Raw genomic sequence first — 72,089 nt, 5'->3', positions numbered from 1 at the left:
AATGACAACAGAGTAGATTGGGGGTACTGTGTTTTTATATTAATCGGTTATTTTAATCCTAGCATTTACCGGTCTACTTGACTCATTTGAATTTGTCAACTTTTATTGGCATGAGAAATTTGGACTTGAAATGAATATGGTGGATCGCAGGTAACAATAAAAGACATTAATCTAGCCATAAACAGAAGGGATATGAAAAGTCTGCTTAGCAAAATACAGGTTAAAGTCCCTAAATATACTTAAACTTCGTTCTTCTTTTTGTGGTATCGATCTATCCATCAGATTGTTTGGTGTTTACTTACTACTGCGCATGCGTACTAGGATAAAAAAAAATATAATAAAAAAATATTTATAAAAGAATAGTACCAGCAAAAAATAAATAAATCGTAACATGACATCTGGTAAAAACTATTTACATACCTACTATAAGGTTTACTGTTCTATATTGTAGATAATTGTAGGTGTCAACTTTTCTCTAAAATATTTAGTGTAGCGGAAATTAACGTGGGAGGGGAGGAGGAGATCACATTTGGAAGCAGTTAATTCCATTGAGTAATTGTTAAAGGAAAAAAGGAATAATCCCAACAGTAATTTTATGGCACTGCGACAATATGGTCACGTGAACAATTCAAACGAGAAAACTAAAGGCCTTATTTATGTCTGAGACTACTATAACATATGAGTTTAGTTGGATTTTTTTAAGTCAGCGTTTTTGTAATAAAGGATGGCCATTTAAAAGTTTTTAGCATGCCTGTATGATAAACAGTCATACCTAGTCGCACTCCGGGTCATCTCAAGTTAATTGTATTGTTCACCAGTATGAGGGTTCTAAACCAAGCAAGCCGCATACTCTAGTTTTGGTCGAACATGTACAAGTGTCGTAAGTAGGTATTCCTGAGACTTAATGACGTCCTTTATGTTTGGGATAGATGTTTTTATATTTCTTTGAACCGTTGACAGTCTATGCTTTTGTTTGCATTTGCAATAATATTGTTTGTGTGTTGATCAAGTCCATTTTAAATCAGGTTGAAGAGTAATATCAAGATATTATGATGAAGAGATGATTTTATACAGTATGACTGCGACGAATGTAATTATGTTTGACGGTAGTTTTTTTGTTTGAGGCAGTTAGAGCTTTTTCCTAAAGCATGTAGTTTAAAGGTTTGATTGGCTTGTTTGCTTTGTTTGAATAAACTTTTACTCAAGCATCAAATAACACGAAACAAGCTGCAGCCCCCACCTATATATTGAGTGCAATGTAAATCTTAATTATAATGCTTGAGCAAACAGTTATACACACAAATCAAGCAAGTTTATATTAAAACCTTTAAACTACATGCTTTAGGAAAATAGCTGTAACTCGTTCTCGACATTTAAGATCACTGAACCATATATAAACGTTCGCGTGTAAAAATCAAATTACGCCGTTAGTTACAGCTAGGTCATTTTTATGGTACCGGCGAAGAAAAAATAAGACGATTGATAATATAAGGAAGTTCCAATCATGCTTTTATAGTAAAATAAATAACCATTTACCCGACAAATACAATACTACTACCAATAAATAGATAGCCGGCCCTTATTAACCATAAATCGGGAAATTGAGGACGAACTATAAAACAGGTCTTCACTAAAACTTTAAAGTGTGACTAAATATTGAGCACTAGACTATAACTTAATTCAAAATTAGTTTGTCAATAGTCTATATATATAGGTCGACTCAATGTATTCAAATAAGAGGGGGGGGCATTACACACGGCTTCCGTAAGACAGGTAACGGTCAAGGATTTGGAAAACGGTCCTCGGACAATCCAATTTTGAGATTGAAGTGTACATGTGATACAGATACTTGTTAAAGAGTTTGCAGAAGCGGATTAAAGGGAAGTCACATTGCCCGTCCCGTTTTTATTGTGGGGAAAAATGGGTGATTATTCAGGGAATCACTGTCAAAGCATGACTGGACTGGGCCTCCTTTTAAGCAGTCAGTTGGCTGTCAACGTATATTTGTTCCACCTAACAGAAGTTCCACTGGAAACTTTGTTATGTTATAATACCTATTCCTGTTGGAAAAGATATTCTATATACCATTTATTCCATTAGGAACATATACTGTAATATTTTTTCCTTTTGGAACTTTTATTATGAAGGAACTTCTATACCGTGACAAGTGTTGTTCGAAACTGTGAGACGTATTCTCTCATATAATTTTTCATAAATATAGCATATAGAATATCATATTCAGCGCATTTTTAAACATCCTGGTCTAGACATGTGTTTCAAGGGATGTGAATATGAGTTCGCACCGAATAAAAAACACTCCCTGATTTAGAATAAAATATCAAATCCTGACATCCCGAAATTCGAAAAAAGTTATCCCTGACCCCAATGTGTCAATCCCGAAATCCCGAAATTAAAAACACCCAATCCTGAAGGTCCTACCCCCTCTCCTGTAACTTGCGTCTAAAAAGATGACTGAACTTTAAAATTTTCCTCTAATTTGCTCCCCTTGAACTCTATTTGACCCCTTCCCCTTCAGTTTCCTCTACATTTGTTAAAAAGTCATATATACTTTTTGGTCCATTTAGTACAGTAACAGCTGTTTTGTGATTTTGATACGGTTTCCATGTATTTGTGTCTTTGTGTATTTGAATAGGAAGGAGGTTTTGGGTCATGTTTTCCTAAACATCTTATTGCTATTTGTCTGCCATGACAGGATATCACCCAGGTTCCTGTAAAATTTTGACTTCACAATGCAAAATAACTGATGCCACAATGGAAACGGGATTGTTGTATGACATCAATAGTTAAAGTGGGACAGATCATCTGGTCAGCCGACAATAGTAAGTGATATTAAGTGACTTGAATCTAAGAGTCATTTGCTTAAATCAGTTCCAATAATGCATTGGACATACATAAATATGTAAGGTTTTTCTGTTGGTCAAATGACAATTTGTATACGACAGTAAACAATGTTTTTCCGTCGTATAATGGTATGATGTTGTCGTCGTCTCTTCGTCCGAAGACACATTTAGTTTCCAGACAATAACTTTAGTTTTAGTGAATGGATGATAAATTTTAAATAGAAGGTTCAATACCACTAAAGAAAGTTTGGGATTGATTTTTGGGGTCGTATAAAGCTGCACCCTGCGGAGCATCTGGTTGTAATATGTACAACAATCAAACATCAACCCACACCAAACTGAATGTAATTGAAAGACATCTAGAGGTCAATATACAGTCTCCAACAGAAGACAAAAAAAGAGAAAAGTATAGCGAATTTGGGAGAATTTATATTATTACATGGCATGTACATGCATTTGAAATATTTTTAAAAGATATATTTTTTCAATTTTTTTAGTTTTAGGTTCCACCTAGCTATCATTTTAGAAATATTGGGATTTCAATGCTAGTCTATTAGAGGGATATTTGATTTTTATTGGTTGTACATGTAGATATGAAATCTTATTTTATCATGAAGTCAGATTTGAAAATGACTTGAGGAATGAATTGTCTGTAAAGACCGAATGTCAGTTTTAGTTTTATATATACTTTAAAATTTTAGTCTTTCATGTATATAATTATGTGTACATATATCACTGATTCAGTGGCAATGGTAAATAGACACTGAGAAGTCTTAGATAACATTTTATAGTTCTGAATGTTTGTTCATTAGTTGACTAAAATTAGGTGGAGATGCGTTCTTATTTCCAGCAGAGGGGCACCCAACCTATATCAATTTGTACATGAAGCAAATTGATAGTTGCTATAGATACTGAATGATTATACCACAAGAAAGTTTTAACCTGTGCATATATACTTAAAATACGATAACAAAAAATCATGTCTTTTTCAGGACTTCTGATCCAACCATGTAGTATGGCATGTTATTGAGATATGGTTTTGGTCGATGGATGTTCGTGAAGGACCTGTAGTACAAAGTATATCACTGGATTTAGCTCTTTGTCTAAGTATATTATTAAAGTACTTTGCTTTGAGCTCAGTTCATTGTTATGCAATTCATTCTTTGTGAAATAAAGATTTGACAGTCAACTCTCATGTACAAGGATTTGTCAAAGAAGTATCACTCTATGTACAATGTAAGTAATAGGGAGATAAAAGCATTCTATTTCGATTGTTCATTAGCCAAATAAAAATAAAAGACCAAATTTACCTGACAATGCTACTCCCGCAAGTGTAGTAATTAACATTTACTGTATCAATGTTAATTCACACAAATTAAGAAATAAACAAATGAATGAAAAATGTTCAACATGTACGATAAAATATAGTTTTAGAAATCGATTAGGCCAGATAGGCCTTATAATATTTTTTAACATAATTGAAGGACCATTTACACTCAGGACCAAGTCATTAGTAGGCAGTACAGATACCTAGCATCATATTGCTACAGTAAATGTTAATTACTACACTTTCATACCTCAACAAATACTATATTGGTACATGTATCACTTATATTAGTATCTATATAACAGAAAAAAATGAAAAGAGAATAATTTTGCATAACCTTTTGAATACTATAACTGTTTAGATATTTAGACATATTAAGACTAATTAAGCTGTTGATAATATCCACTTGACATGCTTGAAATTCTATCAGATTACGTTTGGAGCAGTTATTAGTCTTTGAAGCATGGTCACAAAGGTTCTTTTGGTGAAATCATTGTCATATTGGTCAAAATTTTTCTTTGCTTCAACCAGATTTGGAGGGATATTATCAAAGATTGATAAAAAATCAGCACAAAGGTTCTCTTCCTAGATCATATAGCCCCAAGCATCATGTCAGGCATTGTCATTACTAAAAACCAATACATGTATTCTAATATGAGGAACATTTTAACAAAAATGTTTACTTATGATACTGATGATCCACCACAAAATAATATAAATAGAACCATACAAATAGTAAGCAAATACATATAAAAAAGATGTGGTATGATTGCCAATTCTCCACAAGAGACCAAAATGACACAGAAATTAACAACTACAGGTCACCAATTGACCATTGACAATGAGCAAATCCAATACCCCATTATCAGCTATAAAAGGCCCCCAAATGACAATGTACAACAATTCAAACGAGAAAACTAACGCGGCCTTATTTATGTACAAAAAATAAACAGTAAACGAATATGTAACACACAAACAAACGACAACCACTGAATTACAGGCTCCTTATATCATGTTATCAAATCTATATATCATCTCCCATTTAGAAAAAAAAAAACACATGAAAAAAATAACCTATTATGTGTTGCTCTCCCAGATACAAAATGAATCCAAAATCAAAGATGTGCAATATATTCGATCATAATCATTTGGTAACTAATGTAATTACCGTCTCTTCCATACACGTCTTGAACATAAAAAAACTAAATATTAAATAAACAATACTCCTAATGCTCAGGTTGGTTGTCATCGTGCAACGCCGTTGATAACCCCATATAGTTTTAAACATATTTATTTATAGTGGGTTGGGAAACAAGTTTTGCAACTTATATTAATCCCTTTTCACTTTGCGGGTGCGAGTGCTGCCTTGTAGCGGCATTAGCCTACTATTTTTCGAAATCTACATGGGTGTCTTTAACGTGCAAGAGATATGGCTCTCTCTTAACACGGGTCAGCCATTTATCGTCCCCTTCCGATGGACTATCATCGTTTCCTCAAGACCATACTCGCAGATGGATAACACCATCACTGTGCTTAAATGGCTGTGGGTAACTCCCTTTTGTCATAAGACACTGTCAAACATCCAAACATACTATCCACACTCATCTGTGTCCACACTTGTTTAGAATATTAAAATTCTATTTAAGTATTTACCAAACTTCCGGTCTACAGAGTGAGCGTCTTCTGCTATACATGCCTCATCCGACAAGCTAATCCATTTTGACTGAGTTAGTTTTGAATTATATGACAGTGAATAGTATACCAAGTTTTAAGATCAGACGTTTTATTTTTAGATACAAATGTAGAAGACAATACAATCTTATCATATCAATACAATTACATAGCTATGTTGAGGGAACAACATGGGAACGGGATAACTATCTTGTGGAAACGACAAAGCATCTTGAGGGAACAACATAATTGTTCTTTCATAGCTGCATTTTGCCGCCGTAGTTTATATAGTTTGATTGCAGTCAATCAAAATCTGTGCTTTAGCTTTTCAGACCTCAATCTTATTAAAATAAGTTTTCATCACTTGCTCCTCGATTTTTTATATGTCGCTCACACGGCGACATATAAAAAATCGAGGAGCAAGTGATGAGAACTTATTTTAATAAGATTGTTCAGACCTTTGTTGAATTTGAAAATGTAAATAAATAATAAATAGACGGAACATATCTTATTGAAAGCAAACGATATGTCTACTCTATGCAGGACTGAATTTGTGCTGAAGCTTAACTTAAACGGTACCACTAATAGTCGATAACCACTGACTGATTTACTACAATTGATAATTCTGAAAATATATTAACAAAATGAACATGATTTGTTTAATAAATGATCAGTCTTTTAAGATGGCAGACAGACGTATTGTAATGCTTCTTTTCCGTCGCTTAAAAAATAACCGAGGACATATCAGCAAGCAATCTTGTTGTGAATCTGTGCCAAAAATTTCACCAGTAACAGGATTAAGAGGACGACCATTTGATATTTCCCGGGGGAAGTCAAGAGGATTGTATTCTTTATTTTAACTTCTTTCGCAACGCAATCTAATTTTCGACATGTTTTACATGTAGCACAGGTACGGCGTTGTTCTGTAATGTCCCCTGTAGTATTGAGAACAAACACTTTTCTTTGAAATGGACCCTAGTTATAGCTAGTCCACTACCTACAAAGCTGAAAGGGGCTGTAGGTTTGCACTCCGTCCGTCTGTCTGTCCGTCCGTTATCAGTCTTGTTAATCAGTTTCACGATTTCCCCCCGTTATTTTTGAATGTATAGATTTGATATTTGGTACATAGTTTTAACCTGACCAATTATTACAGATCAAGTAATTAAGTATGTTATATAATGTTGAAAGATTTGTTTAAATAGAAAATTTTAAATCTTACTCAAAAACGCAAATGGAAATGAATATGTATGAAGAAACATATAAATGTAAAAAAAACTGCTGTTCCTTGCGGGATAGAGTGCTCAAAAAGGATTCAGAATAAAATGAACAATTGAATAAATATTCCGTGACTTTATTAACTTTATTCACTTTATTCACTCGTTATTCACTTTATTCTCTTCGTTCACTTTATTCACTTTATTCTCTTCATTCACTTTATTCATCTTTAAATGAAATAATATTAATATAAGATAAATGTTTGTCTAAAAATCAACCTACATGTTTTTCATATGAGAATTTGGACCGTAATTGTATGTGTTTATGTAACAAAAAATGTGTTCCGGTGTGACATTCTTTCCGCTGGAGCTAATAGGAAATATTATTATTATTTCACAGAAAATATGTTCCAGCATTATAATTTGTTCCGGACCTAATTTTATGATTAAATGAGAAATAAGTTCCGAAACAAAATCATAGCTCCGTGAATTTTGTTCCGATTAATATTAAGAGTTTTTAAAAAGTTAAATAAATTCCTGTGTTATTATTTTTAAACAAACATATACATATTTTAAAAAATCAATGAACAAGTTCCAATCAAACCTATTTTCACAGAAACTTTTAGAATCAGAAAATAAGTACCTTTGCTTACTTCTAACAAAATTGTACGGAGCCCCGCTAGGGACATGCAAAGAAAAAAATATATATTGTGCGCACAACTTAAATAAATTGTGCGCACAATTTAATATAATGTGCGCACAAAATAATATAGTGTGCGCACAATTTAAATATATTGTGCGCACAACTTAAATATATTGTGCGCACAACTTAAATATATTGTGCGCACAACTTAAACATATTGTGCGCACAATTAAATATATTGTGCTCACAACATAATATAGTGTGCGTTAAATTCTTTGACCTCACACATGGTACGGAGCTTCAATGTCTCCTTTTTAAAGTGACAGAATGGAGAATTGCATAAGGTTTTCTTTTGAAATGGGCTAGATTACATGGAAATACTCTAGCAAAAAATCATCAGTGCATTTGTATCGACTCCTGACATGAATACTGAATAAATTACGTTTATTTCGTCTGAAACTTGGTTTACCAACAGATGCGTCGGAAGCCTCCACAGAGTTTATTGGAACGGTTTGAAACAGACTTGGCAATAGAGCGAGGACACTATCGAACCTATTGAGACTTTCGTGTAACAAATATACAACTACTATTTGCACTTATGCATTATACTTTATTTCTGAAAATCTCAAGATTTTGTGTTGATTGACACTAGACTGACATGTTCCTCAATTCACGACTTTGATTTTGGTATGCTCCGTCGACGAAGGAGATGGCCATTATGTTTAAAAGTCTTTACGTCCGTTCATCAGTCCGTCTCTGTTTATGGTAAATGATTTGGTTATAGTTTATGATGTAGTTTTAGTGTCATCAACTTAAATGAATAATGTGGTTTCCCTCAACATATCATTGTAAAAGTGTAGAGTAAGTCAAATCCACTGAAAACTGAATACACGTACACAAGTTTTTTTTTATCATTAAAGATGACTATGTTTGTTCATGATTAAGTACGGTTTTGACCCAAAATGTACTGTTCGTTATTGAAATGTGACGGTGTGTTCAGTCTAAGAAATTCACAATGAAGTTGTGATCAAATAGAGATAAAACTGAGTACATATATAAATCAAAAGATGCAATATGAGTGCCAATGAGACAGCCTCTCCAAATCATAATTTATTAAAAGTTAACAATAATTGGTTATAGTACGGTCTTCATTACGGAGCGTTGGCTCACACCTAACAGCAAACTATAAAAGGCCCAAAATGACTGTAACAAAACGATAAACATATATGAACCACACCAATAAACGACTACCACTGTCCGAATAACAAGTTTCCGACGTAGAACAGTATCTATAATACTAAAATTACGAGGTCCAATTTGTCAGCCGTCATCACGTAAAAACGACAAATCAAAAAATTCAACTTGATATATAACTAATATAGTACAAAGGTGTAGATTAAAAATTACACCACTCCAGGCCCTTTTGTTTTCCACGTAATTAATATTGCCAATAATTAAGAAGTTCCGGGTCGAGTCCGATACCGATACCAATAGTATATTCACCTCTCACCGATTACCTCATCTGTACGTTCCTCATCTGACAGGCGCACGACCAAACGCTGTATTCAGGATTAATATGCTATATAGTATTACACGGGTCATAATCACAGGGTGGACACTACTTAATTGTCAAATTGTTACCTATTGTAGTATTTTAATCAGTTAGACTTTCTAAAATAACAATACGAATACTAAAAATCTGGACTAAAATAAGGCGTATAGATACAGTTTTCAATTTGTTAGCGGGCATGACGTAAAACAGCGAATCAAAGAATTGAACTTTATTTATAACTAATATAGGACAATGCTGTTGATTAAAAAGTACTCCATTCCAGGACCTTTTGTTTATCAAATAATTGATATTATCAATAATTGATAAGTTCCAGTTCGACGGGTTCAAACAGAAAGATTTGAAAGCAGAGAAAACTGTGTATCTTATAATCGGCACGACTTAATCAGATGACAATACTAATACTAAAATAAGGCTTGCGCGTAGTTATATACTTTAATTCAGTCACGGACCCGCGATATCACGAGTGTGTTCTAGTGCTAATTATGAATTCGAATGTTGTTTTAAGAGTTATGTACAAATGTTTCAGGCCAAGTCTGATTCATTCTGATTAAAAGAAGAGACGGCAAGAGGTCACTGATAGTATCTTTTTTTTGGATCGATTTCATTATACAATTTTACAGAATATTGTTCGTATTCATTATGAAACTGAAATGTTACGAAGCAGTTTAGGAATAGTCAATGAAAAAGTATTCATCAGTGGTATATTTTGAAAACAAACGAAACGAAATATTTTTTTCAAATATGGTCCATTTTGGGGCATCATTTATTCAAAAACTTGTGGCCCGATTGATCGCGATCGATGCGAGTACCAATGAGACAACATAATACATATACACCATAGCTCATACAAATACGGGTTATATACTTCTTATATATTGAGGTGTGGAGCTGGCATGTCAGAAACTGATAGTAGTGCTTTGTTAATTTATGTATCATTGTCATTTTGTTTAGTTTCATTTGTTACCTATTCTGACATCGGACATCGGACACGGACTTCTTTTAAACTGAGTTTTACTGTCGGTATTGCTGGGTTTTGCTGTTGTTTTTTTTTATCTGCATTGGCTAGAGGTACAAAAGGAGAGTTGAGATCTCACAAAACATGTTTAACTCCTCCGCATTTTTGTGTCCGTCCAAGGTCAGGAGCCTCTGGCCTTTGTGTTAACTTGGTCTTCTATGAATTTTAATTTTAATTTCTTTTATATATTTTGGATAGATCAAGGAAGATGTGGTATGAATGCCAATGAGATAACTCTCCATCCAAGTCACAATTTATAAAAGTAAACCATTATAGGTCAAGGAACGGTCTTTAACACGTAGCTTAGGCTCATAACAAACAGCAAGCTATATAAGGGTCCCAAAAATTACTAGTGTAAAACCATTCAAACCGGAAAACCAACGGCCTAATCTATATAAAAACGAGAAACACGTATAAATTACATAAACAAACGACAACTACTGTAATAGCTGAATATATGGGCCAACTGAAGCGCGCCTTTGGGTGCGAGATTTTCTTGCTGTATTGAAGAACCAAATGTATCTGAGAAACAACAAACCTTATAAAACATGCGCGCCTTATAATTATTTTGTACATTAAATACAGTTAAACTATACCTTTATTATCGTATCTAAAAAATAGACCAATTCTGAGATATTTAAAATTGACCAATATACCATGAAAATAAAGTCAAGGTCAGACAAATATATATACATTACAATCATTCCATAAAACAAATAAAGTTCACTTATTCCTTATAGTATCTGAAAAACAGACCAAACAAGAATCAAATAACACGAACCATGAATATAAAATCAAGGAGAGATAAATATTACTGCAAGATAGACAATAACACCATCAAACATTCCGTACACCAAATATATCTAGCTAAATGCTTATTGTATCCGAGAAATACACCAAAACACCAAAAAAAAACTTTGGTGACATTTAGACATTAAAATCGTTTCATACAACCAAATATAGAAGAACAATTGCATTTGGTGTCTGAGATTTCGTGTAAACTACGAACATTTAAACTTGTTGAATTATCAATAAAATGAGTTCATGGTCAAGAGAAAACTGTTTTCCTAATTTTAGGCGCACACCATATCATATTGTGCGCACAATATGTTTAAGTTGTGCGCACAATATATTTAAATTGTGCACACAATATATTATTTCGTGCGCACAATATATAATTTTGTGCGCACAATATATTTAAGTTGTGCGCACAATATATTATTTTGTGCACACAATATAATGAAGTTGTGCGCACAATATATTATTTTGTGCGCACAATATATTTTTTTTTCTTTGCATGTCCCTAGCGGGGCTCCGTAAAATTGAACCATACTGGGGCTAGAAACGAATTATTTCACTATTCAACTTTCATCAATGTTTGGGTAAAAATCATACTTTTGTTTTGTTTTTATCTTGTAAAGCTAGTGCCCCTTTAAATGCATTTCCCAAAATATTAAAAATGTTGATTACGCGGACGTCGGAGAAGACATCACATGAACATGTATATTTATACAGTTCTTCTCCGTTATAGATTTATTCGTATCCACAAAGTACCAAAGTATGGTAGCCAGAAAAAGAAAACAAGTTTTTCTATTTCATACTTTGCATAACTTAACTCTGCAATAAAATATTACATAACTTTGTGAGAAACTATATATTTCCATATGGACCCCTATAATGGTTTACTTTTACATATTGTTACTTGGATGGAGAGTTGTCTCATTTGCATTTGACTCATACCACATCTTTTGATATCTACATGTATGTGCGTTTTTCGATAAAAACGTGATTTCTTGTCCCAGCCACTTTTAAAAAAATGTGTTTGATCTTTAAAAGTATTTTTTTGTGCAGTCAGTACATTGAATTAGATTTAACATTGATACGCAAAGAAACATACTATTTTAGCGGGATTAATAAGATATTGATTCCTGAATGGTTCAAAATAACCAAAATGGCATGTCCCTAGACCACCTGTTCAACATCCATACTCTAAAATATTGTAAAAAAAGTTAGAAATAAATGTTATTTTTACTTAGTATAAGTTCTTTAATTATACAAAAGTATGTTTAGAGCCAACATATCTTAAAAAACAGCTTTTGACAAAGGATTTTTTAGTTTAGAAGGTGTGTCCCTGACAAAATGTCCACTACGAAAATAAGTCATTAAATTTTGCTAATAAACAGTTTTATAAAATCAATCATTGTCAATGCTTGCAAGAGATATAAACATTAGGGTCTTACAAAAGAAGTGGTGCTTTTATAACGGCAGTTTAATTGTTGGCAAACAAAACTGAGCACATCAAATGGACCAGAGTGATGCCGTATTTTTGTTAATGTCCACAACGAAACTGGTCTAATCTCCTTCGGTATCTGGTTTTAAAATTATGAAAAACATATCAATGTACAGCTTAGTACGTGCTTTGATTAATAGAATCTTTCTTGTTACTATTGCAATATAAGGATTGTGGGGGAAAATAAAACATGTGAATACGTCCACGACCAAATGGTCACCTACGAATCAAGTATGGCAGAAATACGTTTCGTAGTTGACACTACCACTACCATGCACTCGGTTTTTTTTACTTTTTTTCAATTATATTCGTGCAGAACAGATAATAAGGGTTAATTTTCTTAAAAGTTACATAAACGCGAAAACCATTCGCGCCCTATCCGACACATGTCGCTAACGGGAGTTGTAAGTTGTAAGCAAGTTTCATGTAATTTTCAGTATTTTTTTATCAAAATAGAATAGGGTTGTTGTCCACTGTGGAACTTTTTGTCAAATACGAAACGGTTTTGTCTATTACGAAACTCGTCAAAATGTCCACCACGTAACATGAGTTGTGCCTTCATACATGTACATAATGTTCTGTCTAATCTTTATTGATAAAATATGGTTCTCCAATTCAGAAAAAAATTAGATCTTTCTAGTATATAAAGTAAAACAAACTGAAATGTAAATAGGAGACATTAAAATGCAATAAGATGTGCGTTAAGAAGCAGTTTAGAGTGGAAATAGGAATATTTTATGAAGCAGATAGATATAAGTTTAAAATATTATAACACAGGTTAGTAGTTAAAATGTATTTTGGAAATACTTTATTTTTTTTAATTGAGTAAATAATATTTTTGCAATAATTGAGATGCAATTGGTTTTTTTTTTGTCATCTGAAAAACTATCGTACAATTTTACGGAGCATCGCTAGGGACATGCAAAGAAAAAAAAATATATTGTGCGCACAAAATAATATATTGTGCGCACAACTTAATTATATTGTGTGCACAAAATAATATATTGTGCGCACAACTTAAATATATTGTGCGCACGAAATAATATATTGTGAGCACAATTTTAAATATATTGTGCGCACAACTTAAACAGATTGTGCACACAATATGATATAGTGTGCGCCCAAAATTAGGAAAACAGTTTTCACTTGACCGTATCGACTCCTGACATGAATACTGAATAAATAACGTTTATTTCGTCTGAAACTTGGTTTACCAACAGATGCGTCGGAAGCCTCCACTTTATATCAGAGTTTATTGAAACGGTTTGAAACAGACTTGGCAATAGAACGAGGACACTATCGAACCTATGTAGACTTTCTTGTAACAAATATACAACTACTGTTTGAAATGTTCGTGGTTTAGACAAAATTTCAGATACCAAATAAAATAATTCTTCTATATTTGGTTGTATGAAACGATTTTGATGTCAACTTGACAGGTGTCATCTGACCTTGACCTCATTTTCAGGGTTAAGTGGTCCGGCAAAGTATGTTTTTGTGTTTTGGTGTATTTCTCGGATACTATAAGCATTTAGCTAGATATATTTGATGTACGGAATGTTTGTATGGTGTAAGATACATTTGGTTCTTCAATACAGCAAGAAAATCTCGCACCCAAAGGCGCGCTTTAGCTGGCCCATAAAAAAACATGTACTAGTTCAGCGATAATGGACGTCATACTAAACTTCTTTCAAAGTGTTTCTCGTTTCTCGTTTTTTATATAAATTAGGACGTTGGTCTTCCGGTTTGAATGGTTTTACACTAGTAATTTTGGGGACCCTTTATAGCTTGCTGTTTGTTGTGAGCCTAAGCTACGTGTTAAAGACCGTACCTTGATCTATAATGGCTTACTTTTATGAATTGTGACTTGGATGGAGAGTTGTCTCATTGGCACTCATACCACATCTTCCTTTATTTATCCAAAGTATATAAAAGAAACTAAGATTAAAATTAATAGAAGATCAACACAAAAGCTAGAGGCTCCTGACCTTGGACGGACACAAAAATGCGGTGGAGTTAAATATGGTTTGTGAGATCTCAACCCTCCTTTTGTACCTCTAGCCAATGCAGATATAAAAAAAAACCAGCAATACCGACAGTAAAACTCAGTTTAAAAGAAGTCCGTGTCCGATGTCAGAATAGGTAACAAATGAAACTTAACAAAATGACAATGATACATAAATTAACAAAGGACTACTAGCAGTTACTGACATGCCAGCTCCACACCTCAATTAAACTGATTGAAAGATTATGACTGTCTTAATTATTTGAATATCAAGCACAATCCGTCTTGTTAGGGGTTGCGTATCATACCATCATAAAATATATGAGAAGAATATAACCCGTATTTGTATGAGCTATGGTGTATATGTATTATGTTGTCTCATTGGTACTCGCATCGATCGCGATCAATCGGGCCACAAGTTTTTGAATAAATGATGCCCAAAAACGGACCATATTTGGAAAAATTAATCGTTATTGTTTCGTTTGTTTTCAAAATATACCACCGAGGAATACTTTTTCTTTGACTATTAATTGCTGCGTAACATTTCAGTTTCATAATGAATACGAACAATATTCTGTAAAATTGTATAATAAAATAAATCAAAAATAGATACCATCAGTGACCTCTTGCCCTCTCTTCTTTTAATCAGAATGAATCTATAACTTTGCCTGAAACATTTGTACACAACTCTTAAAAAAAATCTAGATCATAATTAACATACTGTTCTATGTCGGAAACTTGTTATTCAGTGGTAGTCGTTTATTGGTGTGGTTCATATATGTTTATTGTTTTGTTACAGTCATTTTGGACCTTTTATAGTTTGATGTTAGGTGTAAGCCAACGCTCCGTAATAAAGACCATGACGTACTATAACCAATAATTGTTAACTTTTAATAAATTATGATTTGGATGGAGAGCTGTCTCATTGGCACTCATATTGCATCTTTTGATTTATATATGTACTCAGTTTTATCTCTATTTGATCACAACTTCATGGTGAATTTCTTCGACTGAACACACCGTCACATTTCAATAACGAACAGTACATTTTGGGTCAAAACAGTACTTAATCATAAACAAACATGGTCATCTTTAATGATAAAAAAAACTTGTGTACGTGTATTCAGTTTTCAGTGGATTTGACATACTTTACACAAAACAAAATCTTGAGATTTTCAGAAATAAAGTATAATGCATAAGTGCAAATAGTAGTTGTATATTTGTTACAAGAAAGTCTACATAGGTTCGATAGTGTCCTCGCTATATATCGCCAAGTCTGTTTCAAACTGTTTTAATAAACTCTGATATAAAGTGGAGGCTTCCGACGCATCTGTTGGTAAACCAAGTTTCAGACGAAATAAACGTAATTTATTCAGTATTCATGTCAGGAGTCGATACAAATGCACTAATGATTTTTTTGCTAGAGTATTTCCATGTAATCTAGCCTCATTTCAAAAGAAAACCTTACGCATTTCTCCATTCTGTCACTTTAAAAGGAAACATTGAAGCTCCGTACCATGTTTAAGGTCAAAGAATTTAACGCACACTATATTATGTTATGCGCACACTATATTATGTTATGCGCACAATATGTTTAAGTTGTGCGCATAATATATTTAAGTTGTGCGCACAATATGTTTAAGTTGTGTGCACAATAGAATGAAATTCAAAACAGTGTAGCTGTGGCTATTGATTGACACATTAAAATCATCCATTGACTGGGACAATTTAGGTGAACGTTTGTATGTAACGACCAATGCTCACTATGTACTTTTTAAAGACACTTAAACTATGGGGTCACCAAAGGTTCTCAACACCTAAATAAAGTAATTCGAAAAATTAATCAGAAATAACACGATATTTTGATTTATATCAATTGTATAAATCAAAACGCAAAGGTTATTCCTGGTTAATTTTTCGAATTATTTTATAATTAAAGGCATTAAGAAACCTTTGGTGACCCCACAGTGTAAATGTCTATCGTAGGTACGTCGTGAACAGTGGTCGTTACAGACAAACGTTCACGTAAATTGTCCCAGTCAATGGATGATTTTAATGTGTCAATCAATGGCCACAGCTACACTGTTTTGAATTTCATTCTATCTTTAAATTGTGCGCACACTTTATTATTTTGTGCGCACAATATGATTTTTTTTTCTTTGCATGTCCCTATCGGGGCTCCGTACAATTTCAGTGTATGATAAGTTTGAATTTAAAGAGTCAAAGTAGGATGAACGAATCATATAAACTGGAGGGATTATATGATACAAGCCCAAACGAAAAAACATGAACAAGTTTAAATTGAAAACTACGTTCAAACATGATTACGTACGATAAAAACCGCAATTTTTATACGTATGCATGTAAAACAAATTTCGTTGTAGAGGGTCTAAATACAGCACAAACAACATTTTCCAAAAAGACAAAAAAAAAGTGAAAAAGTATATTTTAACAAAATGCATTTCACTAACAGGTCGAATATATATATATAAGGAAACCACGATTGTATGTAGCTCTATTGGTACGTCGTTATCTAGTTAAGGCAGTATACGGACAAAATGAATAATTTCCGAAAGCATATAGATATATTTCATATTATCAATGTTTTAACCGTTATGGGTTATGTTGAAATCAGTTTTGGGAATGCTTTGTGTTTGTATATCTCTATGACGAACAATCACAATTTTGTAAAAGGAACAAATATTAACGACAGAAGGATGGAACAAGGAAGATCAAGGAAGTACTGTAAAATCAGAAATTATTGCGAGGTTTTTATTATTGCGAAAAAATGCGACAGAAAGTTGTAGAAGCAATAATTTAAACTCGCATTTTTGAATATTTTATATGAACTAAACAGGATTTTTCTCAACGTCGTAAAAATTAAAACCGCATTTAAGTCTTAAATGACAAAATCGCAATAATAAATGCACGCAATAATTTCCGAATTTAAAGTATTTTGGATAAAAATTGGTGGAAGACAGGATTGCGTTAAAACTTGAGGAATAACGTGGTAGTGGAAAAAACTAATAGAAAAACAAATGATATGGGGTATCTCATCTTCGAAATTAATAGAAAAACAAATGATATGGGGGGGTACCTAATCTTCCGGCGCCCAAGAGAGACGAGGGAAGCGAACCGTTACCATTGGCTGACGAAGATGTGGGTATCCATTCATGACACAAATTCAATACATCGACAGCAAAAAACACACACAAAAAAGCAAAGGAACAGCGCTTGTATTGCTTCATCTCAAAGTCACAGTACGGCCTTCCACACGGAACAAAAGAAACTCTTACTCATTTAAATTCAATTTACCACTCACTAGCACCGGAGAAGCCGCTGAATGAGAAAGTACACAAAATGTTGATTAAATAAAGGTGGAAGGATGAAAAGTATAGTGAAGGGAGAAAGTAAACCCTTGTTGGTCAATCTTAAAGTATTGTTGGACCCTTATAAATCCTTCTATAAGTACTTTCAGATATACAGATGAGATAGAATTTAAATAACTTACTTTAAACATCATAAAAGTTTCTAGAATGGAGAATCGAAACGGGAAATGTGTCACAAAGGCAACGCAAAAAACAACCCCTAAACCACTGTATTGTTTTCTTTTTGACACATTCCTCATTTCCATTCTGAATTGTATTCAGAAGGCCTTTAAAACAATAATGTATACTAGTTCAGCGAAACATACAAATAAACCAAAATTAGAGAGACAAACATGAGTTACAAAGGTTTTCGTATATATAGTACTCAGATTAAAAAAATATAGAGGATTTGATGTTTCCAGTACACATTTTCAATTTGAACTCAGAGCACTGAGTGAAGTTTGCAAGTCAAATCTCATAAAACAACATATATTCATAAATCAGAATTTTATTAGACTAATATAAAACAATCTTCGAAATAAAATGAATTTAGGTTTTTCTTTGTACTATTTCTGGGACATATTCATTTATCATAGTTGTAGCCTGAAAAAGAAAAAAAAAGAAATTTATACAGTGAAAATTATAGATCACACATGAATAGGTTCAAAAACACGCAATACTAAACATGAAACAATGGCTGTTATAAAATGATTACTACATAAAAGACTAATTGTCGGTGTTAGAAATATGTAAGATATACACCAACACTATAGATTCATTCTGGGTTTTTTTTTATCGACAAAGTAATCAGTTGATTGGAAAATTGATTGCACGATCGTTCATCCGTTCGCTTTACGTTTGACTGATTGGTTGGCTGTTCTTTCCATACGTTTATTGATTTATTGATCCACGAATTGCCTCGGTTACAAAAACACAACATTGACTGCAAAATAAAATTCTTGTCATATAAAAAACTGAATGTTTTCATGTACTAGGTAAGATCATGGACTTTCTATACTAAGTATATGGTAAAGAAAGTAAGATATATACCAAAATTAGATTCTATCTGATTGATTCAGTAATCGGTTTATTTGTAAATAGTTATTGATTGATTGCTCGTTGGTATGAATGATTGATCCACAATTTTGATTGGTTGGCTGATCATTCGATACCTTGATTGAATGACTGCAACATTCGATACCTTGACTGGTTGATTAATCGATGAGTTTGTAACTAGTGTATTGATGGTGTCGGATTGTAAATACAAAGTCACAATCTTTTTTGCTAATATGAACAACATTACCGAATCTTTACTTCTATACGAACATTTAAATGTTTGAGAAAGTATAGTGTATTGGAATAGAATGTTTTGCTATACTTGCCCACTGATAAAATGTTGCAGCACCAGAACTGGCTATCTGGACGGATTCTAAGTCATGTTTTGAAAGAATAAGTTTTGCTTTTTGAAGATTTGTCGTTTTTATCTTCGAAATATTTATATTGGTTATCTTTCTCTTCAGACCTTCTTTTCCCTTTTTCGATATGAGTCCCTGGATGGTGGCCCATTTCTTAAAAAAAAAAGGAAGAATGTTAATTGAATATCTAAGTTATATAGATATAAATTGTAGTACAGTACTTGTAATACACATGAAAAATGTTGTCATAGCAACTATTAATACACGTAAGCATACTTGTCAAATCCACAGACGAATTCAGGATTTTTACAGGGGACTTAATTGTCGAAACGTAATATTTATGAAAAAATGTGATCGGGTTTATGCTTACAGATGATATATTTTGCAAGAAAAGGGGGGGGGGGGTGAACGACCTTAAGTAACGCCACATAAATCCACCACTGAAATCTATATCACTATATCATTGATAAATAACTACTCGACAGCTTTCCCTTGAATCTACCCAACTGTTAACAACGGGGGAAAATGTATATTAAGGTAGCGTCTAATTGTAACCCTCTGATCAAAATCCGAAAAGAAAGCATGGCCGTTCATCGCAAACAGTGTTCTCGCATGAAACTTCTCATGTTGGTTCGACCTGTTAAAGGTTTCAGCTGTCTATTTTTAGAGGTATCCTCGCAAAAGTATTTAGAAAATGCATCAGTTTTAGATATGTTACATTCTATTTTGTTTTTTAAAAAAAGAAAGGAAATCCAATAAAAAGACCTTTAGCTCTCCTTCTTTATGACCCAGAAGAAGAAAGGTTGCTGCCATTACACCATGAATAGGCTTTGGTGGCTTAGGATAACTTCTTAGTTCTGATATTGTTTTCTGATCCATGTCTAACACAGCATGGTGTAATCTTTTTAGCTTCCTCAGCCTCGATCTCAATTCTTCTGCATCTTGATAAAGCAACCCAAGATCTTTTTTCAGTGACGTTTCACTTAGGTTGTGCATAGTTTTATCTAGCTTTACCAAATCCTTGGTGGCTATAGCCTCTTGAATCTCTGGAAGGAAAATGGATATGAAAAGTCATTGTTATATTTATTCAGTTTGGTCGAAAATGCATTAGTTATTTTCACTACCATACGGAGTATTTTTTTACTGGCTAAGATGGCACAAAAGTAGCCAGAAAAAAATGTATTAAACAAGAATTGGATATATCAAATATAAGATAAGATATACAAATCAATGTATCGAAACATGAAACGTGTCTTAATTACCACCTTAACTGTCGATTTATTTTACCTCTTATTTGGTCTTGGCTATGGTGAAGTTTTTGTTAGCTTTTCAACCTTTGCTATACGAAGTGTTTGTAAATTTTAGAGCTGTTATTTCCTAACACATGTAGAGTAAAACTTGCTTGCTTTGTTTGTATAAACGTTTACTCATGCTTTGTAATTAAGATTGACATTTTATAACAATATAAATAAGCATAGTTAAACCTGTATATATTAGATTTTAAATTGATTGAACGTACAAAGTAAAAAATTATACAAATAAAGCAAACAAGCTAACCACAGTATTGATCTACATGCATTTTGGAGTTAGCTCTAATTAAAAGTTTTAATTTCATTTTCTATTACTGACAAATGAAATTTTCGTTATCTTTTTGTTACCTCTATTAAGCTTTGTTAAGAGAAGTTTTCGTTTGGCCTTTGTGTATTCTCCTTTGTCTTTAAGACCTTTTGATTCAAATTCTTTAAGAGCTGCTTGTAAATTTGCTGGTGAGCCACTGTTTACTGCATCTAACAGCAATTTTCGAGTTTCTGCCATTTTAGGGTCCTATTTAATACAAAAATATATGTTATTTCTGGTAGAACATGATTTATTCATAAGTTGTGATATTGGTTTTAAACCAAAGCTTTCCGTATTTGTGAGTACTCTTAGATGCATTTGAGAATTCTTTTTTTTTTTAATTCTGTACGTTGTTTTGTGTTCTCCATGCCAATCTGATGGTTTAAACCATTCATTTTCATCTCATTTTGCAGTTTGCTCTTATGTTTTGTTGTTGATGTATCACTATCCCAGGCGAAGTGGGTGAAACGTTTACAAGTATGTTTCATCCTCCATATTCTTTATTCTTAATGCACCAGTCCCAAGTAAGGAGAATGTAATCCAGTGTTTGTCATTGATTACTGCCTATTATATCCTTTGTATTATAGCATACATCAGTCTTTTTTTTCTCATTTGAATTTATCCCCTCGTGAGTTATATAGTTAGTTACATCTGCGGCATTTGGTTTCTAGTTGATCGATTGATTGCTGTTTGCAGTGCTCACTATTTTCATTATTGTTTTTATTAGTGGAGGAAGCCGGAGTTTCCAGAGAACCACCGACATTTGATTGGTAAACCGACAATCCTAAATTAAGACTGGAGCCAAATGCACTTACCCCGTGCGAGATTCGCTTACTCAACCTCGGTGTTGACAGGCTAGTGATACAGTAAATGACTGCTCATACCACTCGGCCGCCGACGTCCCTAGTAGGTAGCTGTCTCATTGACTATCATACTACATCTGCTTATTCTCTTATCAAATATTTATCGATAATTTAATTCCACATGAAAACTGTGTTCAAAACGCCAATGATAAACCAATTCAGGGGTAAAATAGTAAGTTAATGACATTTCTAGTTCATTAAAATATCTAAAGCAACATATTTGTAGTTTCACCTTATCTTTATGCAATCTGTAATAACCTAACTGTGGATTAATTAATATTCGTTGGATGCCAATTTTTGTTGATTTCGTTGGTACAGGGGAGCCACAAATATAAATGTTACTAAAGAAATCGGTAATGAGACTTTGCAAAAACCACGAAATTGAATATCCACGAATATGCAAATTTTCCACAAACCACGAAAATAAATGAATCCATAGTATTTTAAATAATGCATTACCAAAAGTCCCAAAAGTAAATAGATGCAAACTTTAAATGAATCATATTGAATACACATCTCAGACATAATCATGCAATATTTAAACTTAATATCAGCAAACTGTATTTAAATTAATCAAAGATCTGAGAGCACTGTAAAATGGAACATCTTACCTCAATAACTGCAGTTCGTTCTAATAGATAATTACAAACATTTTCATACATCAATGTTCCTGTATCTTTACAAAAGATTTGAAGAGCATATTCCCCTTCTTGTGGTGGTTTCACTTTTACAACAACCTCGGCCTTATTCTTTGTCACTTTTACAAAGTCTGATAACTCTAATTTCGTTTTCGTTGATTGAGAGAGCTCTGCGTAGATATCACTGTCAGGATCAGCAGTAAATTTGAACAATGTCACTAGGGATTCATCGATGTTGACTTTTCCAGATGTTTCCGATAAAGCTATCAAATTGTGTTTTTCTAAATAGTTCTCTCTTGCACCCCATCCTATTTCCGGCACTAGAGGAAGAGGAAGACATTCATCCATGCCACGTTTACATTCCAAACAAAAATCACAGATCCATCCTGAATTGTTATGTTCGTGTTCATTAATATCTACACAAAAGATTTGCATTTTGTAAGTGCCAACAGCAACAGGCGGGAATCTCACTTCAAATATAGTTTCATTTTTCGAATAATAATGCAAAACAAACTTATCTAGAGAGGGGTATGTATATTCGCCCTCGTCCTCAGGGTACCTTCTTCTAAATAGCTTATAACTAAACTTCAGCCTACTTTTATTTTTTTCTGGCATTTGTATTACAATTTTTATTTTTCCATCATTACAAACAACTTTACAAGATTCTGGTTCAATGATTTGTAACCCAAGTTTGAAAAAATGAGGTTGTAAAAACAGGTAAGTTTCAAAACCAGCCTTTGAAATAGGATCATCAAGTAGCTGCCATTTAACATCGTTTGGTAAACATTTGATAATAAACATTTCCGGATCTATTAAGAAATAAGAATCTTTGATCATAGGACTGACAATGTATGACCGACTTCCTATCCTGTCGCCTGAATGAAACTCTTGACAGTCCACCACTGTCCAAGCCCCCGTCTCATATCCATTCGAAGTCATTAATGACCAATGAGGATGAACGATTCTCCAGTTTCCATCCACAAATACGGCATTCCAAGAGTTCTTCATAGTGACGGTATCAATTGTGTCTCCAACATTATAGTTTACACCTTTCGCAAGACCGTGTATTACTACACAAGGTAGACCAGCTTTCCTGAAGTAGAAAGAATAAAATCGCAAATAATATTACAAATTACTCATTCGATTCTCAACGTTTATGAACCAACTATTTGACACAAATTTGTACAAACTGTTTTAAAATCTGAATAATTCATTATAGAAATAAAGGATATTTAATCAACCAACTTGATCTTACTAAAGTCTAGACCTACTACATGTATCACAACTCACGTATAATAAGGAAAGCGAATTCGATTCCGGCCTGAGATCTATACAAAAAGTCATCTACTAGTATATTATTTGGATTGATAACCAAAGAGACAAATATCTACCAAAACCCTACAGAACAGGTCAAATCTAAACGTTTAAAACCTACACTATATATAGCATGCCGTAAAAGGCTCTAAGTTAGCAAAATGTGAAACAATTCAGAAGAGAAAACTAATGGCCTAATTGTTAAAAAAAAAACCCCAAAAAAACGAAAACCCGTAATAACAGACAGGAACAAATTTCTAAGATACATTTGGTCTCAAAGCTACTTTATCATTTCACCTTGTGAATTTTCGAAAATGCTTGTACCAAGCAAGGAATGTTTTCATTTGTTCCCACTGTATTAACTGTGTTGTTCACTGTTTTTGCCAAAATCGAGGTGTTGTTAACATGTTAATGGACCCCTTTTGCCCCCTCCCCCCTCATTGACAACAATTGATTTTGTCAGTTTTTATGGACTTCCTTTATAAAATTTGCCCAAGAGTTCGGTCGGTAACCCGTATGTTTAACATAATTACCTGCACATTATAGCGAACAACTGAGCATACGTTCCTTTACGCATCCGTATGGCGTGAAGGTGTCCGACAGGAGTATCCAAGGACGGTATGTCTTTCTGACATAACAGGAGAGGGACTTTTTGTTGTACAATCCAACAGAATATTGCCCTCACTTTAGCCAAATCGCTTTCAAGATTATTCAGTAAATAGTCTAATAGTGTTGAATAATCATTGGCTGCATTCAATGATACCTGCAATATAGAAGAAAAGTTGTAGACAAACAGTTTATTTTAATGTTACTTAATTTGAAAAGACGAATTTGTTAAAAATCAGATGACTTCAATTTATATAGCGCCTTGCTGGCCATGTGAAGAAGGCTGAAAGCGATCATTTAAATTTGCTTCTGGGTTGCTTTATCGTTAACCTTTACCCTGTATTAATTCACATTGAACAGTAAAGAACTCCAAGCAGTGTAAAAAGACAATCACTAAATAAAGAACACGAAAAAACAAACACAACAAAAAAAATTTTTTATTTTATTAATGCTCAACTTTTAGATAAACAAAATTAATCTAGAAGTTTTCGGATACCATTTTGTAATTTTCCAATTAGTTAGTTGCAAAAAAATCGAATACAAGATCGAGTTAGAGCAACGATTGGCATTACAGAACTATACAGCGCGTTGTTTAGAATAAGTACGGTTCTAGAACGTGATCAATACAAACCCCGAAAAAAACCCAGAAGAAAGAACCTTAAATATGCTCCTGTGCGTGTTTTTGGCTAGTTTGTTTGCAACATTCAGTTTTTTAACAAAGAGATACTGATGAAGTGAAGAGACTTTATAAGGACATAGTCAAGAACGAACAAATATAGAATACCAGTACTCAACATACCTCACGAGGACATAGCCAAGAACGAGCAAATATAGAATACCAGTACTCAACATACCTCACGAGGACATAGTCAAGAACGAACAAATATAGAATACCAGTACTCTACATACCTCACGAGGACATAGTCAAGAACGAACAAATATAGAATAACACTACTCAACATACCTCACGAGGACATAGTCAAGAACGAACAAATATAGAATACCAGTACTCTACATACCTCACGAGGACATAGTCAAGAACGAACAAATATAGAATACCAGTACTCAACATACCTCACGAACAAATATAGAATACCAGTACTCTACATACCTCACGAGGACATAGTCAAGAACGAACAAATATAGAATACCAGTACTCAACATACCTTACGAGGACATAGTCAAGAACGAACAAATATAGAATACCAGTACTCAACATACCTCACGAGGACATAGTCAAGAACGAACAAATATAGAATACCAGTACTCAACATACCACACGAGGACATAGTCAAGAACGAACAAATATAGAATAACAGTACTCAACATACCTCACGAGGACATAGTCAAGAACGAACAAATATAGAATACCAGTACTCAACATACCTCACGAACATGCTGTTCTATCTCTAGGAATTCTTCTGGTTGATATATTTGTGATTTAGTTGAAACTGGTGGAGCAGGATCGGGATATGTAAGGCCGTCCTCCTTAGGACCAACCTCAACACCGGGCAGTGTCTGAAAGTATTTATACAATTACAAATATTTCATTCCAAACTATATGATTTCAACTTATATCGATCACAAAGAAGACAAAATAATCATAATGAAAAGGATTCGATATATATAAAATACAAGGCGAGTCTTAAATAATTATAAGATGAAAAATGGAAATGGGGAATGTGTCAAAGGGACAACAACCCGACCATGATTGATTAGTTATGATTCTAAATTACTTAAAAAATAATTAACGTAAACGCAGAATGAAATTTGTAATTGGAAAAAAGATATACTATTGTCGATATAAACAATTGTTATGATAATTATACTGAACCATTTGTTGTGCAATAAATCCACATAGAGCTTCATTCGTTTATTGACTTTTCAAATTTATACTTAAAATCACAGATGACGAATTCACGAATCACCGTGTAAGGATATACATAACATGAAGCATATATTTTGTAATTTAAAGTCTATAAATCATAGGATACCAAGTTAATCGAGTTAAGCTTTGTGCACTTTACACTGAAAGAATGCATAATTTTGTAAATATTTTCCGCAGTGTGTCATATAGTTATATAAATACTTATTTCACCTTTTCAACATCCCTCAGTTCAGTTTATGCTTATGTTGTTGTTTTTTTAACATTCCTCAAATTTGTCAATTTTCTTATCTCTTACTTACACTGAATACTTACACTTAGGCTAGGTTTAGAATTTACATGTTTGAGTAGCCTTTTTGAACTTCTTTTAGATTTAAGCTGGATTGCTGACATGGCCTCATCTATAATAACAAATGTCATATCAGTATATGAAATCTTTCTGATACATATTTATGATGTTTTCACACCCCTGCCCGAATAAGCCATTACATTGTAACCTATTAGATATATCACAGAATCTTTCCTTTTTATATATCCATAAATCCAGTGCCTGCTTTAATCATAAAGATCTTTGTCGTTGACCATCAGTATTGTCAAGGCATAAGATAGTCGGGTTATTAATTATACAAATGTCATATCAGTATATGAAATCTTTCTGATACATATTTTTGATGTCTTCACACCCCTGCCCGAATAAGCCATTACATTGTAACCTATTAGATATGTCACAGAATCTTTCCTTTTTATATATCCATAAATCCAGTGCCTGCTTTAACCATAAAGATCTTTGTCGTTGACCATCAGTATTGTCAAGGCATAAGATAGTCTGGTTATTAATTATAACACATTTAGACACTTTTTGATGAATTTGGAATACAGTAAAAGATGTGAAAAACTAAAGTTGTCTGTGGTATTCAGAAAATGCAAAAGACATTACGTAAGTACACTAAGATGAAAGACCTATATAATCAATTTCTTACCGAAACAGATGACCGTTAGATTTTGGTTTTGTCTTTTTTTTATACAGAAAAATTACAAAAAAAAAATGAAAAGATACATCATACTATTTATATATTTTGCCAAGAAAACAAGCTTCACCGGAGTATACTTACTTGGAACCTACTTCTATCCCATTCTTGCTACTTGCTAATTTTATAAGGTGTCGGACTTTCGTGGTTATGCGTTACTATTATGACGTCTCAAGTGGCGTTATGATAGAAATGCCGACGTTGGTTCATCAAAATAGATGTAGCCGTTATTAGTTTTTTTTAATTGTATCTCTATTCATGTTTAAACAAATACGTAATTATGAAATAATGGATATTTTCACACAAAGAATGTACATGTACTACAACCTAGTTAGTCCTAGTATAGTACTCGTTTCTGAACTTTTTGGCCAGGCTTCGTGGATTTGCATATTCTGAGAAAAATTAAGGTAGACGTAATTAAGTTGAATGTGAAAGTCGAGACAAACATTGTTCTACATGGAAATAGCGTGTAAGAAAACAGAATCACTATTTAGAATTCAAAAGTAAAGTTCAACTTGGAATACTAAGCAGGTGCATGAGACAAACCGTGATCAGGAAATGGACATTCAAAATCTTTACAAAACCACCAATGACCGATTCGTTATATTCTTATCGTATCTCAGTTATTCGATCTGCAAAAATGAATATTTGAAAGAGTTAACATTAAAAATAAAAGTGCTTTATTGTAAGAAGCTACCAAGCGACAGTGTTTCGGAATATGCATGTTGTATGCTCCAATGCGCCGCCTCATGTCTGAAATATTTGCCACTAGACGTTAAGCAATATATTAATTTTCATGTCTCATCGAGAAAGAAAATACAATGATGAATATACATAAAACAACAAACCAAATGTCCCATTGGGATTCATCTTTTGGAGGTTGTATTGTCTTGTATGATATCGGTAGCTTTCCGTTGATTTATTGTTTATGCGATGGTGCTTGCAGTGGCGAATCTAGAAATTTGGGGTCCACTGACTGCCTAATAGGGGGCCCGCTCCGGTCATTCGTCAGTGATTCCCTATATAATCAACCATTTTCCCCCAGATAAACCCCTCTTAATATGCCTCTGGCCTGTGAGCGACACACAGGCCTTTAAAAGTAAACAAAAACAGCTATTAAGCCAGGATACGAAGCAAGGTAAGGACTGGGATTTCGCCCATGGAAAACAGACTTAAAATATCAAAGAAATATTTACCTATATATTACTGCATGACGAAGCTTTTCATCAGTTCAGCAATATTTGATATCTATTTATTTGTTTAGATAAAAAAATAAACATAATTTCATATCAATTTCATATCGATATCAGATAACATTACCCGACGACAAGTGCACTGATAGATATTTACATATCATATATTAACAGTAATGAAAAATTGTATAATGCTAATGTCTATAGCAAAGAAAAATGCAAAATGTTAACCCGTACTAAGCTTACTCGGAAATTGTTAAAAGGAAACTTTGTTCAAATGGTTTATCCAAGAAATGAATAGGAAAAACGTCCAATCAAACAGTGTTTAGACGCCTTCAATTTTTGAAAAGGGGGAAAAGACCATGACTATTTTTTATAAAGTGGTTTCAGAGCAAAAGATTAAAAAACAAATCAACGAAGAACGATGAAAGGTAAATGAAAATCTCTCTAATGGCGTTCGACCAGGCGAGCTGAAGCTAAAAATTATCAGACGCGTTCACGATTAGGCCTATGGATAAAACTAATGAGGCCCCTCATGGGGGGGTCCTAGTAATCACATAATCACCATTTTTTTGCCAATATAATCACATAATCATTAAATATTTGCTTATCTTTAGTAATCAAATAATCATAAACTAAAAATACAGTCCTAGGTAATCAAATAATCATGAAATATTTGGCTTAATAATCAAATAATCATTAAAAAAACGGCCAAGTAATCACATAATCAAAAACCCCATGAGGGCCCTCACTAATTATATTGTAGTGAATATTGCAACCCAACCGAAAAAAAAAGAACATATCTTTTTAATTTTGGTCAGTGGAACAAAAATGGTACTGTACATAAAAAACAACAATATATATTATATAACATGCATGATGAAATCACTGTAGAGAAAAGCATCCATCTCGGCAAATAAAAAGGATCTATAAAAAAACTAAAAAAGAAAAAAGAAACCATTCACACGAGAGCAGTCACGACAAATTATGTTTTAGCGTAATTCATTTTCTTACATTGTGGCATTGTAAATCAATAGGAGGCGAGTTTCTCGGGCTTTACAATAAACTCTCATGGGAAAATAATTTTTTTAACTCCAAATTAAAACAAAATGGTAAAAGATACAACACAGATATTTTAAATACATGTCTGATATGATCAGGAGATTTTCAAAAACGATTTCAAATTAAACTTTATTGATTCAACAGAAAAAAAAAAGATTTCAATTTGGGTTCCTATTACATTTGGTAAAATCCTAAGATTAGTCCCGGCTTCTACTCCAATATCTTAATACATAAAGACAATGATTATCTGATTGGTCAATATTCAGCTGTGATGTAAACATGAAATTATGCATTATAGAATTAGCTTCCAGCAGCTGCGAGTTTTAAATGGTTACTTTGTGTATTTGGTCTTCTTAGTTATTGTTGTGCCTTTTGTCGAGCCGATTAGTCAATATGATATACGGTGATGAGGTTTATTGCCCGACATTTATTGCCAATGAGACGACTATATAACCACCAGACACCAAATGACATGTATGTTATAGCAATAATTAGTCATTGCACGGCCTTCAACAATGAGCACAACAAATACCCAATAGCAAGTTATAGTGACGGTCTTTTTCAATTTTGGTTTTATGTGGTACTTGCTGTTACACCACTGTTCAGAGTTAGAGGATGGATAAACACACCGCGGTACAAATGTATCACCACTACATTCTTTATGTGTCTGTACCGTCCAAGTCTAGAGCCTGCACTCTTGCAGTTATTGTCGTTGGTCGTTGCCAATCATATATTTTGCTTTCCGAGTCGGATTTAGGGTAAACGGGCTTCGCCTAGCGAGCGGGGGCACACAAATGAAACGGCGTAGTTGTAACCCGGCTTCATTCGATCAAGCGAAAACAAAAAAGAAGAATAAGCGATGTTTTTTCGGTTTGATAAAATGACCTATTAAAATGGTTTCTTAGTAATTTTTCCAAATTGAGCAATAGTAGTTTCATAATGGAATCATAACGTTTCACGGATGATATTAGTGATCTCTTTATTTGAGGACGGTCTCCGCGAATTTTTTAATCGTAAACTTTTTTACTGACCCTTTTCTTATTTCTATCGTTTTATTCTCTATCTTTGTTTACAATTATTTTGTATTCTTTAAAATCTAGCACCCCATTAATTTTTATTCTACATTTTTGGGCTTAGTTCCTTTATTAACTTTTCTGTTAACCTATTCCAGACTCCATATTTGCAGTAAAATATCATATCTATAATTGTTGAGCGAGGCAAGATATTTTTTTAAATGTTTTTTCACTAAAACCTGGGACTATTATATACTACTAGTATAATAGTCGCAGCTAAAACTTTAAATTTATATTCAGAAATATATATGGTAAACTTGAAAAAAATGATAATGAGAAAATACGCCTTCTACACACCCCTCCGTTGGAGCCGCCACTGCCATACGTTATATATCATTCGATGTATTTTTCAGAGTGATAAGTTCAAAGTTGAATCAACACATAATAAATTGTAAATAGATACGATCAGCTCACTGACAAATCCGTTTGATATCCATGTATCCGGAAACTATTCATGTCTGAGTCCTGATCCTGTTTTGTGATGTAGAAAGGAGAAACACGTTTTCTTCATCTAAATTGTAAACATTGTATTTTAAAACAGTTTTTGATGGTATACAGAACAAAGAATAGAACAGCATATCGGCAATATGAAGAGGAGACATGAAGTATGAATATTTGGAATTATTAATGAATGAAATGCATGAAATCACACATTAAAGAAAATAGGGGGAGGGTGTCGAAATTTATGGATGTGTTACATCCAGCAGGCGATATACCAACCTTTAACGGGACGAAATTAGAAGATTTGTGTTGATTATGAATTCTGGTTTGCTCTAGATTGATTTGATTAGCGGATTTTTTTAACTTCCTGAATTTATTTTAATTTGTCCAGACCTGGATACTCTTGATAATTTAGGTGCATTGCATGTAGCTGCGGAACCGTAGCTCTTAGGTCCTTATGTTATTTTTTGAATATTTGCGGACCAAAATCCTGCATTCTAGGCATTTTTAGAGAGTTTGATAATGTTTTGAATTCAGTGGACACTTTTTTATATAAATTTTTCATATTTTAAGACTTTTACTTACACCATATTTTTAACAACTTTATCTAAATTTATATGTAAGATAATCATCCAAATATCACTGATTTGAGTCTGCTGCCAGAACATAGAACAAACATCGATTCAGAAGAGTTTTGTTAAAATACCCTTTGTAAACCGGACCCTGTGTATTCCGAATTCCGGTCTTATTATGAAGTCCCAATACTCTTAATTACATTAATTATTACCTGTCAAAACCGGTTTGTCTAATTAATTTCAATGATCGATATGCAATCAAAACATATTTGTTGATACAATATAACTTTTCGTGATAATCAATTAGTCAGGTGTCAAACTGTGAACCTACAATCGTACAGTAGTGAGCTGTATTATTTATTAAAACATTATAAACGTGTCAATTAAACGAAAAGACACACCGAATATATATCTCGGATTGAACTTACGTTTTAACTTGGATAAACAAATTAAAAACGCGAAGTAAAAAGTTCACATCGTAATTTCGAAATCCTTGGTTCCTTGTTGTGAACCCCTAAACAAATGACCTTGATAATGAAAAACACCCGGATGACAACAATCAATGGATATTGTACACTTTACGACAACGTTTCGAAAGTGATGACATTACGTTTGATAATATTCTGGCTTTTTAATCGGCCATTCCAACATTTCAAATTAATGATCATGGGAGTAAATCGAAACTCTCGTCTTTCAATCCAAACAACGCGAGCATTATGATGCAAATGCAAACAATGAAAAACGAAGTGAAAGTATTTTAATTTATCAGATATAATTTACAATCAGAGAGAATTTTTTCATGCAAAATGTCGGACGTCACAAGTCATATTAACTTCCGGTCAAAACAGAAACCTGAATAAACCGGCTCACTGTCCAAACCGGCCCTTTTTCATGGTCCCGTAGCCGGCCGGTTTATACAGGTTTTACTGTAGTTCCGTAATTTCAGATTATTTCTGGAAATAGCTGGTAGTATTTTAGTTCCAGAATCTATAAATTTAGGGGTTAGGGGTTGGGCTGTCCGATTCCAAAACTCTGAATATAAAGAAACGAAATTCCGTAGTCCTGAATAAGTAAGGACAAAATCCTGTGTTAAATTAAGGTTCTACAATTTAAGAATTGAATGCTTCTTTTTGTAACAGGATTGGGGTGTAAAAGCGTTGACCGAAGTACATTTTGTATGACGCCCGGAAGCGCTTCATTCCGCGCTTCATTCTAAAAATGTGCACACGGTCAACACTTTTACAACCCTATGAAGTTACAAAAAGAAGCATTCAATACTTATAATTACATTTATTAGCTATGATCATGAAAACACGAATTTTATAATTTTTTTATTTAATTCACCTGTGCACTTTATTGTGGGACCACGTGTTATCGTGAATGATAAGTTTTATTGACTGATGCAATTGCTTAAGGAATAACATGTGATGTGCAGTTAGCCAATCAGAATAAAGTATTATAATGAAACATACATCTAATGTATTTATTCCTCAATAATATCAAATTGGAATATGGGATAATCTTTCAATTTTTAAGGTTAAAGAAACATGGATAAAAACTAATCCATGCATTCATGTTTCATATTATTTATATTTTATTTATCTGTAAAAAGAAAGATTAAAGTTCGTGAAATCAATACGCAGATAGCACTGCCCCCTTGCGATGCCCAGTACTTGATTTGTCAAAAGTTGGTGAAACGGAGAAATGAATACGCAGACAGGACTGCCCCCTTCCGAAGACCAGTACTTCATTTGTCAGTCTACTTATGGTTTTTGGATTGTTCTAATGAAGTTATATGCAATACTCAGACTCTATTCACAAAAAAACACCTAGTTTACTAGAATTATTCCTTCTTTACCTTCAGTATCGATTTTCCTTTTTCTGCAAGAGCCTGTTTTTAACTAAAGATCCATGATGATTATCGTTACTACTCTAGGTTAATGTTACCGAGAAACATCACCCGTTGAGATGCTGAGTTATATCCAGGAAGAATAGTTTAAAAGGAATGATGACAAGTTATAGCAATTAAGGTTGAGGCAGAACAACAAATGACTACAGTCGATTCCACTTAATTGCATACCGCTTAATAGCATAATTCGGTTAATTGCATAGTTTTCTCCTGCACAAAACCATTTCCCATTCACCTAATGTTAAATTGTCCGGTTATATGCATAGCTCTACAAGTGGCCTTTCGGTTAATTGCATAGAAAATTATTGCCGTCTAGATATGCTTAGTTAAAACTGACGAGATTTTTGACCGGAAACGGTCATTTGGTAAGTATATTTTTCTTGAATGCATCCTTATTTTCGTTATTAATTCATATTTACTTTTGTGTTATTGAAATAAAGTTTTAAAACAGTTTCTTTCGTGTTTATATTATGTATTTGATTTAAAAATAAACCTCGATGTCTACACAGGTAAAGTTTCCCATGTTCTATTTTAAGCCTCGAGGTCATAAAAATGTCAAACAGATAATTGTTGTAAAAACACTGACCATTCTACTTCAAAGGGTGTTAATAATTGATTGGATTTAAACAATTGTCCATAGATTACATTTGGGGTTAATTTTTAAAACAAAAACTCCTGCTAATTATCGTCATAACCAATGTGAACTCTATTGGGCTTGGGGCGATCTGTATTAATGTTAATATTATAGGGCATTTACATATGGTTAAAGAATTTTATACATCAATCATTTGTTTTTAATATTTTATGAAAAGAGCATTTACTTTTAATTATTATATTTTCTCACTTTCAACACTTGTCCAGCAATTAACCCGTACAGGGCCCCACCATTACTGCTTTGCATATACGAAAATAACAAGATGTTACTTCAGTGCCCAACTGCATATCAAAAGCAATTCATTACTGATCTATTGTTAAAATAATTATAAACTGTGAAGCATTGTTTAAAAGTTTATTTTAATCAAAGCCTAACAATGTACATTGTACATATGGGTCATAGAAACAAATCTATTTTTAGAACAGTTTATTTTCGTATCCCAGGTAAAGGAAAGTCTGAATGCAAATAAACTAAAACTAAATGTGTTTCTAATCGGATCTCCTGTAGTTGGTGATCGCAATACTGGTATACCAGTATTGTCCACAATACTGGTATAAAATTTTTGTACCAGTATTGTATTCCAGTATTGTACCAGTATTGTGTTTTTTTAAAATAAACAATACATATGGGTAATTAATCTTTTATGAAAGGTGTCACATATATATGCATAATACATATGACACGACAATTTTATATGGAATGATATGAATTATATTTATCATGTTTATAAAAAGTATTATTTTTAATAATCAATGACTGTTTAAAAAGTCACCAATATGTGCTAATATTAAAATTTCAAGTGTTAGTGTTATTCAGTCATTTGAGGTACCGTCAATGGTATCTGTTAAGGAAACTGTACTCAGTACTACTATCTCAGCATTTTAACAAACTTGTCTAGTATTAGTATTTGAGTATTTGTACCAGTAGATATATCTGCTACAAATGGTATTGCCCATGGTTCTGAATCAACTGCTTTAACTACTCCTAACATTCATGTAGACAAACTACTTAATTTGGTTATTCCCCTATTAAGCAACTTTTTATGTTGAATGGATATTATATCATGTTTATTGTGAAAGATGAATAAGAAAATGAAGACCAGCATATATAAATGCATATGATCTTAGTATACATGTATTAAAATATATCTTAAAAAAAAATACGATGGCATACATGTAAATGCTGAATTGAATTAAATAAAATATAGAAATATGATAAGATTATAAGAAATTATTTATATAATTAACAATTGTTTGAATAATATGAGTTAATTACAATAGTCTTTTGATGATTTGTACAAGTATTGTAATTATTTTTAGGTATCAGGTCTGTTCGCGCCCAATATACTTTCGCACCCTACACGTTCGCACCTCAGGTCCGTTCGCACTCTACACGTTCGTGCCCAATTTTAATTCAAATTCCAGTTGAATAATTGGAAAATCATCATTGTTGTTTTTAATTGCTTTCGTGTAAATACTGAATGTATTTAAAGCTTGGTATGAGTAAAAGATTGAAGATTATAAATGAAAAACACAAAAGATAATTGTTTTTAACAGCTTGGTCTCTTTGATCTGAAACAATGAAACAATAAAATATAGCAATACACTATTATAACCAAAACATGATAAAATTTATTCAAGACTCAAAAAAAAAAAAAAAACATAGTCAGAATCTCACTTCATTTTGAAACAAGTCAATGAAACAAAGTTATACATGTATGTTATAGTAAGGGACGACATCAAAAGATCGATGTAGGATAAAAAACTTAAATCAAATAGTTTGGGGGTGGGGGTTGAAATTCTGCAAGTTTTGTATACATGTATCTAAAATCGATTTTTACATATATCCCTATTGGTAAATCAATTTTCCTCAAATTAAGTTAAAAAGGGGGGGGGGGGGTCAGTGTAAAAACTATGTGAATTAAGTTTCTTATCCTACATTGAACTTTTGATGTCGTCCCTAATACACTAACCAAAACATGATAAAAGAGTTATTCAACACAAAATAAAACGTTGACAGAATCCCACTTTTAATATTTAGAAAGGAATTAATTTTTTTTTAACAATACACTATCAAAAATTCTTATTTTTAACTGGATGTCAATCGATTTCACAATTATCCTCTATAATCTTTTTGAGTTCATTTAATTAACCTCCTTTTGATCTTCAATATCTAATTTTGCTTAAAATTAAATTTTCATTATACACCTTAAAGTATAGTCAACAATACAACTACAATACTGGTATATCAGTAATGTACCAGTATTGCTGTTTTTTTTTTTAAAGTTACAATACTGGTACAAAATTTTTATACCAGTATTGTGCACAATACTGGTATACCAGTATTGCGATCACCAACTACAGGAGATCCTTATAATCTTTATTTAAAGAAACAAAATAAAATAACACATATGACACAAGAGTAGACATAAAATTTTTATTAGAATAAATCAACATTCAGTATATTGTATGTGGATTACAGACGTTCATCTTTCTTCAGGGATTTCTTTTACTGATCTGTTCTATCGATGTTATTTGACTCTGTCATTTGGCATTTCGGATATAAGCATACTCCGCTTTATTGCATAATTTTGTCTGACAAATAGGCTATGCAAATAACCGGAATCTACTGTATTATATTTATATATATGTACATGTATAAAAAAAAAATCAGTGTCGAAATTTTAGTGAGGCAATTGCCTCACTTGCCTCAAGGGTAGTTACGGCCTCGCTCTTTTACAAAATAAAATATGCCCCCAAAATAACTAAGTGTAGAGCCCTGTTTTACTTGTAAGTTTTTTTCCCCTGAAGTAGACTAAAAACAGAAATATTGTGATCACAATTACATAAATACATGTCATGCCTGTAGGAAAGGGGGGAGGGGTAGAAGGGGTCCTGATTCGAAATCCGGGCTTTAAAACACAAAATCCCAAGGTCCCGAATTTATTAAATCCCGAAATTCGGAAAAAGAATTCCCGGATCCTGAAAGGGTCAATCACTAAATCCCAAGCTTTAAAACACCCGATCCTGGAGTCCCGACAAAGGTCCTATCCTCCCTCATGTAGGGTTTACAGAATAGAGAAAAGTTAAAAAAAAAGAAGTGAATACAGAAAAATTAGCCAATAAATAGGAACAGAAAATAAGAGATGAATAGAGTGCATAAGTAAAAAGATTAACAATGGAAAAAAAAAAGAATTAGGAAAAGAAATGCTGATTAAAGTAACAGAAATGAATGATATACACCCATACATGTACAAATGTATGTACAGGGGATGGTAAAAGGGGGGGGGTCTGATTCTATTAGATTACTCAAGTTTCTGGAGGTAATATAACACATGTAAGTAACACATAATCGTTAATTCTTGCAGTGATACTCCTGTGACCTGCTTCGCTTTTCTTTCAGAAAAAACCACTGAGCATTTGATAACATATCTTTAGCTATTATTGTGTGCTCTCTTAGTCAACCAAATTAAGTACGAAGGAACCATGTACTGAGCAAAAGTCAGCACAAAACTTGAAACACGAAAATAACCCTATACCAGTCTCTGTACCGAATGAAGAAATTATATAATTATTGAACTTATAGTATAACTCTTCTGGAGAATTTACAAAATAAAGATTATTTTTAAAACTTGTTTAAAGAGAAAATAAAAAGCCTTAAAAATTTAAAGAATACATATTTTAAGGACCCCATCAACCCCCTTGTGCACACTTTTTATTTAAATAGTCCAAATACAGATCTAGAGATACTGTAGTTTATGCAATTTCTGAAATTTTCAATAGTCTTGTTCAGATTTGCTATAACACTATGGATTTTTAGCCATTTCAAAGTCAATAAATACTTAATTTAAAAATTGTATGTTTGTAGTCAAATGAAAACAATGGTCCAACAGAAGAAGTAGAAGCATTAACAGAGGATGCTTTGACAGAGGATGTCCCAGAAAAAAAGACAAAGAAAATTGACAAAGGACAGTTATATAAACCACTATCCAGTGATGAACTTCATCAGCTCAAAGATGCTGAAAATTTATTCCATTCAAATGTTTTTAAACTTCAGGTAGTTTAAAATGTACTTTTATCAGGAATTCAAACAATCTGCATATAATTTTCTGTCATTTGCCGTTGTAACTAAGATAAGCAGTATATTAAATCCTTTTCCAAACTATGATTTTTTCAGCTGGTCCAAACATTTTTAGAAATATGGAAATGTTTGCTGAAAAAGAACACTTTTTATTTTATCCAAAATTGCATTAAATACAATTGATTTATATTTATATCTGTACTTCCATGTCTCAGGTTGATCTTCTGTAAAGACAATCATTCATATTTTTAAGTGCTTTAATTTCTGAACACCTCATAAGCTCATACAATGAGTTTATGGAAAGTCACTGGGATACTTCTTTATTCTGTCAAGGCTACAAATAATAAACAAATCACAACTGTAATCCAGCTTATTACCATGACTGCTGTGAATAGAAAAATAATGCATATATAAAATTTTGTGATTAAGTTAATTTTTGAAAATATATTCCCTAATTTGAATACATTCATGATTGAGATATAAGATATTTGCAAATAAGTCGATTGCTGGGAAGTATGCTACCAAGAACTTAGTGAGAAAAACAGTAACTGGAAAAATAGGTTGGTTTACAGCAGTCATGAGGTATGATTGCCAATGAGACAGCTCTCCACAATAGACAAAATGACGCAGAAATATATTTTTTTTAAGTCACTGTACAAGGTATGGCCTTCAAAAATGAGTAAAACCCATACTGCATAGTCAGCTATAAAAGTCCTGAAAATGACAAATGTTAAAAAATTCAAAGGAGAGAACTAACGACCTGATTTATGTACAAAATGATGGCAAAAAATGATATGAAACAACAAACAACAACCACTGAATGACAAGCACATATATAGAATATGGCAGGGTTAAACTAGTTTGAAGGTACACAAACCCTTCCCTAATCTGGGACAATGGGTGTCAAAGTACAGCATAAGAGCAAACTAGAATTAATGTAAATCAGTTGAAAATGGCTTAACTCGTCAGATCTAGACAAAGCAGAAATACATCTAACAAAAACACAGATTGGATGTGACAGCCACAGACAGGGCACTTATATAAATGCTCCAGAATGCAGTTTAATAAAGTGAAATTTATGACTGCTTTGGTAAAATTGTTTTCTCCGTGTAAAGATGTAATTTTCTTCCTTTCAGATCACAGAGCTGCTGAATGAAGTCCAGTTGAAAGGGAAAAGAATTTCAAGGATCCATGAATGTATCAAGGATCTGAAATCAGTACTATTACACTTGCCGAGAGGAAAAGAACATGATGTAAGTTTTAAATACATAACAAATATATACTGTACATGAAGTATGATTTTGCCAAAAAAGACTCTTTATATGGTTAGCTACTGACCCCCTTCATATCCATTGAGGGTTAGTAAAATCAATAAGGGGTAAGGCAAAGGCGTTTTGTATAAAAATAAACAATGAAACACAACAACAGATGATGTCACCATTAACAGTAGACATGACGTCATGTCTAACTGGCCCTATGGAAGCTCTACTGGCTTGGGTCCAGCGGGTCAGTGCTTAAGTTGACAATTGAATTATTGCCAAGTGGTCAAATTTATAAGTGTCAAAATCCATAACAGAATCTGTAGAACTATTAGAAATATGGTTGTCTGAAATTATTAAAACGTATGTATTTAAAATATACTGTCAATTCATTTTTATCCATGGGATATCAATTTTCCTGGGTTTAGTGGAAGCAGGTGAACCACCAATTCAAGTGTTCAATGAATTACATATTTTTGAAAGGCTTTGTATATAGAGATAGCCAAATCCTTAAATCAAATATCCACGAATATGCAAGATTTCAGCAATCCACAAAATTGATACCCACGAAAATAAATTAATCCACAGTACATTTGTAGTTGAATTTTGTAAAACAATTGCATTGTGAAAGAAGAAAAAAGATGAAGATATTCAAAGGTATAACTTATACAACATGTACAATGTTCAACCACTGCATGTGAAGGAAACATCAATCAATCAATACAATGATCAATTTATTTTGCAGCTAGGAGATTGTAGCTGGCTGCCTGACAAAGTAAAACTCCCTTTAATAAATCATGGTAGGACGATAAAGGGAAAATTCAAATTCCTTCCTCCTATAGATGTGCAAGAGATTGGCAGTTTCTCTACTGGTACTTGTCTGAGACCAAATCCATCAGTGGATCTACAACTGACAATTCCAAAGGTAATTTGATTCATTTATATTAACTGAGTTCTTGAATTAAAACAAGCTTTTTATGCCCCCACCGTAACAGAGGTGGCATTAAGTTTTACCCTTGTCCATACTGCAGTCTGTATGACCCAAAGTTGGTTTCTGTTGTCTTACTTTAGTTTGCCTCAACCAAATGTTATGAAACGTATACACAATGCTTATTACCACATCACAGATCAAGTTTGAATTTGAGTAGCTTCACTTGTACCATTCTAGAGCTATGCCCCTTTACAAATGGAAAAAATTGCTAAATTAGTGTCGGTTCTCTAACTTAAGTTTGCCTCAACTAAAAGGTATGACAACTTATACACAATACTTATTACCTCAAAACTCGGATTAAGTTTGAATTTCAATGCTGTCACTTGTACCATTCTTCAGTTACATCCCTTTATTACATAGTACAATATGCAAGCAGGGGCATCATACATTTGTATGTGGACCATGGACACATTCCCCCCTTTTTCTATTTAAGTTTTATAACATAAATTTGAAAATTTGATGTTTGTGTCAAATATTTGGTTATTCTTGCTGAATTATCACTCATTATTTTTTTGTTATATTTGTTTTCTTTTTGTTTAGGACTTTTTTCAACCTAAAGATTATATGAATCACAGATACATTCAGAAACGAGCATTATACTTGTCTGTCATTGCATTGAAGTTACAGAAACAGGAATCTGTGCAGAACGTGAAGTTTTCCTATCAGAACGGGAACACACTCAAACCAATTCTCGCTTTAGATTATAAAGGTATTATATAAATATATTTGTCAAGAAATTTTATCACTATGAAATATATTCACCGCACATTTGTTGGCAACGCTCATTACCAAAAATTAATTTTCTGATTTTCTTGTGGTATTTTAATTTGTAACGTATATTATGTTACAGCATATTTTTTTTATGCCCCACCTACGATAGTAGAGGGGCATTATGTTTTCTGGTCTGTGCGTCCGTCCGTCTGTCCGTTCGTTCGTCCGTCCGTCCGTCTGTCCCGCTTCAGGTTAAAGTTTTTGGTCAAGGTAGTTTTTGATGAAGTTTAAGTCCAATCGACTTCAAACTTAGTACACATGTCCCCTATGATATGATCTTTCTAATTTTAATGCCAAATTAGAGTTTTTACCCCAATTTCACGGTCCACTGAACATGGAAAATGATAGTGCGAGTGGGGCATTCGTGTACTGAGGACACATTCTTGTTTTAGGATAATTCATAATTTATTATTTTATATGGCATAATACAAAGGAAAAGGAAAGATAATGTTTAAAGTTTGTTTAAGACCCAATTTTGCAACTAATGAAATTGAAATTACAACTGTTTGACTAGTTTGATTTTAAACTTGGAGAAAAATGATAAAAAAATGACACTTTATTAGTTTGACAGCATTCAAAGCGCTTTTCTGGATTTACCCTCATCAGTAATGCTCAAAGCCAAAAAAGGTTTAAAAAGCAATAAAAGTCTTCCATGGTGTCATTTTAATAACTTAAAGAAGCACAATTTTTTTATTGATTCATGAAAATACAAAAGGCTAGCTGGTCAAAATATATTATGTCATAGTTAGGCCAACTAAAATTAATCAGTAGATTTTCATCCAAATTTTTGAAAAAAATTGGGCGGGTGGGAGGATTTTATTTTTTAATTTTTATTTCCTATGAAACCCTCTTGTGACGTGTTCTTCAAATATGCAAGTGTAATAAAAAGCTTATATCATGTATATTCATGTCTAAGGAATCGTAAATATTATTTCAAATCTTAACATGAATAAAAATCTCTGGTTGGCAACCACTGTTCTACATGTAATTGCTGCTTTAGAAACATAAACAGGAAAAACATAAAAGAAGAATGCTCTCTTCAGTAAGACTACATTCACCAAATTTATGTGTCTTTCTAAGCAACATTTTTTTGTCTCCATAAAATGAAACAAATATGCACCTAAAGAATTACAAGTACAGAATAAAATGAAACTGTTTTGAAAACAATAGGGTTGGTGCTTTTATGATTCTTCTTATAGATGTAAATATAATTAATATGTAAAACATGAACTAAACCAAAAAGAAGAAGTGGTTTAATGGCTCTATTGGGACAGAAGGTGTTTGCTGATTGTCAACAACAAAATAGCCATGGGTAAATATATTAAGTGTATATTTGCCAACTTTTTGAATTCAATATACTGTCATAAATCTAACAAGTTCGTGCTTGTGTCATTTTGTTTATCAAGTTATGTTTTTGTACTAATTTGTTTCGTGATTCTTGCTCTTTGGGTATAATTCACAGTCCAAAATTCCTGCCACAAAGTCATTTTATCAATAAAAAAAATCAACGGTTTTCTAATCACAGAAATTTGTGTCAATGCCGCGATTTGCCATCTTGGACACAGCGTATTACTTGTAACCCGATTATTCCATGCCCTTCTCGAGATCATCTCTATTTTCGGTAGACGATTTTGTCATCATAGAGCTGCAGAATCTTTTTTAAATACTCGAGGAAATACGTAAAGCGGAATTTTAAACAGGAAGTTTGAAAGGAAACAAAAATTTTGACGGTTACCGGAAACGGAGACGAACAAAATCAGGAAATCGTAATTTTTTCAAAAATAAAAAAAAACGGGGCGGGACGATTTCAGAGGGGCGGGCGGGGATGAAAATCTATCAATTAATTTTAATTGGCCTTATTTACTGTCAATTTAAGATCTTAAAGACAATAACGACAAGAATATTAGGTATTATAAATTACCATAGTTGAGAGAGTGATAGAGAAGTTTGTTACCCCTCGAAAAACATTGTCAAATCTTTTCTCAGGATAAAATACTGCTCTAACATGCACCCTCTCAGCTATGTCTGATTTATATCTTATTTTATGGTATTGATATAGACTTTTCAATATTTAAATTTTTATAAATTTTTGATTTTAGGAGAGGGCAAAGAGGTCACATTTCATCTTCATGTTTGTCCCGAGGAAGGGACATTCAAGTATAGCCGTTTCCATATCAACAAGAATAATGTTAGACAGTCATGGTTTAAAGGTCAAGAATCAGAAGGTATATACGGTACATGTATTTCAAATCCAAGAGGTATTGTGGTAAATGTACTTCAAATCCCTATTTTTTGAAAAAAAGGGGGGTATACTGTTTTACCTCTGTCTGTCCTTCTAGTCCAGCAGATAGGTGCAATATATGAAGAAATTGTGCACTTCGTGTTAAAAGCATCAAATTTTGCTCAAACATACTTCTATCTATACTCTTCAATTTTAGATATGGAGGCAAGCTTGAAATATAGTTAACTTCCGGTAAAATCCAAAATGGCGGATGCATGTTTAAATTTCAACTTTTCTTAATTCTCTTTCAATTTTTTTTAGTTTAAACTAAAAGAACTGATGTTTTAATTGATCTGAATCGTATTAAATGGGTTTCAGTGTTGCTGAAGCAGCAATTCAGATGAGTTTGGTTAACTTCCGGTAGAAATTTCATGTCAAAATTCAAGAAAAATGTTGACTTTTAATTTGCAAAAAGTGAGAAGAATGGTGTAATAGAAACAGGTATTTCTTTCTTTGGAGATCATTAAAATTCAATTGATATGGTGAACACTATTGTTTCATTATTATATTTGAATGAAGATAGACATACACATAAATCAAGAGTCTAAATAACAATTGAAAGATGAGCTCTTAAAGTTTTAAACTTATTGAGACATCAGATGATTGAAGACCAGGTAGTTCTTCCTCAAATGTTGAAGAGGTTGACTCGTCTTTAGTTCATTTATATGCTTTGGAGTTTAGTGTGACATCCATTTACTCTGAATTAGTACACAATTTTGTATAGGGACCAGCTGGGGACCACATCCGGTTGCAGGAATTTCTAGCTGCCTTGAACACCCATTGGTGGCATTCGGCTGTTGTCTGCTCTTTAGTCAGTGTGTTGTCTCTTTGATATATTCCTTATTTCTATTCTCAATGTTAAATGTATAATTTGTCAAAATATGACAAGACGAGTAGCTGCAATGCCCTACACCCTCAAAGTGTATCAATATTGGTGCCGGATATGTTACTTGGCTGGAAATCTCGTTAAATACAAAGAACTTTCATGTTTATCGTAAACGACCAATCTGTATACACAATATGATGGCAGGGGTCTTTCACGTACTACGTACAAAAACAATGCCACATGGCATAAGACCTGCCATCTAAACACAGAACTAAAGAGAGCTAAAATAAGACATCAAAAGGAAACAGATGATATGCAAAAAAAAAAAACAGGCAATCGAAGCTGGAAACCCACCCGCACCGTCAATGTGTACAAATGCTTCAGTACACCACTTTATTTGAGAAGCTCAGTGCTGGGGACCTCATTGTACAAGAAACGAAATATCATGTCCAATGTCTTGCTTATCTTTATCGGTAGGCATCAAAAGTCTCTAGTGAAGATGAGACTGAATAGGTTAGAGACGCACGAATAAGCCATGGCATCGCATTAGCTGACATCATCAGCTACATTGAAGATTCCATAACCGAAGAAGATTTAGCACCAGGATTTAAGATGTCAGGTTTTTTCTAGGCGAATAAGGAATCTAGATGTTGACATTGAAGACAGAGTTCATAGTTCAAGATAAAAGAATAGACTTCTTACATTTCAAAGATGATATAGAACCCTCGTTTCAGAAAGCAGGTGATGATGACTTTGACTCAAAATAAATGCAGATTTAAAAAGCAGTAACAATAATTCGCAGCGACATGTTTATTGTTACATTTGGGTTTGAGGGTAGTTTTCCAGTGAACTGTGAGGAGAATTATGTTCCAAGATCTCTTGTAGCTCTTGTTAGTATGTTGGTGTATGGACAATATATAACAACCGATTAGTATAAGCAGGAAAACACTAACGATTGCTTAGATAATCATATTTAACAGCTACAAACGAATCCTTAACATTAACTCTCCAAAGATCCGTCATCATGCATCTAAAGAAACCCCTTACATATGCACTAAGAAATAATGGTTCACTGTCTGACAGAACACATGAAATAAACATGCTGTTAAGTCAGATGGAGGCACTGTTAACAGATAACCCATTAGCCCTGTGAAGATGGATGGCAGCTTGACAAGAAATGGCAAGACTTGCTAAAGAGTTTGAGAAGAGGGGCGAAAGATACAAGAGGGACAGTCATATATCGATTTCTTGATAAAGAGGACACAACTGACCATGAGCAGAAACCAAGAGCTCAACTGCGTTTATCCATGATGTAGCTTCTGTGGTAGAAGAGATAGGAAATCAATTTCTTGAAGACAGCAACGAACAGCTTGTTCTGTAAACCAATTAAAGATATAGCTCCCTCAGCAGTTGTTAATACAATTCGTCGTTCGTTGAATAGAAATAGTTGGACAGTACCAGTATGAAAAGTTTATCTAAGAGAAAACTTGACCGAGTTCTTTAAACAGAAAATCACATTTATCCACCAGCATTCAGTTTGATTGATTTACTTTAATAAGAAGTCTTAAGACGCTATAAAACCAGATTTAATCCACCATTTTCTACATTTGAAAGTGCCTGTCCAAGTCAGGAATATGACAGTTGTTGTCCATTCGTTTTTGATGTGTTTTGTCATTTGATTTTGATGTGTTTTGTCATTTGATTTTGCCATGTGATTAGGGACTTTTCGATTTGATTTTCCTCAGAGTTCAGTATTTTTGTGATTTTTCTTTTTAGAACCATTGACAAGATGTAACTATTGTAGACATTTTAAAGATTGACAGTACAAGGAGACGTTGTCAACGGCAAACATGCTAACCAGGAAACTGATAGAGCTTCTCACGTGTAGACAAAACAGAGCTCATTCATTTTCTGTCAAATAAACAGATGGATGAACACATTTTAGGGAAGAGAATCATTGCTACTGTTGGTACCGATGTATTAGTACTTGTTTCATGTGACAATGCAGCTGATATATATGGGTGCTTTGGGACTGGAAACCTCTTCGGATACATTTCAAATCATGAGCTTGCTAACTTTTTAGGACAAGAAAAGCATATGCATTGCCTGTTTTCCATGCATTCACTGGATTCGACACTGTGGCATAGATCGCTGGTTAAGGTGGAAAAAAACAAGGGATATATGACACACTTATTGAATGGTGTCACAAGAGTATACACCGTTATGAGAGACCAGGGTTGCGTCCAATATCATAGCAGCTACGTAGTGCTACGTAGATGTTTGTCTACTGAACAAGTAGCTAGTCTAGCTGCTGTCTATATCTATGTAACAGCTAGACTAGCTACACGTTCAATAGTCTTACAACTACGTAGCCCTTTGTAGTCGCTGCGATATTGGACGCAACCCAGGTGAGTACTCTGAATGTCAACACCACTATTACGCAATTAATCGAACGATTCGTTATACTGATGTATGATCGAACAATATCAGTGAAGGTCAATGATATTCAACCTTTTTTTGGACAACATTGCTTTTTTTTTTATCAAACATATGTATTTTGTCTCTAAATTACGTTTTCTTGTGATATTAAATATACCGGAGGTGACAAATTTCTGAATAAAATACCCTGAGGGTTTCAAAGAAATGATACATCATTTCAAACCATGAGTACACAATAATATTATAGTCTACACAGCAAACTTTGGCTACCAATTGTGAGATTTAAATAACCATTAATCAGTTATCAAATGCATGTCCGCCATTTTGATGATAAAACCGGAAGTGGATAAAATCAAGCTTGCCTCCATATCTAATATTGTTTAGAATGGTCCAAACTATGTTTCTACCAAATTTTATGCTTTTAACACAAAGTGCACAATTATTCACCTATCTGCTGGACTATTCCGTCAGTCCGTCCGTCCCATGAATATTTTTCGTCACATTTTTCTCAGGAACTACACTACCAGGATTTCTGAAATTTGGTTTCAGGCTTGATATAAGTCAGCTATACTGTGTGATGCTTTTTCAGATTCATCACTCGACAACTTCCTGTTTACCGAACACTTGTATCATTTTTACACCTGATAGCCAAGTTGAAAATTTTTCGTCACATTTTTCTCAGGAACTGCACTACCAGGATTTCTGATATTTGGTTTCAGACTTGATATAAGTCAGCTATACGGTGTGATGCGTTTTCAGATTCATCACTCCACAACTTCCTGTTTACCGAACACTTGTATCATTTTTACACCTGATAGCCAAGTTGAAAATTTTCGTCACATTTTTCTCAGGAAGTACACTACCAGGATTTCTGAACTTTGGTTTCAGGCTTGATATAAGTCAGCTATACCGTGTGATGCATTTTCAGATTCATCACTCAACAACTTTCTGTTTACCAAACACTTGTATGATTTTACACATGATAGCCAAGTTGAAAATTTTCGTCACATTTTTCTCAGGAACTACAATACAAGGATTTCTGAAATTTGGTATAAGGGTCAATATAAGTCAGCTATACCGTGTGATGCGTTTTCAGATTCATCACTTAACAACTTCCTGTTTACCGAACACTTGCATATTTTTACACTATTAATATTATCTACTTGTGGCGGGGGTATCATCAGTGAGCAGTAGCTTGCAGTTTCACTTGTTTTTTTTATATCAAACAAATGCTCAAAATTGTACAGTTCTTTGATTTACATTGTTTTCTTGATAATTAAAACCTTACAGCAAATTGTAAGTAATTGGGTTATATTTTGGAATTTGATGAAATTTGAAGAAATTTTTATGTAGTTAGAATCTGAATATGAAAACAATGATATATATAGCATTCTATAAATTCTATAAATACAACCTATTTTAAATTTGTCAGTTAGGTATAAATTTATGTAAAGATATACACAAAAAGCATGCTTTCTTAGGAATTTTGATAGATAAATTGTATGTTTTTTTTGTAATTTATTTTTATTTCATCTGAAAATACACCAAGTATTGTGATACATAATTATATAGTTAATTCATAATACATGTATTGATATTAAATTTTTCAATAAAAGTATGAAATTAAAAGGTTAGTTATGCTAATTGTTCTAAATTTTCTACTCGATCATACACATCCTTTATCACTCTGGATTAGAATACTTGAATATGCTGATATGGTTAATGATGGCATCAGCCTTCTCCTCTAGCCACATGCATCACTGTATATACAATGATGTTGAACATGAGAGGTACCAGGAGAGGCCATCAGAGATCATTAACAGATAACATGTTGGACAGAATCACATAATATAAATGTCAACCTAAGTCAAGGGGAGATAATTCAAATACAATCAAACAAAAACTAGTATATGAATATATACATGTATATAACAATATCAATAAACATAGATATTACTTTTAAGATGCACAACAAAACACTGATGTGCATCAACATATTATTAATTCTACATGAACTATTATAAAGCCTTAAGTAAGTACAAAATAGAAAGATCTCTCCTCACATGTGAACTAAGTTTTTAATTAATTCCAATTTACTATTAAATTTCTCTCTTGCTTTAGGGAATCTGTAAAAGGAGATAGATATTTTTTGTATGTTATTACTGTAAAATAAAAATTGTTTTAGGGTATAAAAATGTCAGGGAGTCACTTAATAAGTTTTGACAGTAGATTACAATTAGTTTCAAATTAAAGCGTGAAAAAGGGTTGAACCAACAAAATTATGGCCGTAAAAGTAAGGTCATGCTGCAAAATTGTATTTTTTTTTAGGATTTTTAAACCACAATATTATATGTTTGGTTTAGACAGCAAAATGAAACTGGTGATGGTTCATATTTTCTTATTGTTAAACAAAAATGTTAAGAGCAATACTGTATAATTTGAAAATAAATATCTGTGAACATGTAGCAAGTATTAGTGTTTGAGGTATTTTACTTAGTTTGTATTAAGGTGGTACCTAACACTACATCTACTTAGTTTGTATTAAGTTGGTACCTAACACTACAGGGAGATAACTCTGCAAAATCAGCTGAACGTTTTAATTACGTTGCGTTGTTAAGAGAATATTAAGCTTCTCAATGATCAAAATTAGTGTTTGTCAAACTGCTATATAACCTGTGTAATTTTTCTGATAAAATGGTTGGTTAAAATTTTTTGAAATTTTTGTATTTTTGTCAAAGGGTCAAAGTTAATACTTTGTCAAAATTTTATGAAAATTAAACGCGCCAAATTGATTTTAGTGAAAGTGTTAGGTACCACCTTAATTGGAAGATATTTAATTTTTTGTCATGCATACATGTAGAACTTTTACAGTGGCAGATTCAGAACTTAAAATAAGAGAGGCCCACTGACTGCCATAAGAGTGGGACCCGCTACATTCATGCTTCAGTGATTCCTTATATTATCAACCAAATTTTTCCAACTAAAAGGCAGAGGCCCCCTGGATCTGCCTTTGTTTTATAAGAACTATTTAGATCATTACATGTGGTTGATACTAATTTAAAACTATTTTTTTTTAGAAGTTTCTTCAGAAGAACCAGCCACACCACATTACAACACGGCCATCTTGCAAGATCTTACAATGACCAGTAACAACCAGTGTATGAAATCAGCTCTACAAGATGCCAGCTCAGTAAAGGAAGGGATAAGTCTGCTCAGAATATGGTTACAGCAGAGAGAACTTGATATGGTAAGTTTTTATGTGATTTTGAATTTTTGAAAAAAATAGTCTATTTCTATATGTATGGTACTGATTGAAATTTCTCATGTATGGTATTGATTTAAATCATTGCCCGTGACAATCTGATTAAAATACAGATCATGTGTTGCCTACAACATGTACAAGGTTCTGAAAACGCTTTGTTCTACTTTCTGTTTTACAGACCTTTGGGGATCCTCTGGTGTTGTCCTAATAATACAAACCTTTCGGGATCCTCTGGTGTTGTCCTAATAATACAAACCTGATACATTTTGGAGGTAGAATTTGAATTTGTTAATGTTATAAATACCCGACCAGAAGGTAGGGGGGATTCTGTCAGATCCTTATAGATAAGATCAAGATAAAGATAAAGATATTTTATTTCCTAATCATAGGGCTCAAAACAAGCATGTAATCACATAAAGACACAAATGTATTAATTTTTATTTTTTTTTTATGAGGAGAGTCAGTTGCCTACATTGTTTATGTGGAATGAAGGATAACTCTTACTGCCCAGAAAATAAAAATAAAATAAAATTCAAGTATAATGTGACAATGATAAGTGAATAGTGGACACAAGATATGTATTTCAATAAGATTGTTCCTAAGATCATTTCCTTTCTGAGATAGTGGAGTGTTGGATATTCTAAGGTTGTTAGATTTCCTGGTTTCATTATATCTATGACTGTTCTTTTTCAAGAGTATGGTAAATTTTTGTTTGTCATTATATTCATGACTGTTCTTTTTCAGGGCCATGGTGGAGTTTCTGGTTTTATTTTATCCATGATTGTTATTTTTCAGGGCCATGGTGGATTTTCTGGTTTCACAATGTCCATGTATGTTATATATTTATTGTCCAGGAGGAAACTAAACAAAATGATGAGTAACTACCAGATTATGAGGAATACCCTTTTACAGTTAGGTATGTATGATATTTAGCATAGGAGGAGGTTAGCTTATAATTAAGGTCTGTTTAGTCTTTAAAAGTACTACAAAACTATGTGAGGTTTGTTAAAAAATAACTGAGGCTTTACATCACAGGCAAACACTCAAAAGATTGCATAAATTTGATTTTATACATAAATTACACAAATGCATAATGTTGTCAAATATCTTACAGCAAATAAGTTAATGTTAGTTTGATCCAAGGAGATAAAGGTAACTAATTTAAAACTTTTTTTTGCAGCAAAAGAAAATTGGACAGAGGAAGGACCTGATCTTTGTGGTGATAAGTCGGACCCTAATCAACCTATGACAGACGACTTTCAGCAAATTTTTAATTGTGTATTTTTAGATTTAACTGGTTATGTTAATTTGTGTTCAGAAATGACAAAGTCAACGTTTTTAAGGGTAAGATGTGTGTCAGTAGTACAATCTCTGAATACTGTTGATTCATTTATTTGATTTTGTTGCCATTCAGGCTGCATTCAAGCCTAAAGAACATTTATTTGATTTTGTTGCCATTCAGGCTGCATTCAAGCCTAAAGAACATTTATTTGATTTTGTTGCCATTCAGGCTGCATTCAAGCCTAAAGAACATTTATTTGATTTTGTTGCCATTCAGGCTGCATTCAAGCCTAAAGAACATTTATTTGATTTTGTTGCCATTCAGGCTGCATTCAAGCCTAAAGAACATTTATTTGATTTTGTTGCCATTCAGGCTGCATTCAAGCCTAAAGAACATTTATTTGATTTTGTTGCTATTCAGGCTGCATTCAAGCGTATAGAACATTTGTATTTCCTTGAATATCTAAATTTGTGAATCACCTTTACCAAAGAATCAAATGTTTGCATCTTTGGAGAAGTACTGAAAGTTTGATTTACTAACCGGAAGGATGTGAATTTTATTAAAAAACATATGAAAGGCAATATTTTATCTTTATTTTTAATACATAAAAACACTGAGATTAATAAATTATTGTGTAGGCATATTAGTGTTCACAAACAAGACTTATTTCCACTTATTCATGAATTATACAAGATTGTGATCACTAATTTAAAAAAAAAGATAAGGAATGTTCAAAACTATCACTTATACTTTTAAGAAAAAATTCAGCCTTAGATTCTTGGCTACCAAATTGTTCTTACACCAAAGTCAAGCGTTGTTTCCATATTTTTTGTTTTACATAAGGCACTCAATGGTTTATACATTTCTTCTTATTTTTATTTATACTACAAACAAGTAATTTCAGCATATTTAAGGGTTTACAAATGAACAAATGAACCTGGGATGTACTTATATGCATCGCAAATAAAGTATGTCTATCATATTTAAGTAATTGATGAAATTCCCCTTTTGGGATTCTAATTTTGTGTCAAATCTGTGGTCCTTATTCCAACAAAGCCATTTAAAAAAAAAAGGACATCTCCTGAGTTGAAAAATCAAGAAAAATTAAGAAATAATTGATGAGGGCTTGAATATATAGTGATTTTACCACGGGTTGGCCCTTTATGACACATATTTTAACCCTGAGCAATAGCTAAACTCACAATATATTCAATCCCTCCATGAACTATTTGGATTCTAATAGGACAAATACGGCTATTGTTTTGGATCGAAGTGCTCTAGGTGGAGGCAAATATTTGCAGTTCCCATAAATAAATGCACTATTAAATTGGCGTAAAAGAACGGAGCAAAGTGAATTAGTGACATGCTTAAAGTTTTTACAATAACGTATTTAGATATTTTTGGTGAATTTAAATTATAATTTATTTGTAATGTCTTCTATGTTTAAAAAAAAAATTGGATTATACCACATTTTAGCATTGTTTGTTTACGTTGTGATGATTTTTGGTTTGGCAAGCGTGTATTTTCCCGTAAAATGCTCATATTCTTATGTCATCATTCTATGACGTCGGGTATCTCATTCATAAAAAGGCATTTGACGTGGGAGTACGATTTGAATAGCCCTGACAATATATTCATATTTTACCACGGGTGTGTACTCGAAGCAGTTGAAGGACGTCATGTTAGAATGATATATATACACTTCTAAAATATGAAATATCCAGAGTATTTCATTCCTATCTGTTTTTATAGTTTTATCATGTAAATTGTAAATTATTTGATGATGTGTATATACTGTATTAACATAAGATTATCTTTATATTTTAAGGTGAAGCATGAAGCAGAATTAGCCGTCAAAATTTTAGAAGACAAAACTGTTGATAGTTTTCATGTGTTATTTTTGATGCCTGTCAAATTCACCAGGAAATTTGAACACATTTTTCAGTAAGTTTTTTCAAGTACATATTTCACGATAGAAACTGAAAATTATTTTTTAAAACCAACACAATTGTCAGTCTTGTCACGAAATTGTCAATGCAAGCTTTATCATAAATGATTTTGTTTGACATAGATTTCTGAGTTACTTCCCTTTATTAAAAGTTTTTAAGTATTATGAAGAATGGATGGAAAATAAAACTAAGAATTGTTTTCCTCTGAGAATTAAATAGACATTAAATTGTTGGTCTCAATTTGTAAATGAATAATTGTTAAGCCAAATAGTTTTGCAGCTTTCGAAATATTTGTTGTTGTCGTCATAATAAATGTTTATGGATGACTTATTATGAAAAAGTAACAGCTTTTAAACCTCAACATTCAAATCATGTTTGTATGTTCAGTTGACTCTGATAATAAAATCATAATTCAGTATGTTTACATTGTACTTTGCACAACAGGTTGTTTATAGATTTTTATATAGCTGTTGCTGAATTATGAGCATTCTAAAAAAAAAAAATGATCAAGTTTTGAGAAATTAGAAATTAAAATTATTCTTAAAAATTCCCACAGTTTTTTATACCCTGTTTATCTTCATTATGAAATCAGTCTATAATTTATTACTTTCAGTGTTACCTGTATAGAAGAGCTTAAAAACACTGTGGATAAATTAAATCTACATGATAGGCTATTGGACTATGGTGGGAACTATGTACATACAGTTATACCAAACGTTATGTCACTTTTACAGAGAGCACTGAATAAAAGGATTGATCTTGTTCAAATCAAACAATACCCACTGGCTCAGGTATGTATAGAAGTGTTATACATCTGCTGTGCACAAAAAAAAAACTTAATTAGTAAAGGAAAGTCTTTGTGCATGTTGTTGCTGAATGGTGAATGAAATTCAACTACTGTAAAGTATCACTAGCCTGTTAACACAGAAATTGTTAATTGGAACCCTACATGTGACTGGTGTTCTAGATTTAATATTTGAAATTGACAAGAATTGTCAGTTTTTGTCGAGCCTGCAACTTTTGTTGCAGAAAGCTTGACATAGGAATAGTGATCCAGTGGCGGCGTTAGCTAACTTCTTATAGTCGCCGTCAGCTGAAATTCGTAGCGGTTATCAGTAAGAATAATCTAAACTATCAATCACTTTCACTCGAGATATAATTTTTCACATTCAATTCATAAATCGCAAAAAGAAAAACCACTACGACCTACCTTTTAAGTGATCGCACTGTAATAATCAGTGTTTTATCTAAAACAATATGCCATAGGTCAACTATATTTGGTGTATGGAAATATTTTATGATGTATATGTCAGTTGCCCTGGTTTTATTTGACCTTGACCTCATTTTCATGGTTCATTGCTCAGTGTTTAGTTTTTGTGTTTTGTCTGTTTTTCTTAAACTATAAGCAATAGGTCAACTATATTTGTTGTACGGAAGAATTGTTAGCTGTACATGTCTGCCTGGCATTGTTCATCTGACCTCGACCTCATTTTCATGGTTCATTGGTCAATGTTTAGTTATCTTGGTTAATGTTAAGTTTATGTGACAGTTGTAATAAAGCTTTATATTTAGGAGTGTCAAAATAATATCAATGATTAGTAAAGAAGGCGAGACATTTCAGCGTGTGCACTCTTGTCTTGTTGAAGGTCAGTGTTTCTCTAAGGAAACTTCAGCTTCCTCCACCATTAAAAACTGACCGTCATGCACTAGCCAATAGTGTTGAAAGTGCTGTTGAAATATCAATCAATCAATCAATTGTTCTGGTATCGATAATTTGAAACGTGTGAGCACCTTCAAGATCTAAACTTAATGCATGTCCGGTCTTCCAAGGCAACCCTATTTTTGTCTGGGCTAATATTTTTTATCATCATTATAGCCCAGCTAGCAACTGTAAAATATTTTGAAGTGAACCCCTTCCCCTGCGATACAAACAAAAGCTGTTCCCAAACAGGAACCTGCTTGTCTTATCAAAGTGGGATAATTAATGAGAGAATATCCCAAAACTAGTAAGTTCATTTTAATAACCCAAACCTGGTCAGTTAACTATGTTTTCAATACCAAGTCACAATTTGACATGTACCTCCTTCTCTATGCACATGCTCTTATCCCTAGTTTAAATCTTCTACAATTATTGCATTATTGTGTAGGGATTTTTTCTAAACTATTCAATATGCATTGCTAAAGAGATGCATTGCAGTTTTCCAGGGAATCATTACAATTATTGTCAAATCTTATGATATATTTCTGATGTCAAAAATTTAAATATTATATAGTTATGAATTCTTTACTAGACTCAATATTCAAAAGTAGGATTACCTAATAAGGCTATATTAGTAAATGTATACGAAAATTACATTTCAGTTTTATTTTATTAGTATAAAAATAGGTTGGTCCCCTAAAATTTTAACTGGAGCACTTATAAAAATGTTTAAGGGACAAGCTGTCCCAGGAGGAAAACAGTTAAGTTAAGTCCTTGATGTTTTGAATCTGAGATATCTACTATGAATTTTCTGTTACTTACGAGTGATTTACGTGTGATGTATACTAAGCAGGAAGACACATGTATCATGTTGTTGAAATTCACCTTTGAACTTAGATTCTATGTGGAATTTTCTACTGTGAATTCTGTATTATTGTGGAATACCAATATCCAAAGATTTTGTGGGTATAGGTAAAAAATGATTTTAATGTTTCCAAAGTAGCCGGTAGACGGCGGATTTTCACCTTTTATGTAGGCTTCAAGTGCCAGCTACTTCACTGACAAAAATATAAATTAAAAAAGAAAAATATATCTTTTTCAAATGTTTACAGGCAGCTGAGAGACGTATTGTCTCAAAGTCGCGGTCACAATAAACAAGGATGAAAAGTCAGTGTTTACCTTAAGCTAAATATATTTCACATGAATCCAGGTCACTGATTGATTGTCTATTTAAAGTCAGAATGCATCGTTTCTTTTCAAAAATAACAAGAGAGACATTCCGGTGGTCATTTAATGATAACTATAGAGACAATCCCATGGTGATTAACTCGTTGGTTTTGGCTTTTAGAACATGAAGACAATCAGATAGGATGACAATTTTATGTTATGGAATAATATTAGTCAAATAAAAGAAAGTGTAGTAGATCATGTTGTCGAGAATCTGGAAAACATTATCTTTAGAAGTTTTATTTTTCAAAGCCCATATGCTGTTCAGAGAATCAAGGTTAGAAACGAAAGTAGAATAGTGTGTCGACTTGACCACAAATAGATAACATTTCCAAATGATTTATGTATCAGATTTATTGAATAGTTAACAAAAAAAAAGAAAATCAGAGGATATATCAATTTTCTGTCAATGCTTGAGAAATAATTGTATGATTTAAATACGCCAAGGATTTGTATAGTCTAACTATACAAATCCTTGAATACGCGTAACAGTCACTTAGTTATGCAAAATGAATCGATCAAGATTTCTTACAAATCGGATTATTATATAAATAAAACTCCTATAAATGCAAAATTTTAAGCATAAGGTAAAGAAAATAAAAAACAAACCATGATTACATAAAAAAAAATGAAATTTCTTTGAGATTTTTTTTTATTCTTTAATTTCATACTTAAAAAATGGTCATTTGAAAGAATACATTAGGTGCCAGGAGATTGCAAGAACGCATGTTATGGTTACAGTCACCTATAATTGTAATTAAGCCTACTACTTCAATTTCAAGAGAAAGCCCTGAGACTAAGTAGAAATTTGCTATAGGCTGGTTTGTAGACTTTGAAAATCTGCCAGATCAAATGTCCATCAAAATATTTTTTTTTCTTTTTACAAAAATTGGTAAAATGTATAAAGGAAAATGGATGAATCCTCAGTATCTGTTATTTTCCATTGATGTCTATTTCAGTGGGATATTAAGGACACACCACCATTATCTATTATTTTCACCGATGTCTATTTCAGTGGGATATTAAGAATACGCCACCATCTATTGAAGACCAGAAGGTAACCATTGGTATTTCATTGAATCCAGAATTTGCATTTTCATCAATAGATAAAGGACCACCTGCAGATTCACCTGAGGTAATAAAGGATACTGTAAATTTCAACATTTTCAGTTATAGGTTACCTCCCTTATTTCATGAATACAATTATGTGTGGAAATAATCCGTGCAGGAATTGTTTGTACAATCACCTATATTAATTTGATGGGTTTGTTTTATATTTGATGCTCAAATTTGACTATCTCATCAAATGTTTATGCATTGAAATTTGAAAAGAAAAATTTACCTTAAAAGGGTCTCAAATGAACACAGCAATGTGGTAAAAAATGTGATTTTTAATCCAGATTTGATCTGACAGCTTTTTGTGTTCCACTTTCCAAATGTTTGAATGAAATGACATTGAATTACTCTCAAGAATATAATTTTTCGTCTAGACTAAAATCAACAAAATCAATTTCAAAGTGCATGGATATGTTAAATATATTTTTTTGACGTCCTACAATAGTTAGTGGGATATTTTGTTTTTCAGTCTATGTGAGTTCCTCTATGCATATGTCTGACACGTTTCAAATTAAACTTTGGGATTAGGCAGATTATTATGACATTGTGGTCAGATTTTGGAATGTAAAATTTTGTCACTTTGTGTCAATATTGTATAATGGTGTATTTAACCTTGGTAATTTCATTTAAGGTGCCAAAATATGGCTATAGCCAAACTATTCTAATTTACAGTAATATAAAACTTGAAATCTTACATACACAAGATGATAGTTTTGAACATAAAGTGATTAGAGACAGAATTAAAAAAAGGTAACAAAACAACTAAAATAGAATGATTTGTTTTATACTTATTATATACTTTATACACCCCTAGGCTAAAGAATTTAGAGAATTTTGGGGAGAAAAATCTGAGTTGAGAAGATTTAAAGATAGCAGTATTACTGAGGCTGTCCCTTGGACAACAGAAAAATCTATGGACAGAAGAAGGATTATTTGTTCATATGTTGTTAAGGAAGTAATGAAGAGGTTTGTGTTTTATATTGAAAAACGTGTTCTGTTTACAAGCATAGAAAATACAACCTTGAGTTAAAAAATAAATTCAGTAACTTGAAAATGTCTGTGAGTGAATATGATGATGAAATGTTAATAGGGCTATTCCATTAAAATATATTTGGGAGGGTAGGAAGAGAAGTTTTTTTTAAATGTGGGTCATGCATCATTTTTATGCCCCTGTCATGGCCGAGGGGACATTAAGTTTTACCCTTGTCTATCTGTACATCCCAATGTACATCTGTAAATTCCATTCTCTTATTTTAGTTTACCTCAATCAAATGTTATGAAACTAATACACAATGCTTATGACCTCAAATAACAGATCAGGTTTAATTTTTTTTCAGTATGCACCTATATATGTATCTAAAAAAAATGGTTCTTGGTTGTCAGGATATTCCCTTCCTACCCTCCCACATGCATTTTAATGGAATAGTCCTTAATATCAAAATAAATATTTTTTCAGATGAAATTTCCATATTTCTTATGTTTCTGAAATTGATTTTTAAATTTTATCTAATAAAAGCAGTTGATAGTAACGGTTCACTGCAATGTGGAGGAAAGGTTAGAAAATTGATGTACACTATTTGGTATTCTAACCAAGTTACATTTGTAGTTTTCATTTGATATTGTTCAAATCAAAATATTTTTTATAGACCTACATCATTGTTAACCTATTTTTCAGATGGGCCAAAGTTACTTGTATAACATACATTGTATATAAACTTTCATCATTGTTGATTTTTTAATTCAGATTGGCCAAAGTTACTCGTATTTCATATATGGTACAGCTTTTTGGAATTTTGGGTCCTCAATGCCCTTCAACTTTGTATTTGTTTGGCTTTTTAACTATTTTGATCTGAGCGTCACTGATGAGTCTTATGTAGATGAAATGCGCGTCTGGCGTATAAAATTATAATCGTGGTACTTTTGATAACTATATATATCCCTGCATCATTGTTGACCTATTTTTCAGATGGGCCAAAGTTACTCATATATCATACATTGTATATAGACCTACCTAATTATTGACCTATTTTTCAGATGGGCCAAAGTTACTCATATATCATACATTGTATATAGACCTACCTAATTGTTGACCTATTTTTCAGATGGGCCAAAGTTAATAGTATATCATATATTGGAGATCAGCTAGATCAGGTTCTTTCACTACCCATTCAGTCCTATGAGAAGAATTATGTTTATGGTACTGGGGAAGAACAACATTCATTTTTAATGCAGTCATATGACAATTTATGTAAAGTGTTACGTAATCTAAAAGATATGCCATTGACGATAAACTCAATACAGGGGACATCACCTGTGTTTAGGTTTACTGAGGTAAAATTTTTTAATCATGAAACAATTTTTAGCTTAAGCATAGCTTTGTCAACCAAAAATTATTATAATTAATTTAACATTTTCTGTACACATTATGTAAAACATAAATTCTTGGACTTTAAGAATAAATATCGCCTTCATAAATAGTAAAAAAGATTTGACAATTTCAAATCTTTATTAAAGTAGTATATACAATTTTGTACATCACACTATTAAGAAGCAGGCATTATATAGCTCATATATTGTTCAAGATGAAAAATGTTTAAATTTAAGGCTTAAACATGGAAGTAAGTGAAAAAGAACTATTTTGTCAAACTTTTCCAAAATGCAACACATTTACAGGCAAAAAGCCAAAATGTTCTGGTCTACAACCACAAATAGGAGGAGTATCAAACAAAATAAATATTAAATTAAGGTCTTATCCAATATAGCCCTTTTAACTTTGACCTTTTGCTTTACTTTGTTAACTTTTCATAGGTGTTCCCTGCATTGCCAGCCACATTCTTCTACCATGCTAGAGTAAGCAGTGACAAAAAAGATCTAAGATTATTACCTCAGTCTGATAAACCATGTCCACCTTACACAGCTGTTACTAAAGGTATGATATATTTCTATTTTACAGAGCCTATCAACTTGATCAACTTTTATATGTTTTAATTGCGCCATTATTTATGAAATTCTTTGATTAAAAAATATCTATTTTATGTCATTAATTAATCTTTGAAAAACAAAAATGGCATTTTGATCATGTAATTAACCCAGTGAAAAAAAAATTTGTAAAAGTAAACTTGATAAGGTATCTCTAAGACTAGAGTAACCATTTTTATTCTGTTATTCCCTCATTCTTTGTAATTTGTTTTGCAGTGATATGTTTATTGGAAGGTAGTGGGCACTGGCCTGATGATAAAAATGCATTCAAAAGAATCAAAGCTGCCCTGCACATCAAATTTGGAGAAATACTTGGTGACCAACATGATTTACCTGTCGCTATTGATATTGACCATGTAGATGTCAGATTTGTATGTATTCAATGATTGAAATATATTTCTATGAAAATTGTCATGGATATCGATAAATAGTTATAACTTATTTTACATGTTTAAGTTTCAAAAACAAGACCTTGACCAATTTTTTAATTTACTTGTGCTCTTATACTTAAAATTTGTGTGCATTAAATGCTTTTACAAATCTATGGAATTACAAAAAGAAGTATTCAATTCTTATAATTAAAGTTTTAGGATGAAAGTTAGATCAAGCTTTTTATATATTTCTGTGCATTTTTGGATAGCAGATGCATTGATAGTAAATTTTGCTTAATTTTGATCAGTCCAATTGTTACTTCTAGGAGGATTATGTATTCAGGTTAGAATTACAATACTTGAGAGAAATAGCCTTACTGAAGAAAGTTACCTCCCCTGATGGAATGGTGAAGTTTGTAGACAATGATGAGGCACTGAGATTGGAGCAGGACATAAAACTACTTCCCATTCTTACCAGTACATTACATGGGTAGGTCACTTTTTGGTAACAGGTTCCATCATTGATGCTTGATATCTAACTGGTACTCAACTTGTTCCAACTATTTCATTATGAGGTTGTGATAGGGGTCATCCATAATTGTGGACCATTTTCCAAAGTGTACAAAACGTACAAATCAACATTTTTACTGTACGCCTTTTTTTTTTATTTCCGGAATTTTTTTCGTTTCCGCATTATTACAGCAATGAAGCCATTTTTTATCTATGTGCTTGAAAATAACGTGAAATTTGAAATTGTACATTAACAAAACAACAAAATGGTATCTTTACACTCTTTATTCTAACGAAACACAAGCATCACAGATAGATGTCATCAAATAAAACAGTCAGATATGTTTCTTTTTATTTTCAATGCAAATTTCTATATTAAACTAAACTATGATAGACAGGATCTTCTTTTTATTAAGAATGATTGGTTCTTGTCTTGAAATCTGAAAACGGTTGATGTACACTTTTTGAGGGAGGGTGGGGGTGGGGGGGATGTCTGAAAAAGTGTATGTTTTGTACACTTTGGAAAATGGTTGACAATTATGGATGACCCCTTAGTGTAAAAGTAGTTTTGATTCAATAAGTATGACCATCATTTCTGAAAATAGAAACATAGTTAAAAAAAGAAAGAAAAATCATTAAAAAATACGAAAATTGGTGTCATATTTCAGTTGATATTCTCTTAATTAAAGTAAATGATGGTAGACTCAATTATACACATTTTTTAAACTTTTATTGCTGTGGATTCATTTATATTCATGGGTACCAATTTTCGTGGATTGAGGAAAACTCACTTTCATCTATATTTAATTTTCCGGTTTTGCCAGTCTTTATTCAAGCCAATTGAAAATTTCCAATTCGTTGAACATTTAAATTCATGGCTATCCTGTACCAAAGAAATCCATGAAAACTTGTATCTAACGAACAATTAATGAATCCCCGGCACAGTACTTTTTTTTTTTTTTTTTTATTTCTGACAATTTTCACTCTCTTTTAAAATTTAAAACAAAAAGTGTAATTTATTAATCATTCTTATAGACTTGCAATATAGCTTGATTCAGTTATTTTTAAATAGTGGATTAAACTCATGAAATAATGTTTTTCCACATTAAAAAATGGATCATTAGATTTCATTGCAATTAATGAATGGCTATTTTTTATTTTGAATTTATTGACCCATAAAATTAATTTTTGACTCTTCACATTGAATAATCCGCAAAGCGGATTATGTAAAATGTGAAGAGTCCAAAATTAAATTTATGGGGCAATAAATTCAAAATAAATTATTGCCATTCATTATAAATAAATTTCTATCAAAAATAAGGCTCAATGAACTTTTTATATTATTTATTTTAACATTAACAACGTACACACATGTTGAAGTATGAATACACAATGTCAGAGTGGGCGTGTCGCCATAAAAAATCGACAACATTGAAAATAAAACTAATACTTTTAACCAATCAGCAAACAGTAAATACACCAAATTTATTTATATTATAATAAACAACATAAAAATATGTAAACTTGATATTGCTGTATCAAATATTTCCAAAGTTTGTTGCAAAGCTATGTTATGATATCTTCTGTATAGGTAGATTCCGGGAAGTACAGTAAATGACAGATAATTATTGTTCTGCCTTGGGCGCAGAGAGTTAAACCATATATATGTAGATCATTTATTCAATAAAAACATTCAATGTGTTAGGAGCTGACAGATCATGAAGCCACATACATTTGGTGAAAAGATCGTAATTCACCAAGGGACAAGGAGAATGATAATGTTCTTCGTAATTATGTTCAAAAATTTATCAAGCCATGCTGCAGGAAGTGTAAAAACAATGTGTAAAAAACAAACAAAGTCGAATTAACCACAATTATCAAAAAATACAGGTTGCATATAAAGAGAGATAACTCTAACGATATTCTTGGCATTACAAAATTTTATAGAATGTTGTTTGTCATCTCAACGAGATTAATTTTCTTGCTGGAGCCGAAACTTTTCATTGCACATGCGCCCTTAGTTTCTAGCAATAATTTTTCATATAACTCTAAAGGAAATTATAAGCCAGTAAGATCAAAAGTAAGGTAAATTTCGTAAAATAGTAATAATCCTTTTTCACAAAAAATCACATACTTCATGAAAGTATTGAAATTAGATTAACTATTTTTACAGTTTATTCCAGAATAAAGAGTAATTGCTATTTTATTACAGGATACAACAGAAGTTTAACAGTTTTTCTGGCTCAGTAAGACTTGTCAAACGCTGGATATCATCTCAGCTGTTGGCAGATCATGTTCCTGATATAGCAGTAGAACTAATGGTGGCATACTTGTATACAAGTCCTGGGCCATACACTGTGCCATAGTAGGTTCTTATAATAGACGTTAATCATTTAAAATTTATAATGTCACCCTATCTCATTAATTGCAGGGGAATTAATATATCTGGCTTTGTGCTATTTCCTTTGTATTACCAAGCTGTTCTATAAGAGCCTTTGTCTTGTCATCAAAGTTCGAAGTTATAAACATTACTCTTCTAATAATGGGACACTTTTTATAGTGTCCTCTATTAATAGGATTTAGGTAAAATACTGATTTTTTCGCTTACAATATCTTCAAACACTCGGGTTTATTAAAGTTTTATAAATTTTCACAAATGAAGTGGGAGACTGTTATATTGTTTATTTTTTTATTTTTCAGTAACCCTCTAACTGGATTTCTCAGATTTTTACATCTAGTATCTACTTTTGACTGGAAGATGTCTCCTTTGGTTGTCAATCTTAATGCAGAGCTTAAAGGTACAGTTTTATTATCAGCACCAATGTAGTATGGTGAATAATTGAATAATGTTTGAATATGTTATTTAAATTATGACTTGCTAAGAAATTCTAATATGAGTATCAGGAATTTGATCAATATGCAAGTATGAGCACAATAAGAGGTAGTTGGAATTCTAATATTCTGTTTTTAAACTTATCCTGAATTTTATAGATACATTATCAATTTGAAAGTTGAGCATTCTAATGAAAGCTGTGTAAAAACAAAGTTTACTTACATGATTGATGACTGATGTTATATATTTAAAGATTATCGTTTGTCATCTCAACAAGATTGATTTTCTCTTTTGAGCCGAAATGGCCCAGCCCCCCCCCATTTCTTTGAAAAATTTTGTTGATTATATAAGGAATCACTGAAGCATGACAGGAGGGGTCCCCCTCTTAGGCAGTCAGTGGGTCCCCACTTATGAACATTTCTTGATCAGCGAGACACCAATTACCATTTGCCAGGTACAAATGTTGGGGAGACTTTTTTATATTTTAATATTTTGAAACAGTTCAACTAAACATGAATTGTTTATTCTGTTGCATTTTGGGTTTTAATAATCAAAGCATTGCATTGCAGTACCTCTGGAAACCATTTGGTATACATCATTTTATCATTATTGATTAGTATAGCCCTTTTTTCACTATGAAACAAAAGTTTTATTTCGTATCAATTTTTTTTTTAGGTGAAGATTATTCAGAAATCACGTCAAATTTTGCTAAGTCTAGATCTAGTCATCCAGTCATGTTTATTTCTACGCCACAAGATAGATTTCAATCTGTGTGGACCAAAAAACATCCTACACCTATGATTTTGCAAAGACTTGTTATCTTGGCTACTGAATGTCTTCAGATAATAGAATCACAGATTGGAGAAATTGGACCTTCAGTTCCAGATTTTAAGGTAAACATGGAAAATAAAGGCAACAATAGTATACTGCTGTTCAAAATTCATAAATCGTGAATAATTACTATGAAAATTATTATTCTTCATATCATGTATATGTTACATTGTTATGCATTATCTATATATAAGAACTCTAATTGAATACAGTATTACTGTGAAGTCATTATTATTCATGGGAACTAACTTTTATGGATTTAGTAGATCATGAATCTGAATGCCAATGAAATACAAATTTTCTATATGTACAAACCAGAAAATCATATATCCACGAGAGTACAAATTTAACTTAATTCACAAAAATTGGTACCCATCAAAATAAATGAACGGACAGGACCTGATGTTTTAATGTGAGAAAGACAGTTAAATTCTTTATGTCACTTCTTAAGTTTTACGGATTTTCTAATGTAACTTCTTTAAAAATGCTGCTACATTGACAACAACACACGTTGTTGTCAATGTAGGGGTATTTGATTTTTTTATCTGACAACCCTGCATACCATCTGGTATCTACTTAAGGGAACTCTACCAGCACAAAACATAGGAGATGTTGGTTCGGATGCTCTTTATTTATAATCTTTAAAAATGGTAAAAAGGAATAAAATAGAACTTTGTTTACATGCATCTGAAGAATATAAATGTTGTTTTATATATTTTTCAGCAAATATTTCGCCCTGCTGTTGACGATTTTGATCTTTTGATCCACCTTCGAGGAAAACAACTTGCCTGTGACAGAATGATGATTGACAGACAGAAGAAGTTATTTAACCCACCATTGGGTGATAGTCTGGACAGGAAATATAAGAAAAACCTGCCAGTATATGACTACGATCCAGTGCAGAAATATCTACAAGAAATCAGGGTGACTATATGTTCTCATTCTTAATTTTGCTTAGTACTTTTTTAATGATGATTTTTTTTGATAAAAAAGATTTGCTACTGATGTAATTTGTAAGTAGGAATACAGAATACTATATAATAAGGTGTATTCTACTCAGGAGAAATATATTCCCACAGCTTATTACAACTGCAGCACCATTCCTTGTTTAATTAACTTATAACAGTAATGTTATAATTTTATTTTCTGTTTGCAGGAGAAGTACTGCAACTTAGCCCTGTTTTTCTATGATAGATATGGTGGCCAAGTAATAGGTGTACTCTTCAATCCAAATGCTTTTCAGCCAAAAGAATTTTCAGTAAGTGTCTATATTACACAGCACCTATGCTTTTGGATAATTTTTAACAATCTAAGAGGTTATCTAACTGTTGTTACAATTTTATCAAGTTTTTGAGGATAGGATACCTTCCTCACTAACCATCATATGAAAGGTAATGTTGTCCACCAGGAAGTAAAACTGACAATAATACTGATGCATGATGGGAATGATAACTTTTATTAACATTTGAAAAAAAAGATTGAGAGTTTACCTTATAAAATATATTTTTATACGACCTCAAAAATTGAAAATTTTTTGGTCGTATATTGGTAGGACGTTGGCGTCGTTGTCCACAGACATTTGGTTTTCCCACTATAACTTTAGTACAAGTCAAAAGAAATCTATGAAATTTAAACACAAGGTTTATGACCATAAAAGGAAGGTTGGGATTGATTTTGGGATTTTTGGTCCCAACAGTTTAGGAATAAGGGGCCAAAAAGGGCCCAAATAAGCACCATTTTTCTTGGTTTTTCACACAATAACTTTAGTATAGGTAAATAGAAATCTATGAAATTTTAAAATAAGGTTTATGACCAAAAAAGGAAAATTGGGATTGATTTTGGGAGTTTTCGTCCCAACAGTTTAGGAATTAGGGGCCAAAAAAAGGTTCCAAATAAGCATTTTTCTTGTTTTTTGCACAATAAATTTAGTATAAGGAAATAGAAATCTATGAAATTTTAACACAAGGTTTATGACCACAAAAGGAAGGTTTGGATTGATTTTGGGAGTTTTGGTCCCAACAGTTTAGGAATTGGGGGCCAAAAGGGTCCAAAATTAAACTTTGTTTGATTTCATCAAAAAATGAATTGTTGGGGTTCTTTGATATGCCAAATCTAACCGTGTATTTAGATTCTTAATTTTTGGTCCTGTTTTCAAATTGGTCTACATTAAGGCCCTAAGGGTCCAAAATTAAACTTAGCTTGATTTTTAACAAAAATTGAATTCTTGGGGTTCTTTTATATGCTGAATCTAAACATGTACTCAGATTTTTGATTATTGGCCCAGTTTTCAAGTTGGTCCAAATCGGGGTCCAAAATTATTATATTAAGTATTGTGCAATAGCAAGAAATCTTCAATTGCACAGTATTGCGCAATAGCAAGAAATCTTCAATTGCACAGTATTGTGCAATAGCAAGAAATTTTCAATTGCACAATATTGTGCAATAGTAAGAAATATTCAATTGCACAGAATTGTGCAATAGCAAGAAATCTTCAATTGCACAGTATTGTGCAATAGCAAGAAATATCTAATTGCACAGTATTGCACAATAGCAAGAAATTTTCAATTGCACAGTTTTGCGCAATAGCAAGAAATATACTGTGCAAGAAATTTTCAATAGCACAGTATTGTCTTGTTTTCAAATGGGTCTACATTAAGGTCCAAAGGGTCAAAAATTAAACTTTGTTTGATTTCAACAAAAATTGAATATATGGGGTTCTTCAATATGCTGAATCTAACCATGTATTTTTAATATTTGGCCCTGGTTATCAAATTGGTTCACATTGAGGTCTAAAGGGTCTAAAATTGAACATTATTTGATTTAATTAAAAATTGAATTCTTGGGGTTCTATGATATGCTGAATCTAACCATGTATTTAGATTTTGGATATTGGACCATAACAGGTAAATGTCCAATTTAAAATTTTTAAGTTTTTAAGTTTAAGTTCTTAGACTACATTCATTCTGTGTCAGAAAACTATGTTGTGTCAACTATTTAATCACAATCCAAATTCAGAGCTGTATCAAGCTTAAATATTGTGTCTATGCTTGCCCCAACTGTTCAGGGTTCAACCTCTGCTGTCCTATAAAGCTGCGCCCTGCGGAGCATCTGGTTGATTTATCTAAAATCCCCCCCCCCCAAAAAAAAAATTAAAAATAAAATATAAGATTTTTTTTAGGTAAGTCATACTTTTTTCTCTGTTGATCGAGAATCAAACTGGTGAATGCTATAGGACCAGATAAGTGATTTGAAGGCTCACAATTGCACACCAGATAAAAGTATAGTCTTTATGAGACTTGTCAGTTGCCCTAGATGCAAAACGTTGGAAGCCCAAATCCAATACAAAATTGAAAAGCATTAAAAATCAAAATCCAAAACAATCGTGACAAATCTATGCCTTGAGATATAAAACTTTGTAGTTTGAATAAAATCAACATTTTATAAAACAGCAACTTTAGGCCACGGTTTTTTAATTTGTTGGTTTACAGATTTTCTCCATGAAAAAGTCGGGTCGGTCGGTCGGGAAAAAAATTAAAAAAATACCTTTCAAGACAGAAAACTGATATGCAAAATAAATATATATTTCACCTTTCTAATAATATGTTTGTTATCCTATTTTGTCATCATTTCTTAAATTTTAGTTTAATGAAATACTATTGCTCAGTTGTAATAAAAATTGCATGACATTGCCTAATAATTTCCCGTAAAAAAGGGGGTGCACGGACAAAGACGTAATTAAATTTCATAAAGGAAGACAAATTCACATAGCTCTTAATCAATTCCAGAAAACTTGGTGAATAATGATCTTCAAGAACGAAAACTGATAAAGAAATAAATGTAAAAGCGTGGTAAGAAAATAATTTTCAACACACGCGTCAAAAACGTAATAGACTCGTCCACTGGAAAAAACGAGAATATCGGGTTAATCTGTTGTCACGCATTCCCGTTTTTATCCAAATGGACGAATTTTTTTTATTATCTATGAAACAAGAAAATTTTAAATGATCTGTTAATATTCAGTACTCTAACTTGATGTCCTGAACTTCCACCTGTCCACATTTGGACAAGTCTATTTCTATTAGAAGATGCATCTTACGGACTGTTGACAAATAAGAGAAACGAACTTATTGTGTAATTGGTTTTCAACACGGGTTTCGTTCCACAAAAATATTTGTCCAAACGACATGTCAAGGTCATTAATAATTGATTTATCTATTTTTAGAAACGTAAACTGGAAGTTTCATTTTTTCACAACAGAAAGAGTTATCAATTCTGTTAGTGATTAATGCATTTCATTTTATAAAAAAAAGCTAATTTATTTATTTTTCAGGGATAATGCATTTGTTAGGGTCGGCGGGAATGAAAAAGCATGAAAAGTCAATTTTATTTTTATTCTGGAAATAGCCAAAATCAGGTCGGGGGATCCGTAAACCAACAAATTAAAAAATCCTGGCCTTACAGAAAATAAACTTTCAAATGATACTTCATGAGAACACAGTAATACTGACTACTGGGTATAGTAATATAATGAAGAACAGTAATGAAATATTGTTATTTTTAAGTATACAATCAGATTGCTGAAATATGTAAATTGCTCCATATTGTTTCTCCTAATGAAATTTCGTAAAATTTCTATAGTTTTGATATAAAGAATTTCATCTTTATTCTTCTGAATTTTTTCAAACTTAATGAAATTTGAGAAGAAGAAAAAAAAATATTTTTTTTTTTTAATTTTTGTCAGTATTCATTTTGAAATTCCATTTTTGTAGGTAAATCACATGTTCTGCAGAAAACCAGAGACATCACAGAATGGTCATACAGAAGTGATAATGAAACCGAATATTGCAGCAATTAGAGAGGATTTTGCTATTATTGGTGAAGGACTTGTTGCTAGTGTTCAAATGTTGAAATCTAATTTGAAATAAGTAATAAAATATGCAAGGACATTTGCACAAGCAATTGAAATAACTTATTTATGTCTGAATTCGTTTTCTGATGTGACTGCATTATGGTTATACTAAAAAGTGAAATAACAAAATACTAATACAAAAGTTTGGTTTTTAGTTAGTAGACAATTTAATGGGTAATGTTATCTGTCTTCTTTTCTCCTGAGGAGCCTCTGTATTAAGTATTTCTGATATAAATTAGGGAACAAACTGATGCAGTAGTAAGACAGATTGTCTTCAGAAACAAATATGTTTTCCATTTTTACAAAAGAAACATATTGTTATGCCATTCTCAGAGAACTTTTCAAGTTGTTTACAACATATTATTTGACTATTCCAAAAACCTTAATTGTATACAGTGTAACCTGCTTAATCTGACACCTGAGTATTCCAACATCCTTCTTTAACTGACACATTTTCATGGCCCCAAAATATGCCTATCCTTGCAGAAAAAACCAGAGTATTCTGACACCCTTCTTAATCCGACATATCTTAATTTGCAACATGAATTTCTATATTTCTTGATTTGCTAAATGTAACTTCTAAATGTGTAATTGCAAATTCTGAATTGGTTTGGTTAACTCATTTTTTTTGTGAATTAAAGCGTGGACAGAAGGAAATGCCTCCTTAAAATTTGCAAACCATGGGTTGTCCTCATCTTAAAAAAAAAAAAACATTTCGATACTTTTACCTAAAAAAAATCCTGGTTACATATTTTTTTTTTTTACATTTCTTAATTTGTGAGATGTAAATTATTTGTTTGAGTCTTGTTTTGAGAGAATGAATGTGTCATTGTATTTTATCGCTGCCAGCCAATGAGTAGTTCCTGTTTCAAAAGAAAATTACAAGTTACAAATCTAGAAGTTTTACATATCAAAAAGCTTTATAAATTACAAATGCAATAGTTGCACAATATTTCGAACCAGGGCGTTGTCAGTCCATGCAGTTAACTCCTACCCAATATTCACAACTCATGCTTTTACCTATTCATACTTTTACAAACTTGTATCTAATATTTTATTATTTATACGCATTAAACTTTTCATGTTTCTATTACATAATATATGCAATATGATAAAGTACAACTTTATTGATTTGTAATCTTATGCAATTTGTTTTTCAATCACAAATTAAAAAATGTACAATTTTATGTAACCAGCTGGTTACAAACAAGGAAAATAAAATAACAAATTGAGAAATTACATTTACACATTAAGAAGTTTCATTTCACAAATCAGGAAAATTCAAAAGTCATGTAACGGATGGCAAAAATACAAGTTATAAATTAAGAAATTGCATGTTACAAATTAAGAAATTGCAATTTACAAATTAAGAAATGAATAATTATGGCAGATATTTCCTTCAATAAAATTACTGTGTTAGCATACACAATTGCAAGATTTACAAAAGAACCAAAAGATGCCATATGGATCAAATGAGCAATTAAAAACAAAATGATTTATAATAATCAGATAACTGTGTCTTGAGTATTTCAAGACTCTTAGCCATGGCAGTATTAAGTGGTAGGACATTCCAGTCTCGTAGTCCTTTTTATAGAATGATTCTCTCCGAGCAACTGTGCTGAAAGATTGTAATCGGAAGGAACCGCTTTGCATATTTCCACTAAGTTTAGTTGGTGTCATTTGTCAATTGGAGACATCAATGGGGTCTAGTTCGTTCACTGTTTTGTACAGTAGTACTAACATGGATTTTTTTCTTCGTCCTTGAAGTGATATGAATTCTGATTTTCTAGGATGTCTGTGACAGATCTGGTGTTGTGGTATCTGTTTAAACGATTCTGCCAGCCTTCACTTAACCATCTCACCAGATCAATATCCTTCAAATATGCATCCAAAATTGTACCAACATATTCCACAATTGGTTTTACTTATGCTTTATATGCTCTTTGTTTTAGTGGTGTGATTCTCATGATAAGGTTTCTTTTGAGGAAGCAAATTGTTTTGTTTCCTTTTTATGGCCCCGCAACGAAGTTGTCGGTGCCATATAGTTTTACCCTTGTCCGTAATTCCGTAATTCCGTCTTTCTGTCTTTCCATAATTCCGTCATTCCGTCATTCCGCAACAAACAATTATATGAAGTTTTTTTCTAAACGCCTTCAGATATTGGGCTGATTTTTGGTATGTGAGTTAACCATGATGAGTTACAGATCAAGTTTAAGTTTTGTTCCGCTCCACT

The 72,089-nt window shown here is 32.4% G+C and overlaps 2 protein-coding genes across 3 annotated transcripts; one reads left to right on the top strand and one right to left on the bottom strand.

Moving 5' to 3' along the window:
- Positions 1 to 18,455: 18,455 nt before the first annotated feature.
- LOC139521890 (hillarin-like) lies at positions 18,456 to 27,507 on the bottom strand. Its single transcript, XM_071315583.1, has 9 exons — positions 27,418 to 27,507; positions 26,621 to 26,706; positions 25,807 to 25,938; positions 24,348 to 24,577; positions 22,474 to 23,593; positions 21,041 to 21,206; positions 20,148 to 20,428; positions 19,350 to 19,535; positions 18,456 to 18,570 (listed from the first exon to the last, which is right to left on the bottom strand). The coding sequence occupies exons 2-9, from the start codon at positions 26,696 to 26,698 to the stop codon at positions 18,517 to 18,519; spliced, it is 2,247 nt and encodes a 748-aa protein (XP_071171684.1). The 5' UTR covers positions 26,699 to 26,706; positions 27,418 to 27,507; the 3' UTR covers positions 18,456 to 18,516.
- Positions 27,508 to 31,117: 3,610 nt separating this feature from the next.
- On the top strand, positions 31,118 to 69,906 carry LOC139521888 (nucleolar protein 6-like). 2 transcript variants are annotated; one of them, XM_071315580.1, is made up of 24 exons: positions 31,118 to 31,266; positions 38,109 to 38,297; positions 39,458 to 39,574; positions 40,326 to 40,505; positions 41,112 to 41,280; positions 43,442 to 43,567; positions 49,966 to 50,135; positions 50,946 to 51,066; positions 51,331 to 51,494; positions 53,261 to 53,376; positions 53,995 to 54,172; positions 57,323 to 57,442; positions 58,238 to 58,389; positions 59,390 to 59,421; positions 59,558 to 59,754; positions 60,232 to 60,352; positions 60,619 to 60,773; positions 61,100 to 61,263; positions 63,496 to 63,648; positions 63,984 to 64,081; positions 64,792 to 65,009; positions 65,671 to 65,871; positions 66,104 to 66,205; positions 69,717 to 69,906. In XM_071315580.1, exons 1-24 carry the CDS (start codon positions 31,249 to 31,251, stop codon positions 69,870 to 69,872), a joined length of 3,417 nt encoding a protein of 1,138 aa, XP_071171681.1. In that variant the 5' UTR covers positions 31,118 to 31,248; the 3' UTR covers positions 69,873 to 69,906. The 2 variants fall into 2 exon arrangements, with proteins under 2 accessions (XP_071171681.1, XP_071171680.1); XM_071315579.1 differs by lacking the exon at positions 59,390 to 59,421 and having other exon boundaries at positions 59,526 to 59,754.
- The last annotated feature ends 2,183 nt before the right edge of the window (positions 69,907 to 72,089 follow it).

This window comes from Mytilus edulis, chromosome 4, assembly GCF_963676685.1.
Source record: "Mytilus edulis chromosome 4, xbMytEdul2.2, whole genome shotgun sequence".
In the NCBI taxonomy this organism is placed as follows: Eukaryota; Metazoa; Mollusca; class Bivalvia; order Mytilida; family Mytilidae; genus Mytilus; species Mytilus edulis.
This window is presented reverse-complemented; position numbering and strand designations above follow the sequence as displayed.

What these genes read in the sequence shown, in the direction of transcription:
- LOC139521888 (XM_071315579.1), top strand. An exon ending in GTTAAGGAAGTAATGAAGAG is followed by an intron (nt 58,390 to 59,525) that starts GTTTGTGTTTTA and finishes CCTATTTTTCAG; the next exon opens with ATGGGCCAAAGTTAATAGTA. An exon ending in TTCAGCCAAAAGAATTTTCA is followed by an intron (nt 66,206 to 69,716) that starts GTAAGTGTCTAT and finishes CCATTTTTGTAG; the next exon opens with GTAAATCACATGTTCTGCAG.
- LOC139521890 (XM_071315583.1), bottom strand. Translation starts at nt 26,698, where the DNA reads ATGTCAGCAATCCAGCTTAAATCTAAAAGAAGTTCAAAAAGGCTACTC. An exon ending in AACGAACTGCAGTTATTGAG is followed by an intron (nt 21,207 to 22,473) that starts GTAAGATGTTCC and finishes TGTATTAAATAG; the next exon opens with GACCCTAAAATGGCAGAAAC. An exon ending in CTGCAACATTTTATCAGTGG is followed by an intron (nt 18,571 to 19,349) that starts GCAAGTATAGCA and finishes TTTCTTTTTCAG; the next exon opens with GCTACAACTATGATAAATGA.